This window comes from Phasianus colchicus, chromosome 1 (genome assembly GCF_987193195.1).
Source record: "Phasianus colchicus chromosome 1, bPhaCol1.hap1.1, whole genome shotgun sequence".
Classification (NCBI taxonomy): Eukaryota; Metazoa; Chordata; class Aves; order Galliformes; family Phasianidae; genus Phasianus; species Phasianus colchicus.
In genome coordinates this window covers 169,880,489-169,937,220 of record NC_143436.1, presented here as the reverse complement: position 1 = coordinate 169,937,220, position 56,732 = coordinate 169,880,489, and the positions used below count along the sequence as shown (strand labels likewise).

Below are 56,732 nucleotides of genomic sequence, written 5' to 3'. Positions count from 1 at the left end.
TTCAGTTGGGATGGAGCTGATTTTTCTTTCATAGTGTCTGTTATGATGCTATATTTTGGAGCTCCTCTCCAGCCCTTCATGCTCCAGGCATGAAGCAATGCTTTTTTGAAGCAGCCATGCAGAGCATCCATGAACTTAAATGACAGTCCAGTGTCAAGAGTGCCTCAAGGACACCAAGGGTTTGAGTCACCTCTAACCGGGCCAGCAGAAGCCCCACTGGTAACACTGCCTTGCAGTTACACTGGTTTAAAATGGTATGGAAATGTCTGGCCTGTAGCTACTGCTGATGTTCAGGAGTTTATACCTCCTTTTACAGTAACAGTGGTGATATTTAAGTTAAACTGTTACTTTAAGAAAAGCTGGCAAGGGTAAGGGGAGAAAGAGTGGGCATTTCTGAGACTCAGAACATGCTTGTTTACACTGCACCTAGCCTGGCCCCAACATCATTGTATCCTAAATAAATACTCGGTTAAAAATATGAAGGACAAAAATGAATGTTTCTGCACTGATATATAATCCATTGGGACAATAACAAACTTCAACCCATTTATCTCTAAATGGAGAGGTATATGTTAGCTGTTGGCTTCTCTAACAGTTCAAAGCTCCCTCTAGACACGTTACTAACAAAGATATTTTCACTCTGCATTTATATACATCTATGATGTGCTCTTGTCAGAGAATTGCGTGGTGCCAGAGTCCCAGATACTACAGTGAAGAGTCAGGGAGGAAATCCATAACCATTAAGTGCTCAACCCAATTGTCAGTGGAATGTTTCAGGCAAAGTTTGGACATGTACACGCTCACACTCACTGCCCATGACTGCTTCAGAGATCTGAAAGGAACTGGTGCCTTCCAGGGCTGGGTGGAGAGTGTCTGCACAGGTAATGGCACCTAGATGCAAACCCACAAGCCAGATCTTGCACGGATACCTCCGGTTCTCTCCCTTTGAGATTAATTTACAGAGATTTTGTACTAATCAAGCATTTTGACCTGAGTTTGACTTGTTTGTTTTTTTTTTCCCCCTCTTTTTACTCAGATAATTGCATGTATCTATTTATAGAAAATCATCTCTAAATGTGTAAGGACTTTATGTATTGCACATTCTAAGTGAAAACTATGACCTGGGTTGTGTCTACATTACAGATCTGTTCTAGTATTGAGAATCAGAGTACTAAAAAGTAAAATCCCTGAGTGATGCAATTTATTCAAAGAAGCCTTAGAGCAAGTGCACCTGCATCAGAAAAACTAATTGATCCTGGTTTTCCTTGCTTGTGGAAATGTCATTATCTTAGTACAAAACATACCCTTGCATGCACAGCTGCATCACGCTGTTTTGTTACACAGGTTACACATATATAGGACTCTGTGTGCCAACATGCAGGTAAAGTGCTGCTAACCCCAGGCACATCCTGTCCTTGGGACACGTTGGGCATCCTGTATGCCTCTGGAGTACAGCTCATCCTGATTGGTACTGATAATTAAATACAAATAAAGGTCAGCTGGCAAACAAACCACAACCCTATTGTAGTTTGCAGCCACGCAGCCCTATTCACATCCCCATCCCTCCCTTCCCATCCTGCTCAGTCCTAGCTCCTGCTTCCTCTCTCTGTGTGAGAAAGTGTGCTCTGGCATGGGGAACACCCTGTCTGCAGCAAGGATGTTTCTTGTGCCTCCTCTTCCAAGACTTCCAAAGCTCACAGAAGGCACCCTGCTAGAAGTACTGACTCAGGACTCAGTTTCAACCAACAGCTGAAAATTAGTGGCCGCAGCCTATATAGTCAACAGACACAGGCATTTCTCTGAATTAAATCTACCTGTAATCTTTTTGTTTAAAATGAGCCTAAGATAACTAAATTCTTCATTAAGTTAAGCACCCTAATTGGGTGAGAGCGTTTGTGTATGGTATTCCAGCAAACCTCTTAGCACAGCAGCTTTATGGACTCTTTGATGTTTTTCCCCCATAGCAGTGAAGCATCCTCTTACCACCAGAGCAAACAATGCCAGTAAGAGCACAGCCCTACTGTTGTTCCTAACCACAGTAACTGCTCACACAGCCATGGCAGACTGGCATCCTCCCACCCAACTTGTAGCAACAAAAGCTCATCTTTCAGAGAACACAGCTCTCAGATACTCGTCATTACAAACCACCATTGACTTCCACAGTAGTGATTCAGCTGGAAACCATTTTTGAACAAAGGAATCCTGCCCTTGCTTTTTGTCTTTGCATGTGCAGATGTCACTGCTTCAGGTAAGCCCATAGCATCTCATTCCATCATACAACCAACCTCATGTGTTTTCTATCATTCAGACCTTCAAGTCTTTCTCCATACCAAAACCTGCCCCTGGGCTCTTCACTTCAACAACAGAATGAAGGAAAACTTGGAGCTGCTTCTGCATTTTGCAAAGCCAGGTCATGCACACCACCAGGGAACAATAACCTTGCACATCAAGACCTGTTGAACATCAGAGGCTGCATAGCACACATTCAAGAGCACACAGCCTTCTGCATGAAATAAGTACTGGTACTTGTAGTACTTGTGTTCCAGCTCCTCTCCTCTCCTCTCCTCTCCTCTCCTCTCCTCTCCTCTCCTCTCCTCTCCTCTCCTCTCCTCTCCTCTCCTCTCCTCTCCTCTCCTCTCCTCCCCTCCTAAGCAATTTCTGTAGGTGTTTGGTGTTTTTTTTTCCCACAGATTTGTGTCTCATCTTCCATTGACGTTTTCTCGGAGGACAGAAGTCCCAACAGCTCTTTTCCTGTACACCAAGTATTAGGATATGGGGAAATGGTTTCAAACTAAAGGATGAGAGATTTTGATTGGATATAAGGAAGAAGTTTTTTACAATAAGGGTGGTGAGGCAGTAGCATGGGTTACCCAGAGAGGTGGTGGATGCCCCATCCCTGCAGACACCCATGGTCAAACTGGACGGGGCACCTGATAGAGCTGTAGGTGTCACTGTTCACTGCAAGGGAGTTGCACCAGATGACCTCTAAAGGTCCCCTTCCAACTCAAACAATTCTATGATGCCATGATTTTAGATCTCCTGATCCACAGTGCCTGCTACTGAATAAGATGTGAGCACCTGCTGCAAGCTTTCTCTTATTCCAGCCGAGTTTCTCTCCTCCGAAGCTGACTGTCACACTACTGATAGAAATTAAAGTCCCTCCACGAGCCAGCAGGCCCAGAATCCATTAGAGATGCAGGCATACAGCATGATCACATGAACCTTCTGTCCATAAGAACAAAGATATTTCTCCAACCACTGCCTTCAGCAGCCTGGCTGGATGGTTACATCATGGCTGCATCAAAAGAGATCACAAAGTTTCTTACTGAGTTTTATGTTAAAAACAAGGGCAGTGCAAGGCTTACTGAAAAATAACAAACTTCATGTTTAACTCATGAAAAATAGGAACTGTTTCCTGACATATATTTGACCTTTATGTGAACACACAATTTCAACATCCTGAATGTCTGCAGCTGAAATTTTCCCAGTGGATTTTCCAGCTTGCTTAGACCTAACCAAAGTGCAGCTACAGAAATGTAATTTGTACATAAACATCCAGCCTACATCTGTGTGAGTTTCTAGCTGATGTTGTTCGTGACTGCCATACCCCATCAAGAATAAATAAGCTCACCTTTCAGAATGTAGCAATTACACTTTCACATTTTTATGTAATACACCTATATCAAGACTGAACTGTAAATTAAGCCAAACAAAGAAGGAAAAATGAGTATTTAAGAAACTTCCTTTAAGGCAAATCGTTTTATCTCAATCCAAACATTCACAATAGGAGGAAACTGGAGGATAATGTGTTTATAATTGTATAATAGCTCCAAAACCAGAAAAACATTCTCCCACTGTATTAATAAAAGATCCTTTAAAAGATGAAAAATAAGAATAGTTCAAAGCCTGTTGGCTGAATCCACATAAGACCAAAGATTTGGACACATACGATGCATATTATTTTGAATTAGCAAATGCTTTATTAACATTTTGACTTTCCTGATAAATCAATACTCAAAATGGTTGGAAGGAGGGGTTAGTTCCCTTATGACAAAATTTAGAAGTGGATTTTTGGAGAGAATTTCCAGGCCTGTTTTTGAACACTACTCTATTTTTAACTCTCCTGTAATTTTTCCAGCAACCAGCTCCAAAACAATAGTTAATATCATACACCTTAACCTGCACTCTTCCCCAAAAATGTTGTCATACAAAGATCCCAATCACATAAAGAAAATTAAACTCACTTTAAGAACAGTAGTTTAAGTGCAAATGGTGCATGCGGGTGTTGTCTCAGACATAGGGTTTGAATGTTAGGTGGTTCTTTATGGAGCCACTCAGTGATCCTGGTGGGTCTCTTCCAACTTGGGATGTTCTATGGTTCTATGACACTCAATGCCTTCTTATTGCTCTTTACTGTTAACAACCACCTCCAGAAACTGTATGCTCCCACGATGGAACAGTGAAGTCTGGAATAAGGAAGACTTAACCTTGGTGGAGGAAGATCAGGCTATAGAGCATTCAAATTGAACTTATATAGGTTCATGAGACCTGGTGGGATGCACCCATTAAGTGCTGAGGGGCTTGATGACATCGTGAGGCAATTCTCGATAATCTCTTAAAGATCAGCAATAGAGCAAGTTCCCTGGAATCTGGAAGAAAGCAAATGTTGCTACTATATTAAAAGTCGTGAAGGAGGTTCCAGTAGTTACAGGCTCACCTTGATTTCTGGAAAGCTGATGGTGGAAATTCCCCTGGAAGCCATTTCTGAACATAAATAGGTTAAGAGCATTGATTTACAAACGAGGAAATCACTCTGACCAACCTGATTGCCTTCAGCAACAAAATGCTTGGATGAAGGGAGAGCAGTGGATGCTGTTCTACTGATTTCATCAAGGCTTTCAATATTCAGACTACACAGAAAGTAAGGTGGACTGTCAACTGGCTGAGCAACCTGCCCAGAGATCTGTGATCAGTGGCATAAAGCCTGATCGCAGGGCAGTCCCTAGTGGTGTGGTGCACTCCAGGAGTTCAATGCTGAGGCCAGTATCATTTTGGATTCTGACTATTGGCCTGGACAAAGGAACAGAATGCACCACCAGCAAGTTTGCAGATGACACGAACCTGGGAGGAGTGCCTGAGAGTCCAGATGGGTACGGTGCCAGCCAGAGGGACAAAAAGGCTGGGGAATTGGGCTAAAAGGTGTGTCATTAAACTCAACAAAGGAAGCACAAAGTCCCGCCCAGTGCACACTGAGGGTTACCCAAATGGAAAGGTCTGCACAGAAGGACCTGAGGTGTCCTAGTGGACACCAAATTTAGCATAAGACCACCAGTCAGTTTAGGGAGGTGATTATTCCCCTCTGTTCAGCACCAGTTGGCACATCTAAAGTGCTGAGTCCAGTTCTGGGCTCCCCAGTACAAAAAAGCATTAAAATCCTACCGTACATCCAACAAAAGCCCATAAGAGTGGATTCAAGCATTCGACACATGAGAGGAATGGGAGAGCTGGGACTGTTCAGCTTGGAGAATGCTCAGGGGTTCTCATCCACCTGTATAAACGCCTGATCATAAAATCATTGAATGGCCTGGGTTGAAAAGAACCACAATGAACACCTAGTTTCAACCCTCCTGACATGGGCAGGGTTGCCGACCACCAGACCCACTCTACATATTTGTACAGGATTGAGTAGAGTTGTGAACTGGCTGCTTTCGTAATCTGTACTTTACATTGGTGTGCACAAGGCAGGAATTTAACACACCTGCACAATGAACACTCCTGGCTCTCTGCTGAGTCAGCCTGATTCACAGCACACTCAAGACTATGTACATAATTTAAGAAATACAACAGGGATTCTGGATTAAAAAACGGTGTTAATTTTAACACTGATCTTAACCTCAGTCTCCTCCTTTAAAAAGCAGTAATAGCAAAAGAAAATACAAGGCTTTTAGACAAACAGGTTTATAAGATTTATTTTCCATTGCACGTACATGGATTATATACAAGTTAGTAACATAAGTTACTTCTTAATTTTCTAAAAGATTGTTACAGCAAACACTCGCCATTTTAAAACATCAAGTCAGAAATCAAATCTAAAAAGGTAAATATGACAATATTTTAAAAACGAAACAAATTGCACTTAGTTAGGGAGTCAAATACAGATTTGTCTATATGCTGTAACAAACTATATAGCAGGTAATATTACAGTTAGAAGTAGCTCTTGCAGTCCATTTGTACATTAACAATTCTTTTCAATTTTACTTAAAAACTGGTGGATAATTCAAAGACTTCCTCTTCTTCCGAGTATTTGAGATTCATCACATGAAATGCACTAGCAACTAAGTTTTTATACAATTGCTATTCAAATATAAGAAGTACACCACACCTGGAAATAAGGAAAAAACTAAAATGTATTGATTTTACATGTATCATGAGATGAAAAGTATGGAAGGTGTTCAGCAGTAAAGCCCTGTCCACTACTTACATAAAAGAAGATTTAAAAAAACAAAAATAATCACTGCACACAATACAAAGGGTGGGGTCATACTGTTGTTTAAGTCTCCTGTAACAGTAACCTTTCTCCTTACTGTTCACAGATGAGTGTTTCCATAGCAAATCTGTTCTCAAAGTGTCGAATCTTTCGGCAATTGACAGCTTCACGCTTCTGAATGCCTGTTTGCATTAGTAAAGAACAAAGGAGGGTAAACAGAATGGAGTGATGTATATTAGAACCGTAACAGCTTTACATCCACTCTCATTACATGTCACTACAAATCAGAACTCTCTCCTCAACATCCCCCTAAGAAAGAATAAATACACGGACACACCAATTCATCCTCAGAGAAAACAAAATAAAAATAATAAAGAACTCAATACGCAGCCAATGATCCCTGGAGAGGTTTGTGAACCAAACTACAACACTGACTTTTAGCTAAAAGGAAGCTACCAAAACCCCTCTGGTGGTTACCTGTAACCCAGATCAGTTCCCAGTCTCCCTCACCAAGTCTGTGTAAGCTCTTGTGGGGATGGGGGACAGCAAGGCAGTGAGCTGCTAGAGGCAGAAAAGGGCTAACAGTCTCCTCCAAGAACTGGAAAGAGACCCAGTGATCACTGCCAACCTATGCCATCATTTATTACCACAGGATCAACATGCTGAATTTTTGCTGCTAAGACCTTTTCATTTTTAAACATTGTTCTACATTGCTGATGTTCTTTATATATGTATTTCTTTTCCTAGGGTCTAATGATATGACTAAAGCAATTTAATTGCTTCAATGGCCACTTACACATCACATACCATATTTAAAAAAAAAGTCTGAGTAAAAACCAAGTGATAAATTAAGGCAATACTTAACAGTGTGTCAAAGCTCTTCCAAATCTTTTTTGTTTTCCTCAGAAGTTTTCCATGAATGAGTACCAAGAACTACAATTCTCCTTTGGAGACAACTCTTACTCACATTTCAGTGATATAAATAGTTGATGTGGACTAATCTGTAAATGATGGGAACGTGCCCTTCTGCACCTGCACTACAACACTATGGGTTCTCTCCTTCTAAAAAGTTTTTTGCCTCTGGGAGAGGGTGAAGAAACAAGATTAAAGTAAAGCATCAATAAAACTTGAACCACAGAAGACACACCCGTGCCCACACACACACACACACACTTAACAGGGCTTTGAGCACTTCTGCACAATAAAACAACTTATTTCCATACCTACATGGAAAATCTCAGCCACACTTCAAGCCCACAGCTGCAATAAGCAACTCTTGTTTTAACAAAGTCGTTCCTTTCAATACAATCAAGCCCACTTACTGAACTCGAGCAGCACTGCACTGCCAACACAAAGGGTGACACAGAGGAACATTTACCTTTCATGGCTTCCTTGCGCTGCAGTTTGTAGGTTTCCTTGCCACGGCAGAGGCGGTAAATAAAGAATCCCAACTGATCCACATTTTCAATGCGATCAGTAACAATCATCTGTTCGTGAATCAAGTAGGACTGAGGCAAATATGTTCCAGCCTATAGAATAAAAGTGTAACAGCTCAGACAATGAAGGGATGGCTTTTGACAAAGTACACAAGGAACGCTTTGCACTGTGATTCTTTAACACGGCAGTGCATTATTTTCTTTGTTGTTTTTTTTTTTTAATATAATATATATAATATATAGAATTTTATTATAGATGTGCAAGCACGACTGCACTATGCAAGTACATAATGCTCAACTTCAAAACTTCCATTGATACATACATCCACACTCTCCCATTACGGTAAGAGCAACCTCCAGCACAGAGACATTTTCTTCCAGGAGAACCATGGAACAATTCCCACAGCTCTCATACAAAGTTTTCACTGAATCAACAGATGTCAGAGGGAGCTTTCCCCAAACAAGAGCTGCAGAAGCACGTTCTACCTCAGCATATTCTTGCTTATGAAACATGCCAGGTGCAGCACACTCCCTGTGAGGCTTGAACAATTTCACAATGAGGATTGCAACTTGGAGGCTAAATGCACGAAGAGCTTGTCTGGCCTTGCCAGTTACTGTGAGAGCTCCCCTAGCTGTTAACAGAAGTATTAGGAAGTCTGTGACATATGCCGTATGATATATGGCAGTAAACTGAAAAAGGAAGAGCCAACACAACATCCAAAGGCTTCCAAGACTTTTTCAGCCCCTTCAGTGTCGTTTTGCCACAGTGAAGAGACAGACAAGTCAGGCTTCATTACATATGGCTGAAGATGCACATACCTCTGTATCAACTGATTTCTTAATACTGCTACTGGTAAATAATCATCAACTTTTACTGAAATGTTACTTAATTTAAGACATCCTTAAGCTTCTTATTTGTGACATTACAGAAGCACTGCTTGCTTTCTAAAAATAGAATGACTGGTTATTACAAAAACAAACCCATCTTCTGCAGCAAAAGATCACTGCACTTTCCATTGTCAATAAACAACTTGGAATTTCCATTACAGAAAATGACTGTCTTTCCAGCTCAAGCAATAAACATTGAAAAGGAGCTACTTAAATGTTGTTCTCCAGAAAACAAAAAAAAAAAGAAAAGGCATGTAAAAAATTCACTTGAAATTATGAAATTATGTACTGTAAGGAAAGAAGCTACAACAAATTTTCTCCTTTAAGTAAGAGCTTGGAAGACCTCACACTCCCAAATTATCTGACTCATTATTATTTAGTGAAAAGCTTGGTAAATAAATCGCTGTGAATTGGTGCACCTTAATCCCTGGTCCCTAGAGTTTTGGGAGAGCTTCAGAGGAACAGCACAGCAGCTCAGACCACCAGCAGGGTGGGCAGCCATACTGAGGGTTCTCTTATGTTTGCGCCACCTAAACCACAGGATATCCCCAGATCTACTCAGCCCTTCCTTGGGTTTTATAGGAGGTGGAGCTCACCGGCTGGACTGCATTTCCTTTGCTCAGCCACTCTAGGAGCAATTCCCTAACGCTGAGATCCAGCACAGCCACAAATGTAATCATTCCAGAGATGCCTTCTGCGTCACATATGGTTAGAACTGGCCACTTGGCTCAACTATAGTCAACAAACAAGCATACTTGGGTTTCAGTTTTGCTCCCGAAGGAAAGGAGGCCTATCACTATTTGCATATTAAAGCAAACCATATCAATATATAGAAATGTTATTTTTCAGGCTACAATTATGGCTTTTTTAAAGCACAACAGCCCAGAGCACCTCTATCTTCCTAAAATGCCCTCTGCACGTATTCAGAATTCATTTTAATGAGACAACTATTTTAATTATACATTTTTTTCTATGTGCAACCAGCGTGACTGCAGGACAGCAAAGAGAATTTTGCTCACTTTATGCATCTGCAAGACAGTTTCCCACATTTTAGCTGCAAAACATTTAGCCTGATTTTCTGAGACATCAAGTGCCCACAGCTTTCTGTTAATACAATGAGAATTAAACAGATGTCTCATAAAATTAGGGCATTCACTTTGGGGACAATGATCAGAACAGTTTGCTTCTGCACAGATTTTCAATTAAATACACGATTCCTGGTTATCCTCTTACTTGTAAATGAAGCACATTTGATTTAGAACCAACCCAAACTAGGAATACAACAGATTTTAACAGTGGAATTTGTGTGGACTAAAAAAAGCCAAATTAACAACCTAACAAAAGGGAAACTAAACAGGATACACAAAGTATATATAAAAAAAACAAAATAACAATGAGGTCACTGAGTTTTACAGACACCACTTCATGCTCCTAATTCATACTAGATTAGTAAGAACAGAAGACCCTGTGAGATTATCTACTTTGGCCTCCTCAATTTCACAGGCTGTTACGTTCCACCCAGTTACTCTTACAGTGTTTCCCTGTGGGGGCACCAAGCCAGCCAGCACTGTTCAATTGTCAAACCCTGCTGGGAAGTGATTAGGAGTTCCCATGGCATTTCACTGAAATCTCTTGTTCAGTTATTTGGAGACTGTGGTGTCTCAGCCCACTGGGATCATCGTTTTTAAGGATGCAGAAATCTTGTTCTGAAGGTCTGGTGCTTCTTTCTTCTTCCTAAGACACTGAGACTTCCTCAGACTCAGGGATCTGGCTATACTAAAAAGCTTTCTCTTTCAACAGGCTTTGCTAGTCATATCACACAAATAGGTTGCCCAGAGTGTTGGTGGATGCCCCATCCCTGCAGAACCCCCAAGTCAGGCTGGATGGGGCTGAGCATCTGATCGAGCTGTAGGTGCCCCTGTTCATTGCAGGGTATTTGGACCAGGTGGCCTTTAAAGGCCCCTTCCAACTCAAAGAAGTATGAAATCTTGATTATTCCTAAAATGATCTCCCTGGAAATACAAAGATTCACTGTAAGGCTGCTGGAAGCCTCAGCAACTCAATTTCAGTGCTGTTCCATCAGATGGAGGCAGTGCAGCACATCATGCCATTAAGCACACACAGTGGCTCCAACACAACTCATCTAAGGTACATCACACTCCAGCCATGTGAAAGTAGGGGCTGACCCTGCAGAGCTCTGCTTTGAACAGTGCCCACATTAACTGGCTTCTCAGCACATCTACTCTAAGTGTCTCAGCTAACCAGTCTCAATCCAGGACACACGAGCTTTATGGAAAATCTAGTCATAAAGAGTTTTATTAAAAAAACAACAACTGAAGACTCCTCTCAAAGGGTACACCACATCTGCCCAATTCTACCAACTAAATCTACAGCATCACAGAACAAAACCAGATTTCTCTGTCTTCCTCAGAATTAGTAATTCCTCTGTGATAGCAGTTAATTAACCTCAAAGGTTATAGCCTTTTTTCTCTCTTTGCAAGTTAACTTTCACAAAGGGTGAATGTTTCAGAATGTCAGGCAAAGAAAATTCTCCTTTTCCCCTCTGAAGAACAAATCATTTCAGATTTAACCATACCTTGATGTTGATGAGCAACTCCAAGAAATTTTTTGGTGGCATAACAACTGAAGTGTTCAGAGGGATTACGTAGCACTTATCCAGGCTCAGGTCAAGATAGGCAGTCAGTCTCTGGTGAAGAAATATTTGTTTGAATCAAAATCAGCACAGCATTAGAAAAATCACATAACAATGATGTTAAGCTGCTACTGCCTCATTTTTCTTCAAATTATTGTTTTGTTCTATCTCAAGTCTGTCCAACAAAGCCCAGTCTAAGGATAGGTCAGTGCAGAGACAGAAGGCATTCTTGATGAGCATCTGGACCTATTACAGGGATCTGTGCAAGGCAGCAGGCAATAAGCAGTTCAAATGCACGACAATAATGGAACTACAAAAGTCTATCTAAACCATTAGCAGATGAACTACAGCATTCAGTTGCCCCTTCTGCCTGCTTTTTGAAATAACAGAGCCTTGCTCACTCATTTTTATTTTGTTCAGGAGGAAAAAAACAAAATATAGGAGGAAAAAAAAAACAACAGTGTTCTAGATAACGCAATAACTAAAAATCCCTTTGTTCAAAACACTGCTGAGTTGAAGCATTAATGATTATTCATACCTGAATTATCATCTTTATAGTACCTGAGCTGTTATATTTGTCATTGTTTGATTAAGAAGGAAAAAAAAAAAAAAAAAGATAAAAAAATTCCCAGGAATTATCCTGAAGAATCCCAGGGCTCTGTTCACTGCGCTGCTCCACTGCATCTGTTTTTGCTAAAGAAGACATTATCTCAATCTGCTGAAAGCTCCAAGGCTGCAGACGTATGTAAAACACTGAGTGCACCACGAGCCCAGCAGTCAAAATAGCACCAGGACAGCAATCCTCAGTGCACATAATCTCATTACACTGGACTATGTGCTGTGCCCATGGCAAATGCTCCTTGCACTGACCTTTAGAGCAAAGCACTAAGGATGCATGCATAGTTAACTCTAAAACCTTAAGTTAAAAAGTAAGTTTCTAATATTAGATTGTTCCTGTTCACATTCACTTCTCACATGCTGCTTTTTTTGTTGTTGTTTTTTGGTCTTTCCTGCTTCAAGACTTTGCTCTAACTCTTAACAGAAGCTCACTAAATATATTCAGGAATATTTTTAAATGACATAGCTTAAGTAAGCTAAGTTTTTCTCCAAATCTGGTTATGAATATTTGATAGATAGCACTCTTCTTGCATGGAAAAACTTAAAACTTTGAAGTGCACGTAAAAAATAGGACATTTCCCTATTCTTTTTCAGCCCTTCTTGAAAAATATCAGTTCAGTGAAGTCTTCAAACGTTTGCAGGAACTTTGCTTCCTGAAAGCCAGCAAACGAACATTTCATAGCTATCACTATTCCATCAAGCTGGTACAGAAAAGGGCTTCTAATTGTTTTACAGCTCTGTCATTACTATTGAGAGCTGCAGGCCTGTCAGCTCTCATACTGAGAATTTACTGTCAAGACTCCCCTTAAAGTTGTCTCTTACAAAAATAAAGGGAGAAACAGCTCAAAGCACTTTGCTACCCTGGTTCAGTGCCTTCAAGAAACAGGGTGGCCTGCAGCGCCCAAGGAAAATGGAGCTGCTAGGCTCCTTGTATCTGGAAAATGAGCTCTCTTCCACAGTGACCTGGTTGCTCCCTTCTCTCTGTCCCACAGCTTTACAGTTCTTAAGCTGTACTAGCAGAGCACATCTATGAGCACTGGAACATAACTCTACTGACTTCACATGCAATCAGCCCCTCCAAGCCAAAGCAAAAGGTAGGAAAGCCCTATCCACACTTCCCTCACCACCACAGCACTTGCTTACATTCTACTGTGATGGAGTTAACATGGTGAGAATTACACTCTTATTTTCTCACTCCGAGGTAAAGGAAATAGCTCAAAGACCTTCCCCTTTCTAAAAACAGCAATGGTGGTTTACATGCTACCTCATGATGACTGCATAACGCCATATTTCATATGCTTGGTTAATAACTGCTTCCAGCTTGCTGCTACTGCTCAAAATGTTTCTACTGCCTCCACCACCCTCTGCTTTCCCCCCCACCAAAATAACTTGGGAGTACATTTATCAGGATGACTGAAGGGGAACATTTTTGAAGTTTTAAATGCTTTCTGCTTTCTCAGAAACATTCCTTACCCGATGGAAGTCGTGGACGATATCAGCAGGATCGCTATCAGCAAACTCAGGGACTGGCACACTGATAAACTCAACATCTTCCTCCTCCAGGATCTGGATGTTTTGCTCAATCGTGTGGTAGCGAGCGCTCTGAGCCTCTGCCCCAGACTCGGGTAAACTTAAGCCATCTTCAATGTATTTTATTCCACAGAAATATACGCCGCCCTGCTAAAAATAGTCAACAAAAACATCAATAACCTCGTTAGAAGTTTAAGGCTAATATTCTCAAAGCACTATGGAGAAGAAAAACTTGTCAGACTAGATGAAATGTTTTTCCTTTGATTTGATTCACACGCACAGACCAAAGTAGGAGACAGCTGCTATCCACAACAGGACTGTGGGTAAAGTCTCTGTTCTGCTGCACCCAGCGGGAGCCTTTCTCTCAAGTTCAAGGAAAACAGGATCCCAAAAGCATCTTCTTAAAGTGTCATCTTCTGCTTTGTTCCCATTATCTGTGGCATTATTTTTAGAAAGAATATGAAATTCTTGTATGCTTGTATTCATGCAAGTTATTATTATTAAATTATGATTTAACTGCAGACAAATGCTACAACATAAGACACTGAAACCGGTCATCCAAGTTAGCTTCAGAAAGCAAACCTCACTCTGCATATGGCCCTGCTTTCAGAAAGGGGTTGAACCAGGTGACTTCCAGAGATTCCTTCCAAGCTAAATGCCTGGGTTGAAAAGGACCACAATGATCATCCATTTTCAACCTTCCTGCTATGTGCAGGGTCACCAACCACCAGACCGGGCTGCCCAGAGCCACATCCAGCCTGGCCTTGAATGCCTCCAGGGATGGGGCATCCACAACCTTCTATATAGCTATAAAGCTGTTTAGTTTTACCACGTTTGAGGAGTTTCCAAAGTCAGTTTCTAAAATATATTATTTTCTACTGCATAGTTTTTAAAGAAAAGGTAACCAAAAGAAGCGGAAAGAAGCAGTTCACACCCTTCCTTCACAGCATACAAGCAGAGCGTGAGATAAGCTCCTGAGTCAGAGGAAGTCATACACCAAATTCAGCGTATGCTGCTTCCAATACTTGAAGTGAGCATATATACAGGAGGGGGAATGGCTGTTTACGAGGGGGCATAGTGATAGGACAAGGGGGAATGGTTTTAAACAGAGACGGGGGAGGTTTAGGTTAGATATCAGGAGGAAGTTTTTCACACAGAGGCTGGTGACACACTGGAACAGGTTGCCCAAGGAGGTTGCGGATGCCCCATCCCTGGAGGCATTCAAGGCCAGGCTGGATGTGGCTCTGGGCAGCCTGGTCTGCTGGTTGGTGACCCTGCACATAGCAGGGGGGTTGAAACAAGATGATCATTGTGGTCCTTTTCAACCCAGGCCATTCTATGATTGTATGCATATGCATAAGTCAGCACATCTTCAGTGCAAAGTGAGCTCAATTCCTCAATCTTTCCTTTAACATAGATCTCACTCATGAACAAGCACCACAGGTTTGTGTTAAATGGTACTTTCAATTTCAGCTAGCAGGCACATGAGAGGTGGAGCAGGTGCTAAGCACTGATGAAACAGGATTCAGCAACGCAGTGGGCCTTCAGCTGCTCTCAGCCTGCTAATTCACCCAGGTACCCTATGCTGCTTGAGTGTTGTTTGCAACACCGCTGCTCCCCTGTATAACAGGTTAACTTTGCAGCCTGAGAGCCTATAAAACACAATTTCAACTGGAGTTTCTCATGTTTAATCACTCAGCTTTCTACATCAGCAACTAGCAAAAAGGGGGGGTGGGGAGGAGGAGAGAAGAAGAGTAGAGAACTTCTACCTTGAAACTGCATGCATTAAGCAGAGGGCTGGAAGGATTCAAATTTTGCTGATGCTCTCACCCTTTCTGACCTTGTGAATCTTGCAACCCAGCACAGCTTCTGCAGGAGGGGGGGAAGTGTGCTCAGCCTGCTCGGGTGGCAGCCCAGCAAGGCCAGAGCATCCAAGGGACAACTCCCCAGAAAAAGGCAATATTTCACTCGCATATCCTACATTCCAGGTAACTGCTGCACTTCCCTGGCAGCACAGCCTTCACAGGGCTCCTTCTGCAATGGTGCCAATTGTGAAAATACATTTTGTCAGAGGTCTAACCTTGTTGGTGTGGATTGGATCTGACAGAGCGTGTTTAATCACGCTGACTGTGCTTCTCCCAGGTCCCCAGCAGGGTCCATTTCCATATCCCTATAGAGGCCAGGAAGGAGGAGAGTCACCACACAGCTCCAGCAAGCAATGCCTTTCCTGTGCAGCAGCAGTTCTGCATTTGTCTAGGGAATGTGGGGTCAAACAAGGGGGCTTTCAAGAAGTTAAGCCACCTTCAGTATTCAGCAATGGCTGCACAGGACAAATACTGGGTGAAAATCTGGGACACCACTGGGATTCTTATATTCAAGTCCTATATTTAGATATAATCCTTTCTCTGCAAGGAACATTTTGAGAAGTGCTGCTCCTTTTCATTTGCCAACCTTGCTCCTACCTTCCTCTGCTGACAGAACAGTCCTCTAGAAAACCTGAAATTTTAGAAAGATAAAAAGAGGACCAGAAAGGTCATTTGGTTTAGTCAGGCGCTCCTCTTCTAAACACAAAGCATAAGGGAGGAAAACACAAATCCTCCCATAACAAGATGTACTTGACTTACCTGGAATGCGAAGTATTTGTACAGATAGGCACCACCCAGGATCACTCCTGCCAGCATGAAGGCCAGCCCGAAGCACATACACCAGCACCAGGCCCTCCTCTGCCCTGCAGGCACCACCACATCCTCTGGCTCCTGCAATGCATCAGAGAGAGACCTTCAACACAGTGTACCCAAGACACCCAGCACAACAGATAGCTTGGGCCCAGCGAGCCCAAACATTGCATCCATCAGGAAGGACAGAAGCACTTTATCAGAAATGTTTGAAAACGTTCTTTTTGTTTTGTTGTAAGCAGACCTATTTCAGTTGAGGTCTAAGATAACTTGTACTAACCGTCACTTTTTGGACTAAATCAGCAGAGATAAGGAAAAAAACATCTCCTGAAGTACTTCGTAATGCACAGTGAGCCATTTTAGGGACTGCAGACAGAAGGTCTGTTGACAAACAATCTCAATGTTAAAACAGCACAGTGAGGAAGATGGTTCAGATGGATCAGATTTTTTTTTTTAGCTTGGTACATGCAATTTAAGTGAACCTCAAGAAGCAACAAAAGATCAAACGCAGTAAGAAGAGCAAAACACATCCTTTCTTATGTTGTTCCATCAGGAAGAGACTATACCACCTCTTGGCTGGAAAAACAAGAAGAATGATGGTTTAAAAGTTCTACTTAGGGAAGCTTTGTGCTGAAGACAGTGCTGGCCATGCACTGCTATCTGCTGTGCGTGTTACACTGAAGGAATGACAGGATGTTTCCCCTCTGGGGCAGCAGTTTGCATAACCATGCAGTTCCCAAAGGCATCCTAAGCAATAAACTGCTGCTTGCAAAATCTTTCCTCTATCAGCCACATCACAGCGCTTTTCCTCCCCCAAGTGCTTGCATAACTCTCATCAAAAACAAAACAAAAATAAATAAAAGAAACCCACCACACTGATACTTGCATACAATTTTTTGAGTCGCCCTCTTCTCAGCCTCGATGATACTGAGAAAATATTAGAATTCCAGTAAATACAAAGAAATTCACTACCCCTCTGCAGACCAAGGAAATACAGGATAGCATGATCATAGCGTGATGACCAGGGTGAAGTCAAAAACAAAATTAAAAAAATCCAAACAAGGAGAGAAAGAACTTGAGGGAAGCACTTGAAAAAGGTGTCGATGGCTATGATAGACAGTGAATGTTCTGGCTGTGGTTTGTTGCAGAATTTTCTAATTAAGACAATTTCCCAAGGCAAGCTGCTGGTGCAGCCCCCAGGCTGCCATGTTCCACTTAGGAAGGAGCTCCTCTCATCTGGCCACAGCCACCAGGCAAGAGTGACACCAAAGAAGAGGCACACCCTATAAAAGCTGGGGAGAAGCCAGCACTCCCCAGCATGACTCACCCCAACCATCTCCAGTGGGACAAGCAGTTTTCTGGAGGTACTTATTTCTTGTCACTGATTACAGGGGGAGATTCCTTGTTAACGAGCGAGGCTCCTAAGTCACATATAGCTAAAATTAGATGATGTGAAACCCACTTTTACAGTACACTACAATTATCTTTCATACAGAAGTGGCAACGCAGCTCCTTTGCCAGGCAACAGTTGCCAAAACCTGATTCAGAAATATTTAGAGTCAGACTCTGAAGATATTCCACAGATTACACTTCATGTTACCTTGTCAAGTCCCACAGTAAATCAGATTGTGAAATCACCATCTCCGTCTTTGGAGGTTTTCATGACTCAACAAGGCAGAGACGTGGCTGACCTTGCTTTGACAGCCACCCTGTTTCTAAGGGCTGGACCAGAAGACCTCCAGAGGTCTTCCAACCAACATCTCTGTGATTCATTACAAGGCGAAGGGAGAGTGGCTAGAGAACGGCTGCCACAGTCTGAAAGAGTAAACAGAGCAAAAAGACAACTAACAACTTTGTGAAGTCTTCATGTTTCAATTAGTTCAGGAATTCAGTACAAAGCATCATAGGATTACTAGCTGCATGGTTTTCCTGGCTGCTTGCAAAGACTGAGAATAGAATGTAATATCCTTGGTAAGCTAATTAACTTTCAGGTCAGGTTAAGATTCACCATGGATTCCTCTATATATCAACTCAATCATGAATCTAAACCAGGTAAAATAAGGATTTTTATGTTGCCCTGGATTATTAGGTAACTATTTCCCTGGATATTTCGATGCAAGGAGGACACCCGATTGAAACATTTTAAAATAGCTGTCATTTACACTTTTAATTTAATGTGAAAAAAATACATAGCAAACTGGCTCTGGGATACAATGCCACAATATTCCCTAGTGAAGAATATAAAGAGTATCTTTATTCCTTCCCTGAGGTTTTACTTCATTTTTTTTCTCCCTCCAAGCAGAATTGCCCATTTGTGGAATAATTGCCTCTTCTGTTCTTCTATAGTTTTGTAAACTCTGAAAGATTTACAAAATACACATCTGGGAAATGGTGCAGAAGGGAGATTACTGCACAAACACCTACTTGGAAATGTGGATTAAAGTCAAACTAAGTTTGCTTGGGCCCTAAAAATGATCAGAAAAAGGAAAGTAACTTTTACACTTTTACCAGACTAAGAGGAACGTGAAGGATAGGTTTATCACAATTCCACTCTAAAAAATTTTTCTTTTATATACAAGATGACAGATGCAACCAATAGTTTTAATAGAACTCATAATTCTCTACCGGCAGCTAAATTCTCTCACTGTTATTAGTTGATGCATCTCTAATGGTAGGGCATTAACATCATTTGCATCTGTAGTTGCCTACTGTATTGCTTTGTCCTCAGCCAACCAGAACCAACACACCACAAGTACAGAGTCATAGCACAGTTCAACCTCTTGCTCAGGACAGAGGAAGGACTGCACCTCAGAACAGTAAAACCACAAGCATTAGGCAAGAGCAAAGATATCTGATGGTGAAGAAGTACACAGAACTTCCACCTTCTGAATTTGAGAACTAAGTACACCACCAAGCAGTTTAAAACCACTTGATATTAGAACTTCATGAATAGACTACCGAGGCTAAATCATACTTGTATTAGTAGCCATCCTGTGGCTAAACTTTTGTGTTGCTGCTGTGGCACCCTAGTTTTGGCTGATGTGCCCCAAGAGAATAACTCATCCCTCACCACATAACTGACCACTTACACTGGGGGAAATGAACGCATGACAGATGCCCACCCACCTTCCAGGCAGCTCATTTTGGGAAAGAAAGAACACAGCCCAGAATTGGATCTGCACCAGCGGGGACAGCACTGATGTAGTGCCTCTTGCCTGCAGGTAGGGCTGCTCTGTGCCCAGCACTGCCAGCTTCTGAAGCCACAGCACAATGCAGGAGTGCAGCCTTGCTGGCTGATTTTTCTCTAGGTCAGCTTTTCACTGCATCAAAAGAAAGTATCACGAGTACAAGGCAAAGACTGACCTCTAATGATACACCTCTACACTTTGGTGAACAGCAATACTTAATTACTGACGTTCTGGCCCTCTTCTTCTCATTCTCCTGCATCATCGATGCCCTGTGAACTTCCAGATTCACACTGGATCCTCAACCTGAGGATGATGCCACAGAACTAATCTTCTCTGAAGGAAGAACTGGATACAAGCCCCAAAACAGCTTGTTTCCCTTGATGAACTGATTGGTCTCACTGGAAAACATTTAATTAGCCTATTTCCAAAGGACAAGATATGAAAGAGAAGCATCTCCCTGCCTCTGGAACACCAAACACTACAGTGTTAAAATGAAGCAGCTCAGAACTCCCCAGTCTGAATAGCTTCAAGCTCCGCAGAAACAATTTTCTTGTAGATACGAGAGAGAACTGAATACTTCTCATTTTCTTGAGATGTCAAGATGTTGGCAGGAGTCCCTTAGCTCTGTCTTCTTCCCACAAGGCAGTTATCTGATGCTGCAGCTTTCAGCAAGGACTCCTCCATCAAGTGAGCGCAGCAGCCAACGCACAGCTGCAGCCGTCTTCTTACTGGATCTGTAAAACACTGTGGAGCAGGCAAATGACCACAAACTACTTAGAGAAGAGCCTCTCAATTCAAGAGAGAGCTTCACGAATTTACAGTTAGCATCAACAGCCCTAAAGTGGATTGAAAGGAAAAAAAAAAACAACAAATAACCCCCATGTCTGCAAATATTAGCAATTATTCAAGGCTACTGGCCACATATCGTCTTGCTTTTTTCAGTTCGATTTTCATTCTGCTTTTTTTTTATCCTCCTTTAAATAAAATACTGAATTTCAGAGGGACCAAATTAATGTCTAGGGTAGCATCATAGAACTTGCTTAGAAACTCCAATACTGAGCTGCAAATGTGCATAATTAGACTTGGTAATTATTTAGATTTTCCCCTCGTGGCTTTCCATACATAACTGACTATAATTGCTTTAAAATTATGAAAGTAAAGCAGTCTAGAAACTGACAAGGCATATGACTAGGCCAAAATAAAATGGCTGAGAAGATTATTGGGCATTGCTCCTTTGCATAAATTAAGGACATCAATTATACGATTAAAAATTTTCATATGAACCCATTAACTAAGAACCCTCCTAAACCAGATATGATGGATGCACTTGGATATGCTGGAGGGAGTCTAGAATGCAGAGTGATCATTGCACGCTTATGCACAAGGTAATGGCTGATACTCAGAAACAGTGACAAAAAGAGAAATAAAACAGCTCTGGGGGAAAAACCTTTCAAAATCACCAGTCTCTGACACAGAGGAAGCAGATGCTGAGTATTACTGTGTATTATAAATATTACTAGAAGTGTCTGTTGCTTAATACGCAGTCCATAATTATACATCTGAGAATAACCTCTAATACATATTTTATATAAATACATACACATACATATATGGATACACACACACATATATTTGTGTGGGTAGAACTGTCTGGAAGCTGTTCTGAGCTGTTTTCTCAGTGCCAGCTTGCTTACACAGATGGACAGAACACAGAGGGACAGACTCAGCAAATATTGAGCAAGTATGGTTTTAATAGTGAAACGAGGAGAAGGGAAACTAATGATAACTCCCTACAAGAGTGTCGGTGAGAGAAGCTAAAAAACCTTGCAATAAAATACCAACCCAGCGGCTACAGAGAGTGGATTTTGTTGATCAAGTGTGCCTGCTCTGACTTGCAGATCTGACATCTGTAGAAAAGCCTCCCAAAAGACAGTCAATATAAAATGACCTTAATTTAGAAAGAACTCTGCATTCCTTCCGTGGTATTCCTGCCTGAAGACTGCTCCAAGCCTGGTATTCTATTTATTGCTTGCTGCAGATGGGAAATTAAGGAAGGCTTTTGCAAGGCTCCTCACTCAGCTGGCAGATGCTGCAGAACTGGAAGGCTGTCAATACTCTCAAGGAGCTACTTTACGCTTCCTAATAAAATTAAATTGGAATTTTAAGTACAATGATCTTTTAACTTGCTAGCTGGGAAAACAGACACTATATACAATAGATGCTATAGAGAGCTCCTGCTTGTCACAAGGAGCGATGTATTCTTTTGACTCACTGCCTGCTCCTCTGGCAAGGTGGACAGGGACTTGACCCTCTGGCCAAAGGCTCTCTGACTAAGGAACTGCTTGAAACACACATCTTAATTCTGGTATCACTTGCCACCATCATAGAGCTTGAATAGCCAAGCAGACTAATCAAGTAGAATTATTATCTATTAGGCTGCTTAGCAATATTAACCTCTTCCCGTATTTCCAGTATCTTCTATAAGAAAAAACAAAAACATTCTACCAACGTTGTGCATTAACAAATGCAGCAGTGTCAAGAAGATATATTCCAAGCTCAAAAGTCCAAGGTTCTTTTTATATGAGCCAAACACCACCTTTCACCAAGTAACAGGGGTGTTTTCCCATAAAATGAGGCATCTCAGATGAATCATTCCACGGTTCAAATGTCACATCCATGGTGGCATAAAACATTACAGATATGGTTTAATAGCTTGTGGTAGCAATGGTGATGAGAGGACAGTTGGACTAGATGATCTTGTAGGTCCTTTCCAACCTTGTGGTTCGTTCTATGATTCTATTAATACAAGCAGCCAGCTCAAGACCATCTAAGAGAGGGAAGGAGTGCTGAGATCAGTTCCAGCGGACGGGAAATACACTGCATGTACCTGCAAAGACACAGGTGAAGGGAGAACAAAAACAAAAGAGAGAACAGGGAAGCAGGAAATAAAATTAGAGAGAAAGATGATGGAGCAGACAGAGTTCGATGTCTGCAGGAAGTCAGGGAGAGAATTACAACTGTGAAGTGAATGCAAAGGGCATGAATCAGCTGTTCACCCAGAGCTACGTGATAGAGACAATCAAAAAAATGCACCTTAGAAGAGTATACCTGCATCTCTGAACTGATGTGAGTAATTCTGATTTACCTAAACACTGCCTTCAACCCCACAGATTACAGAACTTAATAGCAGCCAGCAATTAAAGAGGATGGGAAAAGACATTCAGAGGAAGAAATTTCTCACTAGTCTGCTTCTTTAATTAAACTCAGCTGTAGCACTGTTAAGCGTGGTTATTTTTACTGTTAGCTTTGGTCCTACATGGACTAGAAAGTGGTGAGGAAAAACTGCTTGAGTAGCCAAGGCAAGAACTTTCTCCAAGTGATTCTCCTGCACTACTTTTGGCTATATTCTCATCCCAAGCAGTCTACAGCAATCGTATATGCATATTTTACATCTATTTCTCCAAACTGTTCCTTTTGTCTCTTTCCCCTTCCAACATCCTCCATTTCCCCCCTCTCAACACCAAAACCAGCAATTTCAAGTCTTCCTATAATTTCTTTCATGCCCCAGACCCACGCCACTGTATTTTACACCCTCCAAAGGTAGTGTGTGGTAGAGACCACAAACACAGAGCACTAACAGACCTACTTTCCCTTCCCTCCTTTCATCACTGTTCTACACTCAGTGTCAGCATCCTTACCTGCTTGAGAAGATGTGCTGGGCTGTGTTGACACCCCGCCACTCTAAGCTGTACCTCCGTCCCTCTTGTCCCGTCCTCAGGGCCAAGGACTGTCCCTCCTTTCACTTTCTATTCAGCAATTAGCACAGCCGATACCAATACCACCTTGTCTTCCCTCTGAACACCAAGAACCCTTCTGTGCTGTGCAGTGACAGAGCACTGGCACAGGCTGCCCAGAGGCTGTGGGGTCTCCTCCTTGGGCATCCCCCAGAGCCATCTGGACGTGGCCTGCACAATGAATTGAAAACACTGAATTCTTTTGCCAGTGACAGCCAGAGATCTGCAACTGCCATTATAGTGAATACAAATTTTTTTTACCATCTCGGCTACTGAAGAGGTGTAAGAAGCCAGTCTTTTACATATAGGTAAACTCATGAATGAGTAAATAAGTTCTCATAAAACGATGAAAATTTGCTCAGCATTCCGTATCCACTCTTCACATACGTTTTAAGAAAAGAGAAGTGTTTTGGTTTAAGTTTGCACGGCAGCCCAAACATGCAGAAGAAAGCTTCTGCAGACATCTGGCAAGAAGCGCCCAAGGGCTGTTTATTCTGCTGAAACCCCAAACCTAAGAGGTTATGTGGCACACTCTACAGAATACCTTTTGCTTTCAGAAATCACTACCCCTTTTAAGGACACAGCATACCAAACATTGCATTTCTATAAACTGTCCAATTTTGAAAAAATGGTTTGTTTTCACACATTGCCAAAATTAACTCGTTTCCCCACCCACATTCTCTGACTTAAAACTGACCCACGTTCTACCACATTTATTAAAAATACGCTAAAATAAAACTTCAAAATGCAGTATTCCTTTCCCCTATCCTGAATTAACATCAGTGCTCAAAAACAGCAACTCAGAAGGCTCCTATTCCATTTAAAATAGATCAATACTAAATTATCTTTTTGACCTTGGATGTTCCAGTTCCTGTCTCTTCCTTATCCTGCTCACTTCTTATCGCTGAATATTTCTCCACATTTTCTTCTGACTGCCTGAATCTCAGGCATCAGTATGACAGAACGCTACGTGGATTTAACCTAGATTTCTCTCAAGACTATTTTCCCAAATGGTGATGGCTCTTTCACCCAAGAGATCTCATTAGCATGCACATATGCACCACTGAGCTTCAGAATTTAATAACTCTATTCCCAGTTCAGCCACAGATGGCATGTCATCTTGAGCAAGTTACGAACGTTACATCTCAGTTTCTCTCTGAATTAGAATTCACCACAACAGAATCACTCAGGTCAGAAGAGACCACACCAGGTCTTCAGGCCGAAGCGGGCAGACACCAAACTCTGACCAGGTTGCTCAGGATTCTCAGCCCATCAGGTTCTGACAGCCTGCAAAGCCTGACACTCCATAGCTTCTGTGGGGAACCAGCTCAGTGCCCAGTTCTCACAGTGAAGGATGTTTTGTTTATGACCTGCTGGAAGCCCTCCCAGTTTAGTGCACGACCACTGCTCTGCACCTCACTGACCAGCCCAGCTCTCATCTCCTCAGCCAGCTCCACAAAGGCCTTGCATAGCAGCCACGGCAAGCAAACCAGACCCGGGCCATCACAACAGCCCCAGTGGGGATTTGACAATGTATTTTTAACATTTGGATGAAAAAGCTCTCAGCCTCCAGTACTGTCAGTGCCTCACTGACCATTAAGCCCAACCATCAGCCCACCCCCCTACCATGCCCACCCATCCCGTCCCTCAGTGCCACATCTACACTGCTCTACAACACCTCCAAGGATGACAACTCCACCACCTCCCTAGGCAGAAAACACTTCCTTACGGCACTTCACAGTATCAACACAGAAGAGCTTACCTTGAAAGCCCTAAATTTAATTATGCTCTTTCTAGAAGAAACTATTCTAACAATCTAACGGAGCTCGCTTCAATTAAACTGTTCAAAGGTGGAAGCAGAGAGATAAATTCCAGCAGTCACTGGTTCACACCTTACAGAGACACACCAGCAGGAATCAAAACGCCACAGCTGACAGAAGGGACTCGCTGCAACCAGAAACTTTCCACACAAAAACCCGCTGCTCTTTGTGGCAGCCTCAGGAAGTCACACTCCATCTCCTTTCACAAAGGGGCTGCACTTCCACACGCACAGCCACGCTGTAGGCTGTATCTTCTACATCAAATATGTACGCCTTTATGATTCAGCAGCCATGTGATTAAATCTGTGCACAGGCCTCACAGGGAGAGATCCACCCCGCACATCACTACCACCCCAGTTATGATCCCCCAACATCTGTTCTTTCCACAGCCATTCCATCTCATTCCGCCCTCAGAACAGCAGGAAGCCTCCATCAAAAGCAAGATTTTGAATCTCTGGGGGAAAGGAATCGCAAATTACCTGAGAATTTATATGCAGGGAACTCTACTCCTCAAATACTTTATTTTTATGTATATATATATATATATATTATGTGAGCTTTATTTTTATGTATATATAAATATTACAGACATTGTATATATAATTCATAAAAAATATATTTGTATACACACTCAAAGATGCTATTTGGAAGGCATCACCTTTTTTATTTTTATTTTTTCCAAGACTTCTATAGCAACTGTTAAGCAAGTACTACTTTGCCTGTTTTTCCAAGCGTTAGTGTTTAGGGCTGCTACGGCACACAGGAGGTTTGCTTGTGGATGCAACATGGAGCTGAAATCTCTCCGTATCTGCTGTGGCCAAAGCCTAGGCCACGTGATGTCTGCTGCAAAACCACTGCTGATTTTATTTGAGAGCTCAATCTTATTAATTCTCTCATTCCTTTGGTTTACCACATCTGTAAAATTAGGACAGATATCTGAGTTTTATAAATTAGCATGCTTTTCATCCGTAGATTCAAAGTAATTTCCACTGAGGATAAAAAGCAGTACATAAATAGTAAGAAAATGAATGTTGTATTATTCATATAGACTGGGAGACTAAAAGCAGATAATGCTAACCTTTGTCAATCACTGCATAAGTGGGAGGAAAGACCAAAAAAAACAAAGGAATCTATGCAACAGTAAACATAACACACCACTACTTATCCCAGTGGTAATTCTTACGCTTGAAATAAGTCATAATGTTATTGAAAAAAAGTCATAATGTTACTGGAAGCACAGAATAAAGGATATTTTAAATGATTAAAACTTTAAAAATGTAAGACTTGCTTTCAAAGAGATTCCCTGAGAGTCAGAGAGAATTATTTTCTTCTGTATAAGTTATTCCGACTCTGTAGCTATTGGCTACTGAACAGAAAAATGTATAATGCCGACAAATATTCAATGCAGAAAAGTTAACTGAACACATTATTGGATCTAAGTATGCTCACCATTCTTACAAAAGCCTTGCCACCCAAATGGCCATTAGCATAGGTCAAAATTCAATAAATTACTTGTAGGAAAAAAACCCGAAACCACTAGGCAAACAAAGAAAATCAATTTATTTGAGTCTATAAAAAACAAATGTTAAATTACATTGCGACTGTAGATAAGTCATTAAAGTACTTAACATGGAAAGTATGCACACACATTATACTTTTAAAGTAAGGTTTCATTGGAATGGACACTCATACGTTGGGATGGACATTCATATGTTGGAATGCACACTCATTATAAAGGAAGGAGTCTAAGCCATGAGGACATCTCCATGGAAAAGATCTGACGATCTACACAGCAAAAGCAATATAGAACCATGTAAAGTACTTTCATCATCTCCATTCTCATCCTTGTGTTGAATGTTAGAACTAGTAACCATAGGCATGGACTCAGTACCACATTGCTAAGTGATACGAACAACTGACTGAGGAGTTATCACAAAGGTCGGGCAGAAGACTTCCCATTTCCAATATTAAATAGTGTTCTTCTGGGAAACAGCTTTATTTCCAAACCAAGTTTGGTTTTCAGATTGGGAAGTGATGAGAAACAAAAGGACCCAGGGGATATCATCAGCCAAAAGACGTGTTTTCTTAAGAAGAGCCCCTCACAAACAGCCCCAACCACAACTCTGATTTACGTAAATTCAGTTTCCTTAAATTTAAGCTTGCAGGTGACTGCAAAACCAAATCAGTGCCAGAATTGCCTGGCACAGGAAAGTTTACTGCTGAGGTTTGCTGGCTTCTCCTTAATACCCCACCAAATTCAGGCAGGAAAAGGGGAGGGAAAGAATTCAATTTGCTAGAAATTTTTTTACTTCTTGTTCTGTTTTAAGTAATCATGTCTTAATCCACAACGCTCTGACAGATCGCAGAAAATGGTTCATTTTATGACCTAGCTGCATTAGAGAAAATATAGGAAAACAAGAACTGCTCTTTCTTTATAAGCCTACATAAAATTTGCTTGGAGAAAAACTGCCAAGGGTGTAAGAAAGCTTCTCCAACAACAAAGAAAAGCCCAACACACACACACAACCAAACAACCACCTACAGACATGCTGCAGACTGGGAAAACTTGTTTACTATTTATGAGTGTGTATACTAATATATAATATGTACATAATACTCTATATGTATTTTTATACATTAACACAGTGTAGCCAGCTACAAAGCTAACACCCTTATTTTAGAATTGTTTAAAGCCACTTATGCACCTGTGAGCTTTTCTACATGGAATAATGGTGCTCATTAGTGGCTCGAGCATTTCCCAGATGGGCCCCTCATTCTGCATTAAAAGTGCCCATTTCAGTACGCTTTAGTAAACATTAAGCTACACCGAAAAATAAAAGATTGGTTCTCAGAAGGAATAAAGGCAGAAAGCTGCTGCTTTTGAAATCCTTTAACATTTACGTCTTCACATTATAATCTCTGTACAGATAGAGCTATGATATACATGTGGGAACCCACGGCTTCTGCATATCAAGCTCTACTTGGTGAAGATGCTTAGAGCTGAGCAGCCCAAGAAAGCACCAGGTTGGCACCCACCCCTCCCTGGTGGAAGGGAGCACCTGAGGACCCAAAGATCTTTTGGGAGGACTGAGTGAACAGGCTCTGCAAAACGTCTTAAGATTTCACCTTGAAAGACGTTTTATAGACAAAGATCTGTTGTAAAGAAAAACACAAAAATGCCATGCATGGCATTCTAAATCGAGGCCAAGAACTACAGCATAGAAGGTCGAACTGGATGACCTCAGTCTTTTCCAACTTCAGTGATTCTTATCATCGTCTCAAGGAGAGTGGCAACCAGTGCCTCCAGTAGATACGGAGCCACTTTCACAACAGCAATGAGTGACCTACGTAGAAGAAACACTTTTGATTTCTTAAACTCCTTTTAAATAGTATATTCCAATGCATAAGATCACTGCCTTCTGCTAAAGCTTTCTTTGGAGCTGTTGTTCCCAGGACACAACATCTACTCTACTCACACCTTCCTCTCCTGATTTCCCCGGTCACGTTTCCTATCAGTGCCTGCATCAGAAATTACTGGGCAAGTTTTGGAGAGGTCAGATCATCTCTATTCCACATCCGTCAATACATATTGGCTGCAAACACCCATTAACATATCCTAGAAAGATTATCTACTTCACAGCAATCTGAAGTGGCAGAGTTGCAGACTTCATGACACTGCACTGGGAAAAGCAGCAAAACAAGGAGGACTAACCCAAAAAACAACGCCATGAATCCTCACCTTCCAGACACTTCAAAATATTTGGCCCTGTTCACGGGTATCATCTGGTTTACTGAGACATTTTCCTCAAATCTCTGCAAGTTCTCAGCAGCAAAATTCTGAGCAATTCTGCTGATCTGCCTCGATTTTTTCTTTCTTTCCATTTACTTCAGAGCAGAATGTCTCCCTAGGATCTTCCTTATAACATTTTATGAAGATTCTGTTAACTTGGGCATTTTTCACGTTCACTCTTGTGACCCAGCCATATTTATCATCCTACAGAAACCAGAGAGAGGAAAACTAATTTTTAAAATGTGGCTTTTTAGAGACGTGACCTTTTTTCAATCTACCAGCATTGGCTCTTCTATATCCATTCCCACAGTGCCTTCCAACCTCGCTTGAAGCTAAGCATCTTCCAGCAATGAAGTAAGTGATATGAATAATGCATTTGTCAGATGTGGTTTACTTTTCCCTTTCTGAGGAAGAACTGCATAAGCAGTTGAAGCGCCTTGTAGAAGGGAGAAAAGATTGTTTCTAGTCTATTTATATTAAATAAGGCAAAGTTCAAAGAGAGCATCTCACATTCATTTCAGTGTTGTTAAACCTGCAAGGGTTGCACACAGCCTTTTCTACTAAAACAGTGCTCGACTCTGCTTTTATTCTTCCTTCAAAACACACAAACAAACAAGCAAGCTTATTTCAGAGAATTTTGCATATTGTGAAGGTCTGCAGTTCTGCTAAGAAAAGATGGAAATATGTCAAGGAGAACGTCAAAGGCTTGATGTCCCTTAAGAGCATTCATTTGCTTTTGGAATTCTCATCTGCAGAGAGCATCCGTTCCTAGCATGCTATTTTAGGACTGTTTTTAAGCCTTGTACAGGCGTGTTCATCCCCTGATAACAGTGCAAGGCTCCAAAGAACTTACAAGCAGCTACTGGGAAATCAGACCACCTTTTGACCTGGTTAATAAGTGCTTGCAGTTCTCATTTCTGGGCAATGAAAGCAGTAATGAGAACCGAACAGAATTAAGGCAAGATCCTGTAGCCCTTCTTCAGCTGCAACAATTTACAGCTCCACATTAAGGGAATCACAGTCAAATAGCATGCTTCAGTCAGGATCTGGACAGGGTCAGGAGCACTGGCTCCCCAGCGTACCATCAGCCAGCTGTATTTTGTCTGTGCAGCAGTTGGAACAACAACCCAAGTTGGTAGGCTATCTATCTGGAAACGAAATTATCCAGGGCAGATCTGAATTCTGAGTTCATAGGAAAAAAACCTTCAATTTTAGAAACTTGCCATCTTTGTCTCATTCACACGCCACCCAGAATCAGACCGACTGCCAAATCTGGGGTCTGGACAGAGCTCCACAGCTCAAGCTGGGAAAACCCATTACCTCCTCCAGGAGGGCTTTCCTGCTCACCGCAATGAGGCGCACAGATCGCCTTAATTAGGGATTCCTCTTAATTGCAGGGAATTTCAGGAAGCGCACTGTCTCTCGTTGTGACACACCGCTGCTTACCATTCTAAGGACTTGACTTTTTGGTCTGACTTCTCTAAATGCAGGATGAAAGTTTAATTAACCATTTGCTGCATCCATGAAGATCACAGAATCATAGAACAGCCTGGGTTGAAAAGGACCACAATGATCATCTAGTTTCAAGCCCCCTGCTACTTGCAGGGTTGCCAACCAGCAGACCAGGCTGACCAAGATGTTCCTACAGGGCATCTTGTGATCCCCTTTGGCTCTGAAATGACACGGAATTCTGCAGGCAAAGAGCTTGGCCCCAGGAGAGCCACGGCACTGAGGGACACGGTTATCAGGCAGAGTGGCGATGCACAAAAGCGTTCTGAAGCCCCACGCAAACAGCGAGGCACGCTGCCGCGCCTCAAGTTTTCAATCCCTTTCCAAAGAACTCAGAGCAAATTACGCTACTTCTAATTAAAAACCGGCTTCGGTTAGGGGAACAGCGAAAAGCTCAACCCTCAAGCATGGATATTTCGCGCAGTTCTGCACTCCCAAAACTGGAGCAGCGGGCGCAGCGCGGCTCTTTGTCGCGGCCCGGCCACGGGCTTCGGGGGCGACCGTCGGTGGGGGTTCACCCCTCCGCCCGCGGGGACGAGGCGGTGCTCGGAGGCGGAGCGCCCACCGCCCGGCGGGCAGCAGGCAGCGCTGGAGCCGCTCCTCCCCGCGATGCGGCACAGAGCGCAGCCCCTCGCAGGTCGGGACGGCACAAAAGGACACGAGAGGGCCTTTAAAAGCCAGCCCGGAGGCGGTCTGAGCGCTGCTGGGCTCTAAAAGAATTAAAAAGAAGAAAGAAAGAAAAGAAAACAAAAAGAAAACAAAACCCAGCATCGCTGCCATCCCAAAGCGCGGAGGAGCGGAGCTTTAAAGCTCGCTCTGCTGTCAGCCATTTTAAAAGCGTGAACGCAGGGGGAGCGCGGAGCCGCGCACCGCTGTGCAGCTCTCCCTCCCGCCCCGTCCGCGGTTATGGCTGCGAGGGGGTTTTAAAAAGAGAAAGAAAAAAAAAAAAACCACAAAACCAAACCACCAAAAGACACCCAGTGAGACGGCTCCGGCGTGCGGCAGTGAGCCGGCGGCATCTCGCCCCGAGCGGGGAGCCGGGCACGGCGCTGCCCCGGGGCTGCCGGCCGCCCCCGCCGCTCCGCGCCCGCCGCCCTCACCTTGGCGTCCGGCGGCAGGATCAGCACCTGGCTGTTCTCCTCCTCCTTCTTGGCCGCCTCCTTCTGCGCCAACGCGGAGTTGAACGACACCTTCACCATGGCGGCTGCGGCACTGCGAGGCAGGCAGAAGGAAAACGAGCGCGGCGCCGAGCGCTGCCTGCTGCCCCGACACCCCGCGACTGCCGCCCCGGCCCTCCGTCAGGCGGCGGCGGAGCGGAGAGGCGGGGCGCGGGTGGAGCTCCGCCCGCACAGCGCCGTGTGGGGGCCGGGCGAAGCTCCTGGAGGGGCGGCCTCGCCCACCGCAGCCCCGGGCTCCCACCGGTCATCCAGGACCGAAAAAATGGCTGATGGGAGAAGTACCTCAACCTGGTTCATCCCGTCGTCCTGAAGTATTTTCACTCAAAGGGTCGTGGATAATATAAGGAACTTTATTTTCTCTGATAAAGGTATACAGTCCACCAAGCAAACGCGGTCGTGGTACGTGTGTTCCCAGGGTAAAGCTGCTGATCGCACAGCTTGTACTACACACTGCATGTTGCCTCAGGTATTCCAGGAATTCAGTCCAGCTGCCTTAAAATGCAGGAGAGGTTGACTGAATCTTTTGCAGATATTTCACAGAAGCATAAAAAAGGCAGTGCTGCACAGAGGATGAAACACAGAATGTGTGATGAAACACAGAATGGCCCTTCGCAACCACATCTGACATGGCCCAGAGGTTCACTCAGCCTCAGTAGTAGCTTTCATAAGAAATGCTTCAGCATTCTACACGAAAATAATGCAGTCTTGTGATAAGGCAATCCAAAACTACAGTATGCTCCTATGGGTTTATGTTGATTTTTTTAATAAGTAGGACTTTGATGTCCCTCTCCCATACAGGGAAGTGCACTTGGTGACACCTCTGTTCCCATCTCCGTGCAGTTCTCACAGGCACGGCGTGTATTCAGCACAGCATTTAGCATGCAGACGTGGCAGTTCTGAGCTTTGCTTTGCTTTGTTCTTCATGACACCTTTGGATATTCCTCACAGGAGGATGGGCATGCAAAAAACAGTTGAGGGCTAAGGCTTGGCATTTCGTTATCTTTGTCAAAGGATATCTCATACCCCAGGCGGCACACGCTCTTATCTTCCAAGGTCTCTGTCTGCTTCTTGAATCGTGTACGAATGTTGCCCTTCCACAAGTGGAGAACAACAGTGCCCTTATGGCATTGCTACTTCTGGCCTTCCGGTAAGCAAGGATTTAGGATATTTGGGGTTTTTTCTATCAGAGAACAGAGTAAGAGGAGACCCTGTCTGCTTACTTCCAGGCTGCGCTTTGCTCCTCTGTGTATTCAGGCAGCTGAGTTGATTGGATGGCTTCATTCCTCTGAAATGAAATCTTACCTCCTCTTCCTCCTCTTGCCCTTCGTCTTCCCCCTCACCTCATCCTTTGTACTCCCCTCCTTCCACCAGTGCCTGTGCTGCACGTGTGACCCATGCAATGAGCCAATTCAGTTCTCCAATCCAGCAGAAAATTGTCTGAGTTTTTCTGGGTTATTTTTCTGTTGAGTTGGTGAGCTGTGTCAGTTCAGAGATATTTATGGACCAACATTAGAGTGAATGGTGAGACTGTGAGGCTGAGAGCAGCAAGGGAGGGGGTGCTGGGGAGGGCAGCCTCACCGCTTCTGCAGAGATAAAAGCATTAGAGATAAAAGTCTGAGTATCAGAGTTTTTATCAGAGATAAAAGTATTATGTCAGCCCACCGCATCTCTCAGAACCACAGCTTCAGTTTTTCTCAGGAAAGTGTGTGCATCTCTGTTTATATGCAGATGATTTCTGGTTCTCTCTCATTTCCGCCCCTTCTCTCTCATAGACAAGGCTTCAGTTCCTCGGCCTCCTGCCCCATCATTCATGGATCTCAGGAACCTCCTGTGGGGCAGGTGACCTTTACTGTAAACATCTGTGTGTTTGTGTCGTTAGGCAGAGGTTTTCTATTGTTTCAGCTGCCACTACTAAGGGGGCATTTAATTGATTTCTTGCTTACCCTCAGTGGAAAATGGCATCCATTGGGACTGGGAGCTGCTTTCTCTTTCAGAAACCTCTCTTACAAAGGCCATGCCACTTCAGGCCACGCTTCTGCATTCCCATCTGCAATTCGGAATCAGCCTACATGCCATCTCACATACAGAGATCATAAATTTCTGATGCCTGTACTAGACAATCTGTGGATGAAAACGTGTAAAACTGTGGGGGTTTTAAATAACAATATTCTCAAAAGACACTGTTTTGAGATGAGGAAAATTTTGTTTTTAAGGTTTCTTTTATAAAGTTCCATATGGTGTGTTGGTATTTTTTAATTGTTTCTTTCACTCCTTGTTTCTCATTAGCTGTATGACGTTTTGATACAGTTATGCCTTCCCCCACCACTCTTCCCAGCTTCATGTCTCTCATGTTTCTCTTCCTATCTCTATTTACCTCTGTCCAGTTATATATATCAGTCTTATTTCTTAGGCAGAGCAGAGGAAGAGACAACCCAAAGTTGTTTCTGTGACAGACACTCTTCATCTTGCTGCCTTTGTCAGAAGATGGAACCCATCCACGCTTTGTCAAGGCTTTTCACACAACTCTTCCTGTCTGACCCATCCTGCCTTCCACCTCCCATTCTTCTTATCACAGCCCTGTCAGCTCCACTCGAGCTTCATCTGCTACATTCTTACCCAAAGTCCCCTCAAAAGCTTTCTATCACACTGCCCCTTTTGCAAGATCCCTGAATTCGTTCAGGACTTGTACTGTGAATAGACTTTATCTTAGACACATAAGCCTGGTACACAGGTAAGGTAAGTATTTTACTTCTATAATTCTACTGACAAAATCCTCTACAGAAAATGCCACTTTTATCAGCAAAAAGAGGGACATTTTTTTTTGTGCCATTGCTTAATGACTTGGTCTAGCTATTTCCCCCCCAAATTGTTTGTTTTGGTTGGGGCTGCAGACTATTGGTGTTTTCAAACATTTGGGGCCCAACCTCTACAGCAGACTCCCCAGCTGTAATTAGTCTCTAAGCACTACTGTGATACAAGTCTTAGAAATAACTTACTTTTCACAATCTGTCTAAAATGCAGCCGCTATAACAAAGCATGAAATAAGCTTGACAAATCTATTTCAACTTGGCTTGTGCCTTCCGGCACCTCAGTCATCCCTGCTGTGAATAAAGCCAATTAAAGTGCACAAGTGGCACCACAGCAGTGAATTATGCCATAATCCAGCAAGCTGCTTTGCATGGCCAGCTTCTGCACCCACGTGGAATTCAGGGGTCCACCAAGACACAGCAGCTTGCCTGACTGGGTCTGTATTATGTCTGGTGGAAAATTACCGTGTGCAATACCTGAGCGTTCAGCACCCAGTTGCCTGCTCTTAATTTCAAAGAATCACTTGCAACGTAACCCAGATCCGCCCTTGTTTGAAGTCAGTAGGACTCAGGCTTTTCTCTTAAAGCTTATCCTGTGCTCATATTCAATACAAATGCTTTTACTTCAGCTCGAGCTGGATGTCATCCATGAAGTGCCAATCTGCAGGAAGGCAACCTTTATATTAATTTATTAACATTTTATTTGCTCATTAAGCATCAGTGATTTGGACAGTACTGAAGAAGACTCAAATTAAAGACTGTTGCTGCCCAAGGGATTTTATAATCTAAATCAGATACAGAAAAAAAAAAATCTCAGGGAATCTAAGGACACAGAATAACTTGAAGGCTCACTCTCTTTTCCCTTAAGCTCTTCTCCTTCTCTCTGTTCACAGAAATGAAAATTGTGTGCAAGCTCTTGTCCTCTAGTATCCTAGCAGCTGCTGTCCCTTCCTTTCCAGCCCAACAAATACTATTTTGTACATTAAACATATGCTGCAAATGTCTTGATTTTTAGAATTTATTGAGCTGATATAACTGCTCCTTTCTGCTTTCTCTGTTAGCACTCAAGACTGTCTGAACAATCAGGTGCAGTGTTCTGTTTACCCCAGGACACCTGTTTAGGGCGGTTAAAGATTAATTCCACTTGTCCCATTGCAATTTATCCAAACATAGAGTGTCATAGTGTCCAATTTCTGTTTGGGCCTCAGGGCTTTTTTGTACCTGCTGCTTGTCTCTCTTCCTGCTGCATCATGTTCTAACTTCCTCACTTGCCCTTCCAGGCTGGCACACGACCCCGTCCATATTAGTTGCTGGATCTCACAGCTGGTCCTACAGACCATTACTGGTGCAAGCCTTCTTTGGCTCTGTGTCAAATACACACACTTACAAGGATCTGTCCTGTCCATCAAAAACATGGCTTTACTCAAGTTACGTGTGTTCATGGTCCAAAGAGAAACACATCTGTAGCAGCTCCATCACCAGATTTGTGAAGTTTCCCATACCTCATGATTCCCAGCCAGATCATTGGCATCTCACACGTCTGTGCTTAATGCTTGGCTTCTCTCTTACTTGGAGTGAATGCTGTCTGTGCAGAGAAGACAAAGTCAGGCCAGAAGCACTGGACAAGCTTGAGAAGTGGGTCTGTGTGAACTTAATGAGGTTCAAGAAGGCCAAATGCTGGCAGTGTATGTACAGACTGGGAGAAGAACTCATTGAGAGCTGCCCTGCTGAGGAGGACCTGGGGGTTCTGGTGGACAATAAGCTAGACATGAGTCAGAAATGTGTTTGCAGCCCAAAAAGCCAACTGTATCCTGAATTGCACCAACAGGGGGGTGGCAGAAGGGAGAGGGAGGGCATTTACCCCTCTGTTCTGCCTTCGTGAGGCCCCATCTGGAGTACTGCGTCCAGGCCTGAGGCCCCCTGTACAGGAGAGCTGTTGAAGCACGTCCAGAAGAGGGCCACAAAGATGGTCAGAGGACTGGAGCACTGCCCTTACGAAGAAAGGTTGAGGAATTGAGCTACTTTAGCCTGCAGAAAAAGAAGGCTCCAGGGACACCTCATTGTGACCTCTCAGTACTTGAAGTGAGCTTGTAAGGTGCAGGGGGATCAATTTTTTATATGGTCTCATAGTTATAGGACAAAGGAGAATGGCTTTTAACTAAAAGGGGGGAGATTTAGATTAGATGGTAGGGGGAAAGAGGGTGGTGAGACACTGGAACAGCTGCCCAGAGAAGCTGTGGGTGCCCCATCCCTGGAGGCATTCAAGGCCAGGTTGGATGGGACCCTGGGCAGCCTGAGCTGCTGGGTGGCAGCCCTGCTCACAGCAGGAAGTTGGAACTGGATGTGCTCTAAGGTCCCTTCCAACTCAGATCATTCTGTGATTTTATGACCTGCTTGATGGTGACTCACCTGGTGGATGAGAGAAAGGCTGTTGATGTAGTTGACTTCAGCAAAACCTTTGACACTGTGTCCCATAGTATTATCCTGGGGAAGCTGGCAACCTGTGGCTTGGACAGGTACACTGTTGGCTGGGAAAAGAACTGGCTGGAGGGCCGGGCCCAGAGAGTGGTGGTGAATGGAGTTAAATCCAGCTGGCTACCAGTCAGGAGTGGTGTTCCCCAGGGGTTGGTGGTGAAGCCTGCCCTGTTCAATATCTTTACTGATGACCTGGATGAGGGCATTGAGTGCACCCTCGGTAAGTTTGCAGATGACACCAAGTTGGCTGGGAGTGGATGCGCCCTACAGAGGGATCTGGACAGGCTGGATAGCTGGGCTGAGGCCATTGGGATGAAGTTCAATAGGACCAAGTGCTGGGTCCTGCACTATTGCCACAGCAACCTCAGACAATGCTGCAGGCTTGGGTCAGAGTGGGTGGAAAACTGTATGCAAGAAATGGACTTTAGGGCGTTGGTCAATGCTTGGATGAATGTAAGCCAGAACTGTGCCTAGGTGGCCAAGAAGGACAATGGCATCCTGGCCTGTATCAGAAACAGTACAGCCAGCAAGAGCAGGGAGGTGATTATTCCCCTGTACTCAGCTCTGGTGAGGCTGCACCTCTAGTACAATGCTCACTTTTAGGCCCCTCACTAAAAGAAATACATTGAGGCCTTGGAGCGTGTCCAGAGAAGGGCATTGAAGGTGGTGAGGGGTCTGGAGCACAAGTCTTATGGGGAGTGGTTAAAGGAACTGGGATTGTTCAGTCTGGAAGAGAGGAAGGTCAGGGGAGACCTTATCGCTCTCTACAACTGCCTGAAAGGAGGTTGTGGTGAGGTGAGGGTTGGTCTCTTCTCTCATGTAACTAGCAATAGGACAAGAGGTAATGGCCTTAAGTGGAGCCAGAGGAGGTTCAGGATGGACATTAGGGAAAGCTTCTTCTCCAAAAGAGCAGTCAGGTGCTGGAACGGGCTGCCCAGGGAGATGGTGGAGTCATCATCCCTGGAGATGATCAAGAAACATTTAGATCTCAGAGGTCTTTTCCAACCTTAGTGATTCTATGATTCTGCGGTTACACTGTGAGGCCCCTCGCTGCTATGGTCTTCTCAAAATTTCCTCTCATCAAGTTATTCATTATTATTAGTAGTATTTTCCTCTGAAGTTTTCGTTGCTTCTATCAATTTCCAGAGCATTACTACGCTTTGAATTTGGCAAAAAAGAAATGAACTAACCTTTCCAACCTGACACTGTAAGGTTATTTCTGCTTAGCAACTGTTGTTTTTTAGGGTAAACTTCTGCAGTGCTTCATGAGTTACACAACACAAAGCATGAAAGGCTGTCTCATGTTTGAACAGGTTTCAGTGGGGCTGGCGTATAACCCTGCTCACAGAACAGTACGCTGTAAATCCTGTGCTAAAGAGTTAATTTCCCTGCTAGCTGCTCTGCCACACCTAAGACAAACTTTCTCCCCAAGCAGCAGGAGTCAGAGGCTGCACCCAGAGGTGACTGAAGCATCAGCTGGTACCCTCGGGTGAAATTTCATGTTACACTGAATTTTGGAGACTGTATGTATATCTGCCACAGTGGCACCCCCACTGCTTCCTGTGAGTCAGTCTTTTTGTGGTCATAGATAAACTGGATCCAAGAGAGAAATGTTTGGTTTTTTTCCCCTCATTCCTGCCCCTGCCCTTGCTTGGTGTAAGAACTTGAGCTGGATCAGTGCCACAATCCCCAGGCTTACCCACAAGGAAGCAGCCAGAGCTGGCTGGTGGGGGAGGAAGGAAAGGAACAGTGAAAGGGCTCCTTGTAGGCAGCAGCCCTCACCAACTTGGCTTTGGATGTAACACGAAACCTCACTCGCAGTATCAGAACAATTGGGATTATCGGTCTGGTGATGAAGATGTTTAGGGGAGTTAAAATGGCCCAAATGCTGAGATCTCTGTGTCCTCTTCTCATCACTTCTCTTTCTCTTTTCCTGACAGTCAGAACATCCTGGAAAACAGAAGAGAAGCAATATAAATTATCAGGGGCTGCAAGAGAATACTGGAAGCAGAGGATGGGGATCCACAATTTGTACCATGAAGTAATCAGAGCTATCCCTACTTGTTCTTTTGAGATAAAACACATTTTTAAATGCTTAGATTTTAGTCATCTTTCTATTCAATATACAGGCTTGTAGAGGAGCCCACTCTGTTTTGTATTTTCTTTAAAGTATCCATAAGTTCAACAAGATGAGACCTGGCTTAATAAAAGTAAGGAAGGGTTTTCCCAGGGATGCTGTGGCATGAAGGAGCTTTCTGTCATGATATGGTGATTCTAGTAAAGCAGAGCAATACATGAGGGTTTCTCACCATTTACTTGTGGCAGAGACGTTCCACTGTTTGTTACAAATTCAGAATAAGAAAATGAAAAACAGAAGTTGAAATTGTGAGTTAGTGAGAGCAAAATGTGGAGTGGGCTGCAGCATTCTGTTTGTTAAATACTGTTGTCCCAGAGCCAAAGAGAGTGAGGCATCTAGCGATCCTTTATACCTGTTTTAAAACTTCCTTCAAGAAAATTTACTAAGAGACCGCCTTTTTAATCATGACTAGATTTGTGGAAAGATGTTTACCCCTCAGAAAGCCTCATAGTTTGGCTTATTACATAGACAAAAATCAATAACATGCAATCTCTCACCAGTGTTTTTCTCTTTAGGATGATTTAAAGGTACGGAGATAACAAACATTATAATTTTGAGGCTGGTATCATAGAATGATAGAATCATAGAATGGCCTGGGTTGAAAAGAACCACAATGATCATCTAGTTTCAACCCCCCTGCTATGTGCAGGGTCACCAACCACCAGACCAGGCTGCCCAGAGCCACATCCAGCCTGGCCTTGAATGCCTCCAGGGATGGGGCATCCACAACCTCCTTGGGCAACCTGTTCCAGTGCGTCACCACCCTCTGGGTGAAAAACTTCCTCCTAATATCTAACCTAAACTTCTCTCGTCTTGGTTTAAAACCATTCCCCCTTGTCCTATCACTGTCCACCCTTGTAAACAGCCGTTCCCCCTCCTGTTTGTATGCTCATTTCGAGTACTGGAAGGCCGCAATGAGGTCTCCCCAGAGCCTTTTCTTTTCCAAACTGGTAGATGGGGCAGTGTTCTGATTACAAGGATGAAATCCTGAAGAAGATGAAGGAAGCTGAAGAAATATTTCCTAGTTTGTCAGGAAATCCCTGTGGTCAGTTGTTAAAAACTTCTGTGTATCCAACAAAATACAGCATAGGCCGGACCAGCGCAGGCTAAAACAAGCTGTGGCGAGCTGACTACCTATTTGTTCAGACACCACAATAGGGAAATATATTATGCAAGAAAAATAAAAGTAATGGTTATTTTTCAAGGAAATGCCAACTTCTGGAGAGAAAACAGTAGCCTCAGTCTAAGAAAGATTCTCAACTCTCTCCTCTGGAGATAGACAAAAAAAAAAAATCTATCTTCCTGCCTATGACTTCATTCTGTAGTTACTGAAGTAAAGAGCAATATTCCCATTAACTGAAGTTGTACAATTATGAGTCTTGACTGCCTTAGAGATAAGCCATCAATCTTCTCTCTGCTAAACAAAGGAGCTTACAATCCCCTTTCAGGATTATTAAAGTTCATGTGCCAGGATATATTGGCCATTTCTGGAAGCAACGGAGAAGAACACAAAGAGTTTGGGGCAGAATGTATCACTCAAATGATTTGACAAGAACCCCTCATCAGTCAAAGGGATAGGCCAATGATTTTACACATGTACCTTGCCAGCAAAGCAGTTAGTTTTCTTTCAGTCTTAATAATTCATAGCACAAAAAAAATTAGATTCCTAAATAATACCGCTCCTTCTAAATGGAAACCATTTTAAAAATAGGTTAAAAATATTAAAATTTATTAGAAATAAATTCCTTATATAGATTGTACATGGAAATATAATATTTAAGTGGTCCTCTGCAGTCAAACCTGAGGCTACTTATATATCAAATATCTGTACCAGCATGCAGCTTGTCACAAAAGCAAGACCTTAAGATGAAAACAGTGGATCATTTCTGCTGCCTTCTCTCCAGTAAGACTGCCATTTGCTTTCAATAAAAGATTGCCTGAGTAAAGACAATAGAAGCAGGTCCCATATTCGAAAAACAAGAGCAAACACAACTAAACAGGAACCAGGAATAAAAGAGGAGCCAAAAAAACAAAACAAACAACAGCAACAAAAACAAAAGAATAAGAAGAGCAAGGGAAATAAACAGTTTAATGAGACTGGGAGTGTGGAGATTAAGTCAATTAAGAAGAAAACAATAACTTTTATTACAAATATATATATATTTATATGGATAGATGTGATTTGGCATACTGCGCTTTCCTCAGTACACATAGGGGTTATCAGCCTTGTTTGGGTTTAGAAGACCTAGAGAGATGCTCCTCAGTGTGAAGCACTTGAATAAATCACATTATCATATTTACTAGACTGTTTTTTCTCCTCTGTTTTGTCTTACAGGCTGAATTTGTGTGCTTTACGCTTAGCTTCAAGATACCTCTACTCTAAGGCAGTAACTTCTGAAGACAGTTTCCATTTATTTCTGGAGTTGCAGGGAATATTCATGGCATGAGTGGGCAGAACTTTGATTCTGGTAAATATTTGGTAACGCAGAAGGAATAAAAAAAAAAAAGGCTACAGAGCTTTTTCCATTTGTTTATCAGAGCTGTAGTCATAAGTACTTTTCTAAGTGTATACTGAATCAAAAATGCATTAAGGATACACATTAACACCTTCCAAGATAACAGTGCCCATTCGTTCTCCCTGTTCAGAAGGACCACAAACGTCCTGGTTTGTGTCATTTTGCCTCCCAGCTGCATGTCTCCTTTGGAAAGTGATGGGTCATTTTGGAAAGTGCACTCTGCTCCCCACATTGAAGTAACTCCATTTTTTCCTCTCTGGCTGAGATCAGAGCTGGGTGGGGAGAGGGAAACAGGCCTTTGCAGAAGTGCAGTGTTTTGTCTGTCTTGAGCTCTGAGCCTGTGTCAATCAAAGAAGCAGGATGTGTCAGTAAATTCCCTCCTGGAACTGCATTTGTTCTGTCTTGTTCTATCCAAATTCTTGCTTGGCACCCATTAACTTGATTCTGAGTGTCTCTCTGGTAAATGAAGCACTTTGCATTTCCAGCTTGGGACGCGGGGAGAAAATACACAGGTTTCTACTTAGGAAAACATTAACCTTGCACAGGAAGGAAGGACATCCCAAGCAGTGCTTTCACAATATTCTCAGGCAGAGAACACCACCTAGTTTCATCCCTCAGCATGATGGAAAAAGATGGAAGCCAGCCTTGACCCATGGGATCCCCTTTTAGCCTCCAACAATTTAGCCTTGATGGACTTTTCCCTCCCACTGCTCTTGGGACACCACACTGGCAACCGCATGTTTGTTGTACACTTAATCTGAATAAGGGAAAAACTGGTCACAGTGGGGAGAGCTTGTGAACCAAAGGTGAGGTGTTAATGTCTGCATAGCACATACAAAGCGTACAGACTTTTTGACTGTTCAAGATGCATCACCTCAAAGCAATTTCATCAAGTAAATTAGCTTCCCTTGAAATATCCCAGAGAAAACGGCAGTCATCCTGCAGGGAAAATGAAATACATATAGATGAAAAGTGGTAACAGAGGTAAAAACTGAAAGAAACTGTGACTTGTAGGCAAATGTTAGGGACAGGAAAGATGTGGTTGTAGAAAGGGGTTATAGATGAACTGATAATAGGAAGGAAATTCTTTGATCTTGTATTTTTAGTAGAACGAGCTGCTTTATAAAAAGGAGATTTTTAACTGCTCAGGGTGTTATTTTACAATTGTAATATCAATATGTAAAATTATAGTATCCAGAGTGGCTCCGTAGCAGTAAACAGAAATGAGGGGAAAAGAGTGATTTTGGAATAAGAGCACAAATGTGAATTAAAAAAATGTACCCTAGTCCCATGATTGCCATGAAGTCCCATTACTTAGATCTGAATGCTAAAGGAATTTTTTTGCTGTACCTATCTGCAATCTTTAGTCAAAAAGGCAATAGGTGGGGTACTGTGGGTTTCATGGTGTTTTCCTCCTCTATTCTTCCCATTTGTTGTCCTCCCTAGCATTGTGATCCTCTGTCTGTCCAGATGAAGAGCTGGTGGAGCACTCTGTAGGTCCTTCTTTTGCCTATGCCTGATTTTCCTCACAGTGGAAATTAGGATGCAGGAAGAGGAAATACTGTATATCAGAACCTAATCCCAATATGCAGCTACTGTGTGGCTGGGGTAGATTTGGGGACTGAAAAGTTTCTGTTTCCCAACATTAGGAATACTCAGAGGGTACAAGTTCCTTGATAACAGCTTTCAATAATTAGAGAGATTAAACTGTGTTTCTTACTGCCCTCCTCTGTAAAGCAGGAATAATACTTTACAGCAAACCAAGGGATTCTGATGACATCAGCTCTTTTCATGATTCAATGAGTGCACTGTGAGAACATCACCTGATTTGTGAGTGGCTTCAAAATCATCAGCAAAAGGTTGTATTAATACAGATATTCTATATACCTACTTGTGAAAGGGTGCCTATTACAATTTAAAGGACAGAGGAAGGCTGTGGAAAATACATTGGTAAATGTCTGTCTGAGACTTCTGTTAATTAAAGCATGCAATTTATTAAAACAAAACAAAACGTACTGAACTGAATTAAGACTATTTGTCCATGGTAATCATAAGTATATATATTTTTTGTAGTATCACATCATTTGTGTAATATCCATAGATGAACAAACAATTTGGAAGAAAACAAACCCATTAAAAGTGACTTCTTTTTGTAGGCAACATGAGGATCCTAGTTTCAGCCAGTACCAGCCCTCTAGATACTTTGACACCATAAAAAATAGCAATAAGGAAAAGGAATGAAAAGTAATTGAGAACTAAACAGCAGGTTTCAACATGTTTAAAACTGTTGACTAATGTACACCTATGACTAAGAAAAAGAACATATACACTTCTCAATTAGTCAAGTTTTGCACTTTTTAAACAGTGTTATTTTATTGGTAATCTTTCTCCACATGCTATTCTCAAAAGCAGAATAAACAGCAATCAAAACATGCACTGGAATGTTTTCATTAAAAAAAAAAAAGAGAGAGAGAGAGAGAGAGAGAAGAAAAGCATCTTATGATAGGGTTTGAATTTTAATATATAATGCATTCTGAGCTAATCCTCTCTTACACAGGATGAGAAATGACAGCCTTATAAATCTGTGAAAGCTGAGTTTGGGCATTTCTTTCCGGATCTGCATTGCTTCTGCAACACTTACTGACGTCATTGCTACTTAGGGGACATAAGGAGCCTACTTTGGTGTAAGGGTTAGGTTTGGGAATGGGAGATGCTGACAGCTGGAACTCAAAAGCAAAGGAGGAACTGATGCTAAAACTGTATTTAAATGAACAAAATGGATAAGCAAGGATTGCAGATAATTATGCAGACTTTAACAGAGTTTCTTTATGAACTGTAAAACTCACAAATCCAGAAAACATGTCCATGTTAGCAATTGCAAGACTATACTAGAAATCAAATGTGATCCCACTGTGGTCCATGTTCATTCTATTACATCATTTTCTCTCCCAAAAAAGGGTGCTTCCCAAATGCTCACTGCAAATGGTCTCTGACTGATTATGACTTAGGACCCAGAAACTCTGTGGGAAAAGGCTGTGTGCCTACCTAGGCTGAGCATCAGAAGATCCTATGTAAGGTACCCTTCTTGCTGTGTAAAAGTCTGGATGCTCATGTTCCATTTGCAAGGGTCATCTGTTGTTTATTTCATCCGTACAGGGGGGATGGTGCATTTGTCTGCAAACATAAATAAATATGCTGAAGTCAACAGATTATCTCATAATAACGAAGTTACAATGCTGTTCTGATCTATTATATATGTAGAACAGTATGATTAATTATTGCAACATCAGGCTCTGCATTCTGCACATGTATTTCCTCTGTGAAGCCACAGACCTCTGAACCCTTGCGAAGATCTGGCAGCTATTTATATGCATAGAGTTCCTTGCATACTCAAGGGTTTGACATATTGTGGCTGAGAAGAAAAAGAGAGTAAAATGCCACCAGCAAGGCACATACAAATCTTTAGTTTGTTTCTTCCAGCAACTGAAATGTTTATTATATTTCTATTAGCACTTAACTCAGTCCTGATTCAGAAAGTCAGTCCTATGTCAATCAGTTTTGGGAAGGTGAGACCCTAAACACAGGATTAAGAGATGTTTGGATTATTTTGTTGCAAGTAGCACGGATACCATCAAAAGTTTAAAGCTAGCACAGTTTTACTGTTTTTTTGGTTTTTTTTTTTTTTTTTTTTTGTTTTTTGTTTTCCCCAAAAAAAGCCTTTTAATTCATCCACTGGCATAGTTTTGGTGGTGGATGTGCAAAACATCTCATGTCCTGCTAACACCTAAATAATGTGTGGTTCAGAAACAGTAAAATGCTAAAAATGTTGAAAAACAGCAAAATGCTCTGGGTTCAAGTCCAAATGATAAGTTTATCTTAATTAATACGTTCTAAAAATTGAGTTCTCTGTCCACAGTTATCAGCTCTCTCTACCCAGAATCTGGTTTTGGATCATGAAACTGCAGCAAAGGAAGCAAAGCAAGAGAGGGGACAGGGTACGAAGACAAAAGGTATTTTTTAAATTTATTTTTTATTATCATAGGTAAATAATTATTTCCATGTGCCACACAACAAATGAAACTCCGTTTCCAACTTCTTTTCATCTCACAGTGAGATCCACTGGTGGTGCATCCACTGAGGCTTTTCGTGAGGTTGGGACATACAGTTCATATTCCTGTGTAGACTCTTTCATGACTAACACGGCTTGGTTTGATGCTATAAAATTCCTTCTGTGTAAGACTTAGCCTTTCCCTCTGCTATATTCAGCTGCCTGTTTTCATGAAATACATGGGGACTCAGCACCTTTGAAGCTACTAGCCTTAAGTGAAATGGGATGAATATGGCCAGGAGTTATTTGCAAAGCAAAGACAGACACAAGAGCACACATACACTCAGAGCATGACTGCATCACTGTAATTTCCATAGAAGCTAAAAATAAATAAATACAAAAGTATGATCTCACTGCACAGTGTCTTCATTAATTGTAAAAGTTCAGCTGGGCTCGTTAACCGCATTTTAACGCTAAGCATATCTGAAAACTCATGCTGCAGGCCTGAGGCAACCGCGTTCTCAGAAAGCAGACACTGAGTGCAGCCACAACAAATCGTGTTTCAGGCTGCATGCATCTCCCTCTGCACAGCCAGACCCTGAAATGGGGTGCAAAGGCCATGCATGCTGTGGTATAGCTGTAGAAGTGAGAAAATGAAACCACCACCCTAAATAAAAATGTGAAAGCTCCTCTGCACCACCAGAGCTTGGGCCTTCCTTCACTTTCACCATGAGACTCAGGAGACCTCTTCTTCAGAAATTCCTCTTTTCATTATTGGAACGTGCACTTCCCAAATTCTGGCAGAAAGTGCACGCGACCCCTTTTCAGAGAAATGAGAAATACATAAGTTGAACATTTCTGTGAGGAATAATTTAGAGTCTGGAGCTCTTGTGGCTTCACTATACGTTCAGCAACAGCTCAGCAACAGATGCTGTTGGTAGGAACCCAGCTCGGATATCACACGGAGGAATTCTCACTGAGGCAAATGGACTTCAGCACAAAAGATGTTGGCACACTCGTGTAGTTCACATGGAGAGTGAAGGAAGGCTCCCTTGTCTTCACTAGATCTTCTAAGGGATTGTAGTGGGTCTCCATGGCTCTGACTGGATCCTGCTGTGGGTCTAAATGGCCACATTGTTTGGGTGTCCCATACTCAGGGTCGGGGCTGACTGTTTTTCTTTCAGAGGAATGTGGACAGCACTGCAGATTGCAGTCAGTCAGACTGAAGTGAGCTGCTCTCCTGGGTTGAAGGATCTCTCCTTTCTTCTTGACCGTCAGCCCACTGAAATCACTTTGGTTTGGGGAACAGGGAGGGGCTGGGCCCCTGGCACGTGAAACAGACCTGTGAATCTCTGGCTTATAAGTGTCAGCAAAAAGAGGTTGGGCCTGTTATGGGAGCTGCTTATAAAAACTGTGACCTGACAGTGAGCAAAATGTCAACTCCTCTTAACAATGGAATCACTAGACTGCTGTTGAAGGAGAGGAAGTTCTCAAGCAGGCATTCTGTCATTTAAGTGACATTCTTTCCTACTGAATGCAAGCCTCTGCACAGCATTTCCTACTATTGTTGCCTAGCATCTGGATTACTGCAGCTCCCTTCAGGGGGCTGGCATTACAAATTCTCCAAAAGCTTCAAGCACATAATTAGATTGCTCCCTTAGCAAGCAGAATTTCCCAGAGGGGAAGCACCACTGGCCCATAACTTGCCTGAGCTGCCATCAAGAGTCGAGAACAAAGCTGCTTCTTGAAGCTGCAGGGATCTTGCAAATTCATTTGGCCCATAATCAGTAGGCTTAAAAGTTTGGTGGGGCTCTGACACAGAATTTGCACAGATTTAATATTGTGCTTCGGATATCAAAGTCCAAGACGATCTGGACTGCAGTTTGGCCAGAGCTTAGCCAACCCCAAAACTCTGTGTTGCCAGAAGCCTCCAATCCTGCTCCCAGCTGTACCTTCTGTCCCTTCCAAAGTGTTGGCCCACTTCAGTGCCTTCCAACCACGCCAAGTGCCTGGACAAGCCCTCTCAGCTCCTCCACAGAGGAGCCCAGCACGCCACTCACCTTTCCATAGCTTTGTTTTCTGATGGGGTTAGCATGACAAACTGGCCCACTCACTCATAAAGTGTAGGATAAATGCTTGAGATGCTGCAGGGGAAGCATTAATGACATGTGGCTGTGGGGGAAGAAACGCAAGGGAAAAAAGGATAAACAACCCCCTGTCAGCAGCAGCAAGCTGTTAAATTGTGTTCAGCATCACATGAACCCCTACCCTTGGGCCTTGTCCACTGCCAAGCCTTTTTTTTTTTTTTTTTTTGGTATCGCAAAACCCTACAGTGGGTGATATTTAATCTATTTTGGGAATCAGTGTGCAGTTCAAACAGATTTATTTTACAGGAGGTATGGGTGATGGCAACTCACTGGGCAGATAACAGCCCAAGCTGTACCCTAGGGTATGATTCCAACACAGCACAAGCTGCTATAAATTTGGGCTGCTGCCTGATTCCCCTCTCTCCTCACATGCATTTTTTTTTTCCTGCACATTTTGGCCTTGTGTCTTATATGACAATGGTGCCAGGAAAACCAGAAGATGAACCAAGCACATGGAGCTGATCTGGCTAGAAATTTAACACATGAGAAAGTGCCTTATTTTCTCAGGAATCTGTTTTCTGAACTGGACCACTGCACAAGTCCACCTCCCGCAAGAGAAATGGCAAGAACATGTGTCAGATGATGTAGACAAAAGGGAGAACATACTTTGTCTTTTTAACTACCTCTTCTTTGCTTCTAGCCTTTTACCATGCATGTTAGATATGCTTTTATACTTAGGCACTGGAAACAAAAAGGGAAATTGATGATGGGACTCAGGCTGGATATCTTATGTGTAGGTAGGTTCTCGAGGATTATGATTCATGGGCTTGATTTAGGCATCCATCTCCTCTTCCAGGAGCAGGAAATTAGGCAGTGGTGCATCCTTTTCCTAACAATAAAGTCTCTGAATAAGGGATAGCAGCATCTGTTGAAAGCAGCCAGTAAATGAGAAGGCAAAGATGGGAGCTGGGATCTTTCCTCTTCCCAGATTTAGACTTCTGCGTATGTGACACTGGAACATATTTTGAGCTCTCCTTCCATTAATTCACTTCTAGATTTAGGTAACTAGCTGTTGCCCTGCAGAACAAATGTGTGTCTTGCTGAAATGCAGCCTCAGAGGAGGAAGTGCTTTTTTAATCTATTACATAAATATGTACTGGTTTCATATCCTCCCAAGAAAAAAATTGGAGGTTCTATCTAGGTCCTCCTCAGAGGGATGATATTCAGTGCTGCAGCTCCCTGCTTCTCAAAGGAGAGCTCTGAATGCAGGACCTAAGGGACCATGCTAGACGAAAAAGCACTGAAAAGTCACTAAGCAAGCAAGATCCTGAGCAATAAAGAAAATCCAACCCAGTATCTTAATTATAGAGGTGCTTCCCTGACAGATGGAGGACTCAGGCGCCAGTCCTTGATTCCAGCATAGATTACTTTTTTTATCTGGGGAGTCCTTGAAGCAAAATACATAAGCAAATCCTGGGGCATGGCTATGGGGAAGGTATTAATTCTCCTTACTCTTAAATTCATCTGATTTTTCAAAACACAAGACATTTGTATAGTTGTTAATAACACACTGTAAATGCCCAACAGCTTCCAGCAGGAGATAGAATGAATGCTTTGTTATTATAGGAAAATAGATGTGTATTTTTACTGTAGTCATAACAAAGGAGGCTTCAAGCATTCCTCTACATGCCAGTTGGGTTGTTTTTCTCATTACAGATATTCATCTCCCTGAAGCCTGTAATATCTTTTTGTGTTCATATGTGATGCATTCTGACAGCTTCTTTACAGTTAAAATTTGATATTTCGAGAAATCCGTTCACAGTCTGGCTTTGAATACAGCACATGAAGTTACTTGAGCTTCCGCATCACTTTCCATTTTATTTTCAGCAAACTTTGGTTTACATATTCCTGTAAATGTGTGAAACTTCAAATTGGAAAGGACTTGCTTCAATTCTCCTGCTGTTAATAAAAGTTTGTAATTTGTCCAAAAGATAGAAGCAATAAGGTTTGACTGAGGGTTAGTTTCCTTTGCTGCATACTGCTACCCCTGGAAAGTTAGTGCATGTGAGGTAACTGAAAATGAACACGAGGTTGTTCTTTAAGGAGATAGGATTGGCAGAGGTCAGAGTGCAACTAGGAACATTGCATGGCTTCTCCACCTCTGATATTCAGATGTTGAAACAAACCACAGCATTTTGCTTTGATAAAAACAAGCCTTGAGGTAATCAGGCACATGGGATTAACAGCAAATACTTGTATGGGGACTGCAACAAACAGACAGGGAAATCACACAAAAATAAAGAATAGCAATAATAAAAAACAACCCCAAAGTCTCTCTGCAAAAATGTAAAGAGCAGAATTAATTTTCAAAGCCTGAAGCCCTCTTCTAACTGCTTATGTCTGAACAGAATTTCTATATCATGTCCTTGCATAAATAATTTTACAATTCTGAATCAGATCCTTTTCTGTATTACCAAATTACGCTTTATAAAAGCACTTTTCCTTCATTATTCTGCACATCCTTTTTTTCTCAGCACCCATTTTCAACCCAGGAAGAGGAGCTGGGTGAGAAGGACCGTGGTGGATTTAGGAGAGTGCCTCAGCAGATACCAGAATGGTTCTCTGTTGTGAGGCTGCAGCTTGATACCTGGATTGTGTGTTTTGCTAGGGAGAGGCAACTATTTCTCTGCGGAGATGACAGAATGAAAGACAAATATGAATACACAAGAAAGGAGTTTAAGTGGTTCTCCAGTAAGCAAGGGGAAGGCTAGGAAGGCATGGATCTGGAAGACTCTACAGTGTGGTCCTTGCTTACCTTTTACTTGCTTGGGGATTTGGAAGAATGTCTCATGTCTGTCTTACAAACCCATGCCTGGGTTTATTTCCCATGAAACTACAGAGCAGTGACTGAGGCAAAAGGAGAAGTTGGTGCACGCCCAGTGCTCGCCCTGACATACTGGAGACATGCATCTGGACTTGAGACTACAGTGGAAACACCACCGAGTTCTTCAGTTTAGACATACTCCATTACATTTTTTTTTTACTTTGCTTTCATCTGTACATTTTATGTACATTTCATGTACATAATAGAACAGTATAGTCAGTGCTGGCAGGGGGAGAACAGCATATTGCCATCTGCAGCACTGACATCGTATCTAGATTGGTTTTGCAGGGAGTTTGAGTTGCTGGGTGAATGTGGAAGGATCCTTTCTTGTGACAGTGGAGTGATCACGTCAGGCACAACCCAGTTAGTCCATGCAGCTGCTCACAATCCTGCCTGCATCTATGCTGGATGCAATTCTAGTTTAAGGGAATGGTCTGGGAGCAGAAGAGCTATAATGCATTTTACAGGACAAAATGCTAGCATTTGGAAAGCAAGGTATACAGCACTTTGCAGAAAGAGTAGCACCCAGAATACATGTACTTGTGCTGCCCTTGTAAAAACATTCTCCTGAGCACTCTGTCCTGCAAGGCTGGAATATACCAGATAGTGTATATTCAGGCTACAATCTAGCAAACAGCTTAAATATATGCTTACTTGTAAGCAACTAGTTCAAAGCCTCAAGCTAAACACAGAGACAGGCATGCTACTGAGCCAAGGGCAGAATGCTCAGCACTTCACAAGGTCAACCCTCATCAAAACTGAGCCTTCATTTCTTCAAGTACCATAATACTTTAGGTGTCTGAGGCTTGAATTTGAAAATGAAGTGGCTATTGAATTTTGAAATGAAGGTGTCTATTATTCCGGGGCGTATGACTCGGGCATTGAGCAACCTGAACAAAATCAGAGACAAGGGAAAATCAGAAGCACAAGGGATGCTGTAGGGGAAAAAGCAGATTACTGAGCATGACGGTTGTCTGGGTTGAACTTCTTGCTGTACTGCTTGTAGATGCATATAACTCATGGCTACACCATCCTCTTCATTGCCAAGTTTATTGCCAGATTATCCAAGTGTGATGAAATGTAACTCGTGAAGCACCTGGGGACAAGAATTATGTGAGATCCCAGCCTGGTCACCATCCATCCTATTGCAGTGAATATATTTTTTCAAGGTATGTAGCAGGGAAGCTGAGGGCTAAAAAAAGGAATTTAGTGAGGTTAAGAGAAATAACATGTAAATTATTCTGCTGCTGTGACACTTTTCAGGGCCTGTAAAAATGTGACAGATTGTGCCGGTTTCTTTTCATATCTTCTATTCCACAGTGCATTTTGCATGTGTGCTTTCTGTACCCAAGTTCATGCCTACAAAGTGGCTCTCAGCGAAGTAATTTCCAGTGTTGGTGTTGCCACATGACGTATGAAATTGTGACAAGCAGCTTGGATCTGAATGAGTTTCGGTATTCTTGCAAGTCACAAGAAACAATTCCCAGCACAAGAAGCATAGATTAAACAGACAAAACAAAAAAACAACAAAGCAAACCAACCAACCAACCACGATAACAACAAAACAGCAGAGCTTCAAAGTGAGATCAGTGTTACAATTGTTTTAATTATGCATGAACTCCTGGCAGATTGTTTTCACTGACAGCCACCTATCTAGGTGACACCAAGTGACAGGATACCGCATGGCTAATGACCTCATGTAAAGCCCTGCTGTAGTTTGAGCTAAGAAGTAGATGTGACATGAGTAAACATGAACTGTAGTTAGGCTTTACCTACTGCAGAGAGGCTCGGTGTGAATCTGAGGCAATGTTGAGTCCGTGTTGAGAATGCTGCTGCATGTCTTATTCCTTTCTGTGAACAGGTGAGGTGAATCTCTTCAGTCACTAAAGAGGAATGGCTGTTCAGTGTACTGTCTGCTTTTACAGATGATCAAAACTATGGAAATAACTCCTCATGTGGGCCTACCACTAACCTCTGAACACAATAAATTTAAATGACAAATGGGTTTTCTCTCTGAATGGTAGGTTGCAGCCCAGAGAAGTACCAGAGTCGTTAAGTAGAGATCCATGCATACATGACCTGCTTCACACAGGGCAGACTGCTGGTGACTGTGACAGCCTTTCCCAGTCTCATTAGCTGTGTGCCCTCCCCTCATTCACATGGCACCAGCATTGCCAGCAGTCAGCTAGACTGCAGAATCTCCAGTGGGAGCCTACTTGGTTGCTCATTCAAAGCCAGCCTGTAATTGCTTTTGGAACAGTTTCTCACACTGTTTTCATAGCTGCCAATAAAAGCTTGCCTCACTTCTCTCAAGACTCCACAAAGAATTTTACCTCTTCCCACCTCCAACTGCTAGGAGGTAAACCACTTTTTTTCATTTTTGTTCTTACAGCTTTCTAAATAATTCTTCATTTCACTTTCCCTGAAGAACTCAGTTCTCCAATTGAAGCCAGCTCCTCCTATTTCTGGCTGGTGGTCTTCTCCTTCTGAATCCCCTGGGCTGGAGCTGGTGTCTGCCGCAGGTAATCAGAAATCTGTCTGGAGGCTACATTACTGTGAACCAGTTGAAACTTTAAATAGCACCTTGGAGAGAAGATGGCAAACTTGTCCAGTTAAAGGACAAGTGACCCAAACAGCCTCAACGGGAAGAGGTAGCAGCTTCATCTTTAGCAGGCAACGGAGCACAGTGAAGGGATGAGGGAGGTGTGGGAAGACTTCATTATACGTAAATTAGAACTCCTATCAGCTTCATTGGAATTCACCATGTGGGAGAGCAAAGCCTGCTGCTGTCATCGCTGCCCTTGTATTTTTTTTCTGCGAGGGAAAGTAAACAACTGTAAATTTCAGTGTGCCTTCTGTAGAAGCTTGTGTGGGTGTCCCAGTAGTGCTTGGTAAACAGGTTAGAGGAGCCACAAGGAAAAACTAGATTTTTTCCAAATAAACAAGTACACCTTAATGAAGACTCAAAACTAATATGTGTCAGAGACTTCCCCAGTAGTCTCATTATCTCTAATTGGATGTAGCCAGTGTTAGCTTTTAGCTTGGTGAGGGAAAAGATCTCATATTGTTCCCCAGTTTTCCCTCATTCCTAGGAACACTTGGCAGGACTGTGAATATCTCCAGCAGCCAAGCTGTCAAACAAGCTTTCCCTTTTCAGAAGAGATTTTTTCCCAACACTATCCAGGCCAGTTTTGATTCTGTCTCCCACTCAACACCTCCCACTCCCGAGGCAGAGCTGGTCCCAAGAAGCCCTCTGGCAGACTGAAAGCCGTGACTGCTTTCTGCCTGGGTGACTTCCTATCTCAAGGGCTCTGTGCCTACATTTACACCAGCAGAAATCAGCACAACTCAGGTTTAATATAGCTCAAAGCAGAGATAATTTTGTGCTGGAACAGTCTGGAATGGCTTACCAAACTATGGTTTTGGCCATATGTACCAGTGTTTCACACTCCTTCTACAAAAAATAAGCTTTGGCTCATAATACTGTCTATTTTTACCCTATATTTAGCCTATTTTAGAATTACACTGGCTAAGCAAAACCACTTTTTTTCTTTTCTCATCTCATCAGTCTACAATCTCTATCCAACAGAAGTGAGCTGGGAAGTAAAGATTTCTTTTAAAATAGCAATAAGAAATTGATGGTTTAGCAGAGGCATTAAATATATTAATGATGTAAACAGCTTGACAAATAAGGGATGATTATTCTCTTCTCCACAGGCCAAAGTACAGCGGTGGCATCCTCCCAAACAATGCTCAAGAAGTTTAATTTCTATTTTAGATGATATTTGACAGAAAGGATTTTATTTTTATATTATCTAGGGGAAGTGGATGTGAGGGTTTGTTCCGTCCTTGCTCTCCTTGATTGCCCTGCCGCCTTTTTATTGTACTGTTTTATTACGTATGGTCAGACACCTGAGAGCTTTCAGGAGTTATGTGTCTAGTGCCATCAATATTTTCCACTGTTATTTTAAGGTGTGGTACACCAAACACCACTTGAACAGTTGATGTTTAGTGTCTGTAATGTATAAATAAGAAAATTGCTGAAGAGCACTGTAGCCAGGAAAAGATGCAGACAGAAATTAAAACGTATATCTGCTTTGGGTTCTTCTGCAGCTCTCTAAAGCCCAGCTTCTAAATTACAGTGACCCTCTAGTTCACGTACAGTGAGGTAATAACAGCAGGGGTTAAGAAATACCAGCAGTATCCTGGGAGAAAAGTCTTTGCACCAGAGGAATGATAGGCTGAAATTTCACTTGAATGTGCATAAGGGAAGCGTCCCTCTTTCCTTCCCCTGGCTGCATCTGCCCTTGTGTCTAGTGAGCTAGCAATGGCTAAAGTGAAGCCAATTACTTCAGCAAGCTCATCTGACACAAGGCAAGTGAACCAGCAAAAATGAAACTTTTCTGTTGGATTTGTTTGCTCACCTGATTCATTGTGTGCTCTCAGTTACATAAAGAGGAATGAGATAGAATGCATGGCCAAAGAGAGATGGGGGAGACTGCACTTTTCAGCATTAGCTCACAGCCATACCAAATTGCTTGAAACATAAAATCATGCACTGAGGGCATGGTCCCACTAGATGAAGTTGGGTGACATAATATTTACAGGAACATCTTCCTCCTCCTCCTCTTTCTGCTCCTGAATATGTGCCCAAGAGCAGGTTTCACTCTCTAACTCAGAAAGAAAAATATTCACCATGACCATCACCAAAATTAGCTTTTGGTCTTGTTACTGAGTTGAAGTAGCTCGTGGAAGCATACAACAAACACCAAAGAGGATTTAAGGGAGGGTGAAAATCTACACATGAGAGTGAGCAACATTTCTGCTTTTCAGAGCTGGTGAATGATTAGATCAGCTCAGCTGGTCTTGGCTCAGCCTGGTCTAGTGGCTAGCAACCCTGCACACAGCAGGGGGGTTGAAACTAGATGATCATTATGGTCCTTTTCAACCCAGGTCATTCTATGATTCTATGATTCTATCAAAGTCATTTTGCTCTGCAGATCATCGTTTCCCATTCTGGAAAAGAGAAGACTCAACTAAACAGGATATAAAAAAAGCTTTGCTTGTGTTAACAGCTTATTAATAATATGCACAATATACCATTGCAAAGACAATCTGAAATCAAAGAGCTCTGAAATGTCTAATAAACTCACTGTGCATGGAAAGCTATCTTCGTGGCCACACAATTAAAATCTTCTCAGACTACTGAGGAAAAATAGGGAACGATGCTTAGCTATGCAGGAAATGCATAAGCTTTAAAGGAGCAGATCTGGCTCAATACCAACACAACTATGAAAAAAAAGTTTACTCAGGGGAAAGAAATCCAAAAGCACTGAAGAACTGAGGAAACAATGGGACCTACACTGGGGAAACAGATGCTCTGTTGTTTTGTGTGGCTGTTCCAGAAGTCTATTCAGCAAATCATCCACTTAGTCTTAAACAAGTGGGCCATGGGGCAAGTTTAGGGTGCAAGCCCATTTAACCCAGCCTTCCCCTTTGTCCAGAAGGAGATGACCCCTTTGCTGCAGTCTGAATGACTCTCTCTGTCTTAACACAGGCAGGCATTTCCCAATGCCTCTGGCCTCAGCCCGTCCTCCCACATAGAGGCAGGATCTCAAGTTCAGCCTTTGCCTGGGAACCTGCACTACACATCCTCTACTGCATCCCCAGAGCAAGGAGAGGGGAAGGATCAGACACTGGAAAAAAAGCAAGATGAACGTGTTGCCTAGAGGAGGGTCAGCAGCCTGGAAAGCGAGGCAGGGAGGGCAGCTGCTCCAGAGAAAGCCTGGTGGTGCTGGCCTGGCTCATAGATGTACTGTTGTCAAAAGGGATGGAAAAAACTGGCTCCTGGACGCAATGAGGGAAAGATAGCTTGCAGGTACTTCCTACACCCTTGGCCTGTCAAGTTTGGGTGTCCAATTAATGCTATAAGTTTTAGCTCTAGCATCATGGCCCTGAAGTGTATTAGAAATACATCAGGTCTAAATAATTCAGATGTCAAAATGAATGTGAGGAAGAAAATGATTTAGCAGAAGGATTGCTTTATTTTCTGAAGCTGCTGTTTTCTTTCTGTTCATGCACCCATACTGACACTCTAACAAATCAGTGAAGTGAATGCACAACCAGACAGCATCGCTGATTACATCTTTCCTTGAACAAAAACACTGAAATACTGGGGAACAAAAAAAGAGCAAGAAAAAGTTATTTAAAAA

At 42.6% G+C, this 56,732-nt stretch overlaps 1 protein-coding gene across 2 annotated transcripts; it reads right to left on the bottom strand.

Moving 5' to 3' along the window:
- Positions 1 to 5,942: 5,942 nt before the first annotated feature.
- On the bottom strand, positions 5,943 to 31,721 carry ITM2B (integral membrane protein 2B). Of its 2 annotated transcripts, none has more exons than XM_031615600.2 (6): positions 31,489 to 31,721; positions 16,237 to 16,368; positions 13,556 to 13,759; positions 11,408 to 11,518; positions 7,866 to 8,016; positions 5,943 to 6,669 (listed from the first exon to the last, which is right to left on the bottom strand). In XM_031615600.2, exons 1-6 carry the CDS (start codon positions 31,585 to 31,587, stop codon positions 6,581 to 6,583), a joined length of 786 nt encoding a protein of 261 aa, XP_031471460.1. In that variant the 5' UTR covers positions 31,588 to 31,721; the 3' UTR covers positions 5,943 to 6,580. The 2 variants fall into 2 exon arrangements, with proteins under 2 accessions (XP_031471460.1, XP_031471459.1); XM_031615599.2 differs by having other exon boundaries at positions 13,556 to 13,762; positions 31,489 to 31,719.
- Between the last annotated feature and the right edge of the window lie 25,011 nt (positions 31,722 to 56,732).

Coding starts and splice junctions, on each gene's coding strand:
- ITM2B (XM_031615599.2), bottom strand. CDS start 31,587: ATGGTGAAGGTGTCGTTCAACTCCGCGTTGGCGCAGAAGGAGGCGGCC. Junction 13,763..16,236: donor ACAAATACTTCGCATTCCAG/GTAAGTCAAGTA, acceptor GACTATTTTTAG/CAGGGCGGCGTATATTTCTG. Junction 8,017..11,407: donor AGTTGCTCATCAACATCAAG/GTATGGTTAAAT, acceptor TTTATTCTATAG/GCTGGAACATATTTGCCTCA.